Source organism: Eulemur rufifrons, chromosome 30 (assembly GCF_041146395.1).
Source record: "Eulemur rufifrons isolate Redbay chromosome 30, OSU_ERuf_1, whole genome shotgun sequence".
Taxonomy (NCBI): Eukaryota; Metazoa; Chordata; class Mammalia; order Primates; family Lemuridae; genus Eulemur; species Eulemur rufifrons.
Window position 1 is genome coordinate 82483201 of NC_091012.1, and position 72089 is coordinate 82555289.

Below are 72089 nucleotides of genomic sequence, written 5' to 3' on the forward strand. Positions count from 1 at the left end.
GAACAGAAGTCTTCAAACATTCAAAGGACTATCATATAGAAGACAGTGTCATCTTATCTTTATGACTCCAAGAGGTGAAATTAAATCAGTAAATGAAAGTTAAAGGAAGTCAAAACTTGTCTAAATTCAAACAGGAACTTTCTAACAGTCACAGCTGACCAAAAATAGAATGGCTGTCTCAGGAGATAGCAGATTCTCTGTCTCTTGAGATGTTCAAACATCTGGATAACTGCATGTAGGGGTGTTGAAGAGAAGAATCAGACAATGGCATAATTTAAAAAGCAAGTAAACTGTAGTGAATTTTCATGGAGCTAAATTTATTCACTTTTTTGGTTTTAAAATGTCTTTTTCTTGCTCCTTTCCACCCGGTTTTGTATCATCATTTATGTCTTTGCATAGCTTCAGTTTTAACATTTTATTTTATTATTACACAAGTCTGAGCTAAACTGTGCCCTCCATTCTTTGTAAAAAATAAACCAGCAAAAACAACCAAGAAAACATTATAATAAAGTGTTCTCAAACAAGGAAAAAAAATGTCTTTTTCTTTCTGAAATGATAGCTTTAGATAAAAAAAAAATTTAAAGTGTTTTTACTTAGCCAAACAAGTTGGCAACTTAATGTTAGTCCCCTTATAAACATTTACAAATTAAAAAGCAATTTATTGGTCTGTGTAATCCAAATATTTTAAAACACTGGACTAGATGACCCTAAAGATGATTCCCTATTTTGAATGTCTATGATTGAGATGGGGAGTGGGAGAGGGTATGGGTGTATAACTACATGATGAGTGCGTTGCGCACCCTCTGGGGAATGGTCACGCTTGAATGCTCTGACGGGGGCGGGAGATGGGGGTATAACTACATGATGAGTGCAATGCGCACTGTCTGGGGAATTGGGGAATAGACACGCTTGAAGTTCTGACTCGGGGGGATGGGCGGGACATCGGCAGTGTATGTGGCCTGAACTTTTGTACCCCCATGATGATAAGCTGAAATTAAGAAAAAAAGATTTTTGAGTTAGTAAAGGGAAAAGGGTAGAAGTTTCCTTACAATCATTAATAACTTGATGTGAATGAATTTATCAGATTGCTTTTCCACTTAAGGCTAGGCCTGATGAACATAAAAGCCCTATAGCTCTGGCAAGGGAAGAAGATCCTGCAAAGAGAAGCAAAGGATGCAGAGAATATTTAAGTCAATCATCCTGCTTTAAAATTTTGCTATTGTTAGTTTTATTCTGTTTTCCTCTCTGTTATCTTATTATGTCTCTTTGAATCTCTCCATGAAGTATTTTTTGGGGGGTTTCATTTTTTATTTATTGAATAAACTTTTATTGCACATTTACTGCGAAGTATTTTTCTATCTTAATATCTCCATTGTTTTAAATAATTATTCGATTAGAAGATTGCATTAGAAAATGGGTCAATGTTGCTAGTAAGCAAATGATTCAATGCATTTTAAAAAGTCATTTTGAGAATTGTTATTTGTAATATCATAGTTTTACAAGTGTTAATTCTACTTAAAATCTCACGTTCTTGTTTGGCAGTGTACCATGCTGAATGCACTTTGGTGCTGATAAGATTATAGCAGTTTCCCAGATGAAAGCCGTATCCATGATCTGCATGTAAAAATAGTTGACAATTTCATATCTGGACAAAAATTAAATGGTTGGTTTACACATTCAACAAGACGTTTTTAAAAGATGTTAAATGTATGTATCATTTACCTGTAGACATTTGATTAAAGAAACAAATGCAGAAGTTTTACTGTCTCGGATGCTTAAGTCTTAAGTATAAATAAGGCTACCTATCATTTTTGTAAAACTTCTCTTTCTTAATCATAATGCATATGATTTAAAATCTAAGATTATATGATGGTATTTTAATAGGGATTTAAGTGAATCTGTAGATCATTTTAGGTGGTATAAGAATTTTAACAGTGTTGATTCTGCCAATGCATAAACATAGCATGGTTTTCCATCTGTTTACATCCTCGGCTACTTCCTTCCTCAGTGTTTCATACAGAGACCTCCCTGTAGTGGTCTTTCATCTCCCTAATAAAATATATTACTAGGTATTCTATTTTCCTTGTTGCTATTGTGAAAGGTATTCAGTCTTTGATTTGGCTCTGAGTTTGACTGTTGTTGGTGTATAGGAATGCTACTGATTTGTGTACATTGATTTTGTAACCTGAGACTTTGCTGAATTTGTTTACCAATTCCAGTAGTCTCATGGAAGGATCTTTGGGGTTTTCTACATATAAGATCATATCATCAGAAAAGAGCATTAGTTTGACCTCTTCTGCCCCCATTTGGATGCCCTTGATTTCCTTCTCTTGTCTGATTGCTCTGGCTAGGACTTCCAGCACCATGTTGAATAGAAGTGGTGATAGAGGGCAACCTTGTCTGGATCCAGTTCTAAGCAGGAATGTTTTCATTTTTTTCCATTCAGTATGATATTGGCTGTGGGTTTGTCATATATGGCTTTTATCATTTTTAGGTAAGTCATGTCTATGCCTATTTTATTAAGTGTCCTTATCAATAAAAGGGTGCTGAATTATGTTGAATGCTTTTTCTGCATCTATTGAGAGGATCATATGGTCTTTGCTTTTACTTCTATTTATGTAGTGAATTACATTTGTAGATTTGCATATGTTAAACCATCCCTGCATCTCTGGGATGAAGCCCACTTGGTCATGATGGATTATTTTTTTGGTAAGCACCTGAATTCAGTTTGCTAGGATTGTATGGAGAATTTTTGCATCTATATTCATAAGGGCTACTGGTCTGTAGTTTTCTATTTTTGTTGTTCCTTTCCTGGTTTTGATATTAGGATGATGTTGGCTTCATAAAACATGTTAGGGAGTATTCCTTCCTTCTTAGTGCCATGGAATCATTTTTGCAGCATATGCACCATTTCTTCTTTGTAGGTCTGGAAAAATTTAGGTGTGAAACCAAAAATACCAGCAACATTTTTTGTAGATCTAGAAAAAATAACTCTACACTTTGTATGGAACCAGAGAAGACCCTGTATAGCAAAAGCAACATTAAGCAAAAAGAACAAATTGGGAGGCATCAATTTACCAGACCTCAAAGTATACTACAAGGCTGTAGTAACTAAAACAGCATGGTACTGGCGCAAGAACAGAGACATAGACCAATGGAACAAAATTGAGAACCCAGATATAAAACCATCCTCATATAGCCATCTGATGCTTGACAAAACACACAAAAACACACTGGGAAAAAGAATCCTTATTCAATGAATGGAGCTAGGAAAATTAGATAGTCACATGTAGAAGACTGAAACAGGACCCACAACTCCCACCTCTCACAAAAATCAACTCACAATGGATAATAGACTTAAATCTAAGGCATGAAACTATAAGAATTCTAGAAGAAAATGTTGGAAAAACTCTTACAGACATCGGTCTAGGCAAACAATTTATGAGGAAGACCACAAAGGCAATCACAGCAACAATAAAAATAAATAAATGCAACCTGATCAAATTAAAAACCTTCTGCACAGCCAAGGAAACTATCATGAGAGCAAATAGACAATCTACAGAATGGGAGAAAATATTTGCATGCTACACATCCAGTAAAGGGCTGACAAATAGAATCTATACAGAACTCAGGAAAATCAACAAGAAAAAAATCAAACAACTCCAATAAAAATTGAGCAAAGAAGATGAACAGAAAGTTTTCTGCAGAAGATAGACTAATGGCTAACAAACATGAAAAAATGCTCAACATCTCTAATCATCAGGGAAATGTAAATCAAAACAACAATGACATATTATTTAACTCCATTCTCCAGTGAGAATGGTTTTTATCAAAAAGTCACAGAACAACAAATGTTGGAGCAGATGCAGAGAGATAGGAACACTCATACACTGCTGGTGGGACTGCACACTAGTATAACTTCTATGGAGATACCTTAAAGAGCTACAAGTAGAACTACCATTGATACAGCAATCCAATTACTGGGAATCTACCCAAAGGAAACAAAAAGACATTCTATAAAAAAGACATCTGCACTTGAATGTTGATAGCTACACAATTCACAATTGCAAAACACAATTCACAATTGCAAAGATGTGGAAACAACCCAAGTGTCCATCAATACATGAGTGGATTAATAAAATGTGGCATATGTATACCATGGAGTACTACTCAGCCACAAAATATGATGGTGATCTAGCACCTCTTGTGTTGTCCTGGATAGAGCTGGAGCCCATTCTTTGAAGTGAAGTATTACAAGAATGAAAAAAAGAAGCATGACATGCACTCACCATCAAATTGGTATTAATTGATGAACATTTATGTGCACATATGGTAGTAACATTCATCAGGTATTTGGCAGGTGGTAGGCAGGAAGAGGGGATTGGTATAACCACACCTAATGGGTGTGGTGTGCACCGTCTGGGGGATGCACATGCTTGTAGCTCTGACTCATGTGTGGCAAAGACAATATATGTAACCTAAACATTTGTACCCCCATAATATTCTGAAATAAAAAAAAATCAAGAAAGATTATATGATGTATTTATGATAGTCAGAAAGCTCTATTTATTAAAAGTTCAGTTCCTTTTTTTCATCCCTAACAAATGGTACAAAATAGCTTGACATTTGTGTCTATCAAAAATGTTATTATAAATATAATTTATGAGGAATAATTATGTAATACACGTTAAGTGCTTTTCAAATATGAAAATTCTTCTCAATCACCTGATGAAACTAAGTTTCAAGGCCACCTTTACTAAATATTGTTTTGCTTTTAAAATTTATTTTTATTTATTTTAGTGGACAAATAATTATATATATTTATGGGGTATAATGTGATATTTTGATCTATGTATACATTGTAGAAAGATTTAGTCAAACTGCTTAATATATCCATCATCTTACCAACTTATCACTGTTTTAAAAATAGTAGACATTAAGTAAATTCAGTTTGATTCAATACATTTTATTTAATGTCATTATTTGAACAGATAAGATTGTGACAGCATCACTAAAAGTCCTATGTGTTGAGTTTCCTAGGAATAAAAGAAAGAGAAGTTGGTAACCAAAGCTGGAGAGTCTAGATGTGTAAAAATTACATGTCTGAATATACTTCTTTGAAATGCTTTCCAAAATGGAAACTTTCCAAATATTTCAAAGCTGTCCATTTATTTTCTCTTTACAAAAAGTTCATAAAAGTGTTTGAAAGTTAAAGTGGAACATTTCGCTTATTAAAAATCCTATCTGTCAAAAGGTGACATATTCAAGGTTTTTGTTGTTAATGAAATGATGTTCTAGCAGCTGGTGTGAACACAAAGTAGTAGAAAAGATGAGTAAGTGAGAATTAAGAATCAAAATGAAATTTACTCAGTGACACTGTTGATTTTTAAGCATGTGATTCTTGTTTTAATTAATGCAATTGAACCCTCATGAAATGTCCTTTTTATACAATTATGCTTTCAGCTCTTGCCTGTGATCAGATGTACTAGAAACTCTATGTGTATTGTATTATGAGGAATTCAATATTCTCTCAATCCTTCAATAATCATTGCGTGCACACCTTGTGTCAGGCACTTTTCTATGTACTGGGGAAACAAAGATAAGTAGGAAATGGCTCCTTCCCTCAGAGAGCTCATAGTTTTATGATAGGAATGGAGACAGTTTAGGAAATAAGTAGTTACCACATATTTAATCTCTTTTTTATTCAATAACTCTTTAGAATTCTCAGTAGTAAATCAACCAGAATCAACTGTGGGAAGTATATATAGGTCAATTAGAGGGCAATTTTTCTTTGTTATGTTTTCCCAACTTACAGCATTTTGTGTTTTTCAATGACTGTGATTACCAAACCTGGGGAGGTAGATTGTTGTTGTTGTTGTTTTGTTTTGTTTTGTTTTTCTCAGGATTTATGAGGATACAAACATTTTGGTTACATTTTATGTCTTTCCCTCACCCAAGTGAGGATTAGAGGCATGCCCTTCCCCTCTACAATGCTCATCGTGTCCATTAGTTGTGAGTTTACCCCCACCAACCCCCAAATCCCTGGAGAATATTATTACCATGTGAGCACCATAGTGTTGATCAGTCAGTGGCAATTTGATGGCTAGTACACATGGAGCCTATTCTTCTGATCTTGTGATACCTCACTTCGGATAATGGGTTCAAGCTCTATCCAGGAAAATATAAGAGGGTGCTAGATCTCTGTCGTTTCTTATTATTGAGTAGTATTCCATTGCATACATATACCAAATTTTAATAATCCACTAATGAATTGACGGGCACTTTTGTTGTTCCCACCTCCTTGCAATAATGAATTGTGCCCCATAAACATTCGGGTGAAGATGTCTTTATTATAGAATGTCTTTTGCTCTTTTGGGTAGATGCCTAAGAGTGCTATTGCTGGATTGAACGGTATTTCTAATTTTAGCTCTTTGAGGTATCTGCAAATTCTTTTCCACAGAGGTTGCACCAATTTGCAGTCCCACCAGCAGTGTAAGAGTGTTCCCATCTCTCCATATCCTCGCCAGCATTTGTTGTTTTGGGATTTTTTGATAGAGGCCAATCTCACTGGGGTTAGGTGATATCTCACTGTGGTTTTGATTTGAATTTCTCTAATGATTAGAGATGGTAGATTGTTTTAATAACCCTCTTCTCATGTCTTGCCCCATGGCCTGCAAATACTATCCTTTTGAATTTCATCCCAAATCTAAACTATGGGCTCCTTATTACTGCTGATTGTAGCAGTTCTCACCATACACTTGCACTCCATGAAGGCAGAGGATATGTCTGTTTTGCCTTTGTTTGTATCAATATTGCTCAGTACAGTGTCTAGCTAATAATAGGCACTCAACTAAATTATGAATAAATGAATGACTACTTGATGGCTAAGACACAATATCTGCTATGGTAAGGAATTTGGTTTTTCATCTTAAAGATGTTTTAACCTTGTTTTCCCAAATTAATACATAATTGTTTGGAAGACATGAGAGAGCTATATAAATGCAAGTATCTTCTCAGAGTTATTTGCCTACCTGTCCCTGCAATGCATATGGAACAGAGGTCAGCAATTAGGCATCTCACTTCTGAATTACTACTGACTCCTACTTTAGAGCATTAAAATATCTAAAATGACCAGATTGCCATTTTAGGTAAGTATTTTTTTTTCATTTCTCATACATTTTCATTCAAAATGCTTTTATGGGTACTTTAAATCCATCTGGAGAATGATTTATTATGCATAATTACAAAGGGATATATCAGAAAAAAATAGCAGTACACCTGGAAAAAACATTAACTCCTAAGAGAATTTATCAGGGTTCCCCTTATTCTTCTTATCCACCATCCTTTGTTAAAAATGTTCCATGTTTTACTTCACTATGCAACTTTAAACCTCTTCAATAAATAATTTAGAATATTTCTCTTTATCTCCTATCTCAACTTCCTCCCTCCCATGATCCTCTCCTCTCTTTTCTTCGAAAGACACTACTCCTATTTCATTCAGCTCCCAAATGCTTACTTTCAGCATTGCTGATTTTCTCCTTTAACGTTTATAGGACTGGGGACAACTAGCACCTCAAATCAAATTATTTCCTTCTTTTCAATAAAATTGTCCCTTTGCCCTTCTCATTTAGCTTTCAGTAGCAACATTAGAACACTAAATTCAGAGATTTCTTGCCTAGAGCTAACTTGTAGCTTCACTCTGTCAGCCATGACATAAAGACATACTATAGTCTTAATTACTAATTTTTCTCCTGCTGCTCATAATTGTGTTTATCTCACCAAAGGGTTCCATTTTCAGAAAGCTTCATGGCCTTCTTGTTCTTTCTATTCCTTCTCTCAAGTTTGTCAGATGTACAAATGATCTTTCGTGTCATTTCTGGATTATGTCTAAGTCTTTGGGGAAGGCTAGTTTAGCAAATATTGTAAGAACCAAATGTGAATGCTTTGAGAGTCAAACATTCATATGAGAAAAGGATGTGTTTCGGTTAGAGAATAGATGAACAAATAATGCATGCTTTATATTTTAACTACTGATGATTTCTCTATGTAGAAATACATACAGTGAGGTTCTTGAATTTTACTTGGTCTTAAAGTGTTAATGTAAGCCATGAAATCTCTCTCTACTTTCTACTTGTGTGATATATGTTGGCAAATTGTTTCTCACTTTCTCATTCCATTTATACATTTTAATTTGCTTTAAAATAGATCATGAAATTTTATCTCACTTTAGATAAAGTTGTAGATGGTTCTTCAGTAGTCTACATGTGGTCTTTTGGGGATTCAGATTTTCTGTTTACTAATATATACTATTATTACTGTTATCTGAATGAATTAAATAACTAATCCTTTTGCAGATACAACTTGAGTACACCAGGGCAAACTGAATACTTAATATCTTAGTTACAAGCACCTTAGTACAAATAGTTTCTAACAAGATAGAACTCAGAGGTGGAAAGTATACTTTTTTAAATGTAGTGATTTTTACTTTATTCATGGGTATACTTTTTATTTACTCAGTAGTATCCATTGTTTCTACAGTCATGAAAATCAAGAAAAAATAATTAGGAATAAAGCAGTTCTTTCAACTACACACAAGGGAGAGAGAACATCCTAGGAATAGCTCTTGGTTAAGCAAAGGGTGTCTTTGCCAGAGAAATTTCAGAATTTGTGAGTGGGAAAAGGGTACATCTTTTTGCCACCAACAGTTGCCCTATTAAAGAAGCAGTTCTTAAGAGTGGAAAATTGCTTCTGCCTTTTACCATAGTGACCAAATCTTTTAACTTGGCCACCATTTTGTTCAATCATTAATTTTCCTCTAAGAGAAGAGAAGGGACTGTTAATAGGTTAGGTGAAATTCACCACTTTATACTTAGTCTAAGAAGCAAACATATAAAGCTGGTAGTCAGGTAGGTAGAGACAGGCAGAGTATGAGTTAGACTTCTAGGGTGACCATTTCTCATCCAAAAAAGATATTTTTTTCAGAGAAAAATTATATTTCTATTAATACAATTGCAAGGACAATAGGCTTAACCTGTAACTGTCCTAGGAAAAACAGGATTATAGTTGCCTAGAGAAAGAAGAATGTAAAACCTAACAGATAAGTGTGAGGTAGATTTCAAAATGGAACCTTGAATTATAAATAAAAGTGAAAGTATGATATCAGCCTCAAGGAAAGATGATGGTACATGGATCTATAATAAAAATATCACAATTACAAATGTTCGATTTAAAAGACACCCTGGATTACCAAATGCACATTTCATGATTCTTGAATTAACAGCAGACAGACCAAGTCAAAAAATGACTGCCACAAGGTTGTGACATTTACTTATACTCATCCAGATTTTAAAGGTTAGTATTTTTATATTCCACTCAATATGAATAGAGTGACCAAGAATAGTGAAATTATTTATCTATGCCCAATGTTCTTTCCTGTTGTACAGTCAGCGATCCAGCAGAGGGAGCACATGTTAGTAAATGATGAAATACTAGGTAAACTAGACCTCTATGGATACCTACAATGATACGGGTATATAAATAATAAAGTTAAACTGTGACTTACATGTTAGCTTATACTTCACAAAGAACTTACTATGGAGATATGTTCCTTTCTAGAACAAATTGTGTCTCCTTCTTCTTCTTTCAGTAAAATCCTTCCTATCTGTGCATATTTCATTGAATGGAGTTTCCAATTTCTTCGTTAAGAAAATTCTCTGAAAAGTCTCAGGAAGGAGGAGGAAATAATGGTTTTATGTGCTCTTCTCCATCTAGAATGAGAGTATTTTTTTCTGAAATTTTTCCAACTGTAATTTTGAGGACATATAATCTTTATGAAATATTTCAACCTCTGAGTTTTCTTTAAAGTGGTCAGCTAACATACTAAGTAATAAAAATCATATATGTTAATCTTGAGGAAGAATGGAAAATAATACAAATATCCCATTTATTTTGGAGGGAATACATTTGGGTCTATGGATTTGGGTACATATTTGTACCTCAAAATGTAGTCTCAATTCATGAAGATCAGGTCGAGCCAACATTAGTAACAGTTTGTTACTGATTTCCAGCTTGACTAAACTAAAGGAATATAGTACATGACTTTTTTTATTCTCACTGCTTTTGTAGACACTGAGCAAGACTTCTTTTGTAAAAATAAAATGTCTTTGCTCTTTAGTTCATTAATTCAAACATATACTTTTTGTTATGCTTATTAGTAATAACGTGGTATTTGACTTCTTTAAATAGTGCTTTCTCAAGTGTGGGTTGCTTGATACTGGTGATTTTCCTGCAAGATGATTTTTTTGTAGTGCAGTACAAAGAAAATTTTAAGAAATATTATTGATGCAGTTTAATGTTGTTATAAAAATAGAACTAATATGTTAAACCCGTGATTTAATGGCAATAATTGCTTAGGACATGCTAAAGTGAATAGAAATTTTTAAAAAGTATATTTGAGAAAATATAGAATATTAGATAAGAATACTAGAAAGTAATTATATAAATGTAGAAAAAAGTGTGTAAGTTCATGTATGAATAATTGGAGTTTGGATGTTAATACCCTAAGTCTTGAGTATTGAGACTTCAAAGGTTTTTTTTAATCATTATTTAGTATTTTATAAGATGGTACATTTATGTGGTTCAAACATTAAACAAATATTAAAACATTTTAATTTTGAAATTATCCCTCCTATTTCTATCTTGCTTATTTACCTCAAATATAATGGATTACCACTATTATTAATTTCTTATATGTTAAGGTCAGGCATACTGGTTCACACCTATAGTCCTAGCACTTTGGGAGGCCAAGGTGGGAGGATTGCTTGAAGCCAGGACTTCAAGACCAGCCTGAGCAAGGGCGAGACCCCATATCTACAAAAAAAATAGATAAATTAGCTGAGCGTTGTGGTGTGTCTGCAGTCCCAGCTACTCGGGAGGCTGAGGCAAGAGGATCACTTGAGTCCAGGAATTCAAGGCTGCAATGAGCTATGATCATGCCACTGCACTCTAGCCTAGGTTACAGAGTGAGACTCTGTCTCAAAAAACTATATGTTGTATCTTTCCATAGATTATTAAATTCATATTCAAGCCCATAAAATGTTTATTCTTTGGTTACCTATTTTACACAAATCGCAGATTGCTATACCTACTGTCTGTCTTGCTTTTTAAAGTTAACCATTATGTGGTGATCTTTTCATATCATAACACAGAGAGCTTCCTCATTTTTTTGTTTTGTTTCTAAATTAAGACGGTTTCTTAGAGCAGTTTTAGCTTTACAGAAAAATCGAGCAGGAAGTATAGAGAGTTCCTATATATTCCTCTGCCTCCTCAGTTTCCCCTATTAAATCATGTATTAGTGTTATACATTTGTTACAATTCATGAAACAATAGTGATACATTATCAACAAATAAAGTTCATAAAGTATATAAGCGTTCACACTTTGTGTTGTATCATTCTATGGGTTTTGCCAAATGCAAAAAAAGACTTCCTACTTTTTAAAGCTGAACAATATTTTATTGTATATATATAACACATTTTGTTTATTCATCCATCAATGGACATTTGAGTTGTTTCCATCTCTTGAATATTGTGAATAATATTGCAATGAATATGGATGTGAATGTATCTCTAGATATTGTTTTCAATTCTCTTGGATATCTACTCTGAAGTGGATTGCTGGGTAATATGGTAATTCCATTTTTAAATTTTTAGGAACTTCCACAATGTTTCCCATATTGACTACACCATTTTGCATTCCCACATACAGTGCATAAAGATACCAAATTCTTCACATCTTAGCCATGACTTGTTATTTTTAATTTTGCATTTTCTTTTTATAGTAACCATCGTAATAGTTGTGGGTTGATATTTCATTGTGCTCTTGATTTCCACTTTTCTAATGATTAGTGACTTTGAACATTTCTTCATGTGATTATTGAGCATTTATGTATTTTCTTTGGAGAAATATCTATTCATTCCTTTGATTTTTTAAATTAGGGTCTTTGTTTTGTTGTTAATTGAATTGAAGGAGTTCTTTATATATTCTCAGAATGAACTCCTCACCAAATATATGATTTACAAATATTTTCTCACATTGTATAAATTGCCTTTTCCCTCTGTTGCTTGTGTCCTTTGATGCACAGGCATTTTAAATTTTGAAGTGTTCCAATTTGCCCATTTTTATTTTTGTTGCTTATGCTTTTGATATGTTCAAGAAATCATTGGCAAATCCAATGTCATGAAGCTTTTCCTCTATGTTTCATTGTCAGAGGTGCATAGCTTTAGCTCTTACATTTAGGTCATTGATTCATTTTGAGTTAAGTTTTATATAATTTGAGGCTCCTACTTCATTCTCTCTCATGTGGCTATCTATTTCCACCACTATTTCCTGAAAAGACTACCATTTCCCCATTTCAATGGTCTTAGCACCTTTATCAAAAGTGATTTTACCATATGATGTGAGTGTATATTTCTGCTTCTCACTTCAATTACAATAGGCTATAGGTCTGTTATTATGCCATTAACACACTGGTTTGATTACCATAGTTTTGTAGTAAGTTTTGAAATTAGGAAGCGTGAGACTTCCAATTTTCTTCTTCTTTCTCAACACTATTTTGGCTATTGAGATTCTATGTTAATTTTATTATTTTATTTTTATTAGTATAAATGCATGGGGTACAAGGAATATTTTGTTATATGCATATATATTGTGTAGTGCATATGAATTTTAGGATGGTTTTACTATTTCTGCAAAAAAGAGCAATGGGATTTTACAGGGATTGCAATGCGTCTATAAATTGCTTTGGGAAGTAATGATATCTTAGTGATATTAAATCTTTCACTCCATGAACATGGAATATCAATTAATTTACTGATGTCTTCTTTAATTTCTTGGAACAAAGTTTTGTAGTTTTCATTATACAAGTCTATCACTTCCTTGGTTAAGTTTATTCCTAAATATTTTATTCTTTTTGATGCTATTGTTATTGAAATTGCTTTCTTAATTTCTTTTTCAAATTGTTCATTCTTAATTTATGGAAATGAAACTGACTTTTCATCTTGCAAATTTGCTCAATGTGTTTTTTAGTTATAACAGATTTTTTGTGGAATGTTCAGGGTTTTTTACATATAATATCATGTCACCTGATAAAAGAAATAATTTTACTTTTTCTTTCCAATTTGAATGTCTTTAATTTCTTTTTATTATGCTATATTTTTTCTGGCTAGGGCTTTCAGTACTATATTTAATAGAATTAGCAAAAGCAGGCATCCTTTTATTGTTCCTGACCTTAGAGAAAATTCTTTCAGCCTTTCATCATTGAGTATAATGTTACAAGAACAAGAAAAGAAAACTAGGACCAATATCCCTAAAAAATATTGATGCTAAAGTCCTAAACAAAATATGGGCAAACAAAATTAAGCAGAACATGAAAAGGATCATATACCATAATAAAGTGGGATTTATCCCTGGAATGCAAGAATGACTCAATGTATGCAAATAATATTAACAGAATGAAAGATAAAAGGTATATATCATCTCAATAGACACAGAAAAAGCATTTGGAAAAATTCAATATAATTTCATAAATCTCTCAACAACTTAGATATTGAGTAAATGTATCTCAACACAATAAAGGCCATATATGTATATATGTGAGTTCCTTATATAGTTCTCAGCTAACATCATACTTAGCAATGAGAATCTGAAAGCTTCTCTTGTAAGATCAAGAATATGATAAGTATGCCCACTGTCACCACTTATATTCAATATAGTAAAGTTCTGGAAGTCCCAGCCAGAGCAATTATGAAAGGAAAAGAAATAAAAATATCTAAGTAGAAAAGGAAGAAGTAAAATGGTCCCTATTTTCAGATAATGTGATCTTATATGTAGAAAAACCTAAAAAAAATCACAAAAAACTGTTAGCGCTAATAAACAAACTAATTCTGCGGAATGCAAAATCAACATGCAAATTTCAGTAGTGTTTCTATACACTAAGAGAAAACTATCAAAAAATAAATTAAGAAAGCAATCCCATTCACAATAGCATCAAAAAAAATGCTTACAAACAAATTTAACCAAGGAAGTAAAAGATCTGTAAACTAAAAACAAGAAAACATTGATGAAAGAAATTGCAGAAGATACAAATAAATGGAAAGATATCCCATGTTCATGGATTGGAATATTTAATAGTTTTAAAATGTCCATAATACCCAAATCTATTTATAAATCAATGCAATTATTATCAAGATTCCAAATGTATTTTTCACAGAAATAGATAAAAACAATCCACAAATTCCTAAGGAATCACAAAAGACCTGAATAGCTGAAATACTCCTGCACAAGAAGAACAAAGCTGGAGGCATCACGTTGCCTGAGTACAAAATATAGCACAATGTTATAGTAATCAAAACAGTAGAGTACTAGCATAAAAACAGAAACATAGACTAATGGAACAGAATAGACAGATCAGAAAGAAATCCACACATTTACTGTCAACTGATCTTCTACAAAGGTGCCGCGAACACACAATAGGGAAATGAGAGGTGATTTTTTTTTTTTTTGATAAATAGTGTTGGTAAAACCTTGGATAGCCATATACAGAATTAAATTGAACCCTTATCTTACATCATACATAAAAATCAACTCAAAAGGGATTAGAGACTTTAGATATAAGACCTGAAAATGTAAAGATACTGCAAGAAAATAGGGAATAAGCTTATTGACTTTGGTCTAGGAAATAACTTTTTGATATGACCCCAAAAGCACAGGGAACAAAAGCAAAAATAGATAAATAGGATTACATAAAACTAAAAAGCTTCTATATAGCAAAGGAAATAATCAACATAGTGAAGAGATGACCTGCAGAACGGGAGGAAATATTTGTAAACTGTATATCCAAATAAATACCCAAAATATATAAGGAACTCAAATAACCAAATAGCAAGAAAACCAATAACCTGATTTTAAAAAAATGGGCAAAGGACCTAAGTAAACATTTCTAAAAAGAAGACATACAAATGACCAACAGGTAAATGAAAAAAAAATGTTCAATATTACTAATTATCAGAGAAATGCGAATCACAATGAGCTATTACCTCATACCTGTTAGAATGGCTACTATCAAAAAGACAATAGATAATAAGTGTTGGTGAGAATGTGGAGCAAAGGGGGCCTTTGTATGCTGTTGCTAGGAATGTAAATTTATAGTCATCATGGAAAGGAGTATGGGGTTTCCTCAATAAAACTAAACATAGAACTACCATATGATTCATGGTCCCACTTCTGGGTATATATCCAAAGGATTTGAAATCAGTATGTTGAAGAGATATCTGCACTCCCACGTTCATTGCAACATTATCCACTATGGCCAAGATATGGAATCAACCCAAGTGTCCATTGATTGATGGATGGATAAATAAAATGTGGATGTGTGTGTATACACACACAGTGAAATACTATTTTGCCCTAAAAAATAAAGAGATTCTGCCATTGGCAACAACATGGATGAATCTAGAGGATATTATGTTAAGTGAAATAAGCCAGGCACAGAAAGACATTTACTGGACTGATCCAACCCTTTACTAGTCTTTTGGCTAGACAAAACAGGTTTATCTTGGGACCTTTATTGTCTGTTCCTGTCACTGTTTGTGAGTTGTTGAATACTCCAGCACTAAGGCTTGGATATGTGAGAGAAAAGAAAACTCAGAGAAGTCACTGCTGTGTTGCTCTTCATATCTCAAGGTCCTTGGCCTGTGTGTCTCTTTCTATCTTTCAGAGTTTTCATATGTTCGTTTTAGACATAATGTTCAGGGTTTTTGGCTGTATTTAGTTAGAGGAATCTAATCCATCTTTTGTGAAACTAGAAGTCTTCATCCTTAGTTTTTGGACCTGTAAAATAAGAATAAAGTAGCTGTTGTAGAGAGATACCTAACATATATTTTTTAATCATCTCTTTTGAGATATAATTTACACACAATAAAATTTATCTTTATTTATTGTATAGTTTGATGAGTTTTGAAAAATATATACAGTTATATAACCATCACCGTAATCATGATATATAACATCATCCAAAATATCCCCTTGTCTGCTTTGAAGTCATACACTCCACCCCCCATCTCTGTCTCCATGCAAACTTTGGTCTCCTTTCTGTCACTGTAGATTAGTTGTTCTTTCTCTAGAATTTCAAATAAATGGAATCATGCAATATGTAATTTTTGGTTTCTGGTTTATTCAGCATAGAATTCATATACTTTTAAAAGGTTTACCCATGTTGTGCATCAGTAGATAATTGTTTTTATTTTTTTATTTCAAAAATATTTAGGGGGTAAAAGTGTTTTTTTTTTTTTGCATGGGTGGATTGTATCATGCTGGATAATTCCTTTTCATTTCTAAGTATTATAGTATAGGTATACTAAAGTTGGTTTACTTATTTACTGGTTGATGGAAGTTTGGATATTTGTGGTCATCATAAACAAAGCTGCCAAGAACATTTCCATACTAGACTTTGTATGAAATTAACTTGCTATATCCTTTCAGTAAACATCTAGGAGTAAAACTGCTGGGTCCCTTGGTGATCATTTGTTTAACTTTATAAGATACTACACAACTGTTTCCCTAATATGGTTTTGGAAGTATAATTTATTATAAGGATATATTTTATAAACTCTAGTATTATACAACTGTAAAGTAGTGATAAACATAGTGTTTAGAAACCATTCTCAATATAATTTCTCAATAAACTTTTTTTTTTTTTTCTGAGAAGGAAACTCATTTTTTCCTAAGCCTTTGCCAAGGCTTCAGAGCCACAGTGTATCCAACAGAAAGTTAGGTTTGAATGATTCTGCTACCTTGCCCATTGATGCACAATATTTCTACTTTGAAAAACTGGTAGGACAAAATCTTTCTGTATTGCTTATTTTAAAATGCATTGCTTGGAAAAATCTGCACATTTTATGTGATTACCTACTAGGGGATCAATATTGACAAACATAAAAACTTTTAAATATATTTTTTTTAAAATCATAGCCTACTCATATCATACTGTTAGAGAACTTTTTCTTTCCATATACTTTTTAAAAATTTTTTATTTCAGCATATCACGGAGGTACAAATGTTTAGGTTATGTATATTGCCCTTGCCCCATGCGAGTCAGAGCTTCAAGTGCGTCCATCCCCCAAGTGGTGTACACAGCACCCATTAGGTGTGAATATACTGATCCCCTCCTCCCCCCTCCAATCTGCCTGACACCCAATGAATGTTATTACTATATATGCACTTAAGTGTTGATCAGTTAATACCAATTTGATGGGGAGTACATGTGGTGCTTGTTTTTCCATTCTTGGGATACTTCACTTAGTAGAATGGGTTCCAGCTGTATCCAAGATAATACAAAAGGTGCTATATCACCATTGATTTTGTGGCTGAGTAGAACTCCATGATATACGTATATCACATTTTATTAATCCACTCATATATTGATGGGCACTTAGGTTGTTTCCACATTTTTGCAATTGTGAATTGTGCTGCTATAAATATTCTAGTGCAGATGTCTTTTTTATAGAATGCCTTTTGTTCTTTTGGGTAGATGCCCAGTGACAGGATTGCTGGGTCAAATGGTAGTTCTACTTGGATCTCTTTGAGGTATCTCCATATTGCTTTCCACAGAGGTTGTACTAGTTTGCAGTCCCACCAGCAGTGCACTTTTTAAAATCTTACTTACTTTCCAAAGTATTTGAGATGCTTAGAGAATTTACTGTAGTGTAATATAGAAGAATTAATTATACAAATAGAACAACATGTTTTGAGAAGAATTAGAAAATAATAACATTTGAGAAGTTGAAAAATGTATTTTACCAGTTCTTTCATTTCAAGAATAGTCACAAACTTAAAATAGCTTCTGTGTATTAGCTTGCCAGTGCTGACATAACAAGTGTCACAGATTGTGTGGCTTAAGCAACAGAAATTTATTTTAAGGCCTTGTCTCATGTGATTGTGGAAGCTGGCAATCTAAGATCTAGGTATGGGCAGGGTTAGTTTCTTCTAAGGCTACCATCCTTGGCTTGTAGATGGCTGTCTTCTTCCTGTGTGTTCACAAGGGCTTCCTTCTCTACCTGTCTGTGTCCTAATTTCCTCTTCAAAAAGGACACCAGTTATATTGGATTAGGAACCACCCATAAGACCTCATTTTAATTTAATCACCTCTTTAAAGATCTGTCTCCAAATAGAGTCACATTTTGAGGTACTGGGGGTTAGGACTTCAATGTATGAATTTGAATGTATAAAATACTGATTTATAACTTGTGGGCCAAAGAACCATTAATGATTTTGGACAAATAATAATGCATTTTTCACTCTTCTGAGAGGATGTTTTATCTACCTCCTCAACTATTCCTACCAACTATATCTCTTTCCACCTGGAGGAAGTAGAGAGGTAGCTTCGCAAATAAGCAACAGCATAGATTATTGAATTATATAAATTCTGTTTTTCATGATAATATTTACCTTGCAGGACATTTCTGGGTATTAAATGAGATAATAATGTATGTATGTATATAGGTGTCAACAGTAGATCCTTGCACTGGTGATGCTGTTAACTCAATTCCTGAGGAAAATTTCTCAAGATTTGGTCTTTATTATCCAGTTTCTCTTTGTCTCACCTCTCCTGACAATGGGCTATTTTTTGACTTGACTTTTCTTAGAATTTCATGTCCTTGCTCTCTAGCTCATTTGATTCTCTCTCTATTTACTGCACCCATTATGGGTCCTATGCACACTCCAGCCTTCATTCCTGTCTCAGTATTTGCAGTGCCCATTTTGTCATCTCTGTTTTTTGGAAAGTGACCTCAGCATATTTCATGACTGTATACCAGATACTCCCAAACAAATTAAAGGTGCAATCCTACCTATAGCTGCTTTCTTAAATGTGTCTCATTCCCAACCCATAAACATGTTTTGTTTTCAATCCATGGACATTCAGTTGATACCCTCATCATCCTTTCATAGCATTGTGTATCCCCAGCATTCCTCTAACCTTCTTAATTTTGGAGATATGTATACAAAGAAAAACAAACAACAACAAAAACAGAGACTTAGAAGGTAGAAGCTTATAAATAAATGCCAGAGAGTTTTTATTGACTTTTCCTGGAACTCACTTAATGTCAACTGCTGGTGTGATTTTGAGTTATAACACACTGTTTGGGGATTTGGACAGGTTATAAGAGGCATTATCGATAATACCTGGTGAAAATTCATATGACCACTGTTTGTATGGTTTGCACACCGATTTTTGTTTAAAACACATGGGTGTTGATATTTTTGTACATTTGTATTTTTATTTTTAAATTAGTTATCTCACGTCCCCTCAGTAGAGTAAGCTGCTTCAAAATATGCAATTTATCATATTCTGGTGTTTTCTAACAACTTCACTGCCACAATTTCTAAGACCACTAGTTCTTGCCACCCTCTATCGCTATTCTGTTTTCAGTGTTGCTACAGTGCTTGCTCATTCATATAATAATGTAAAAATTGGAAACATTTGGATTTTTGCATAATTCTGGGACTTATGTGGCCTGCATGAAGTTCATATTCTTGATTCATAATTTGCAATACCAGTAGCTTTCTAATAAAGCTTCTTAAATACCATCTAATTAAGTCAGTGGTATCACTTCTTTGCTTACAAGTCTTTTAGTTAGTAGTATAAAATAGGGAGAGACTTTCCTACCTTCATGGGCAGAGTTAAGGAAAGAAATTATTTATATTGATATGCATTTGGGATTGCACAAAAATTATTAAAATAATAATTTTGAAGAAAGGATATCAAAGTGTAAGAACACAGATTTTAACTTCTCTCTCTTAAACTAGAGTCCTCTTATTTTATTTAATTTTGGTCCTGGGTGGGCAGTATTAATAATAACTGGATTATTTGAAAAACATTTATTAATTGAAAAGAATGTAATGGAATTCAGTCTACTCTTAATTTTCCCTCCCATATGAATTAAAATAAAAAACAGTGAAATTGCTTATCATGGTCTCAATATTTCATTTTCTTCAGGCTAACAGGAAATGTAAGCGAAAATGATTATATGCCTTCATATGCCACATCACTCTTGAGGTAAAAATAGTACTTGTCTTAATACAAAAGTAATTGAGCACATATTTACTTCTTCCTCATTATTGGATTTGGATATATAAGAGAAAGAAATGTTAATGCTGATGATCACTAACATTTTATAGTGTTTTACACTTTTCCAATTATCTGAAAATACATTCTCTCATTTGATTCTCATAATATATAACTGTCCTCAAACAGCTTATCATCAGTGTTGATTAAAATATGAGTTATTTTTCTATTATGATGTCAATTTTCAAACTTAAATGGTGATGTGAAGAAGCATAAATAAATATAGAATAAGCATATAATACATTAAAAATCTAAACTAACCAAACTCATTTTTCCTCATGTAGATGCTGTTTAAAAGAAAGAGGCAAATGGGGGTAATAAAACGGAAATTTTGTTAAAGATTAAGGAATGATAAAGAATATTGTTTTGTTTATTTTATATTTAATTCAGTCTTCTACATTTTTTACATCTACTTTTATATCTACAGCTACAGTAATAGAAAGTAAGAACTGATGCTAAGAATGATATCCCTGAAGCCTGCTTGAAATATACAATGTATGTGTATGTGTGTGTGTGTGTGTGTGTGTGTGTGTGTGTTATCCACCTTGCCTCAAAGACTTATCCAAAGAGGTGAGATATACTCACTAAACCTGTGATTTCTTTTGAGGCCAGGGACCATGTCTTGCTCATCTATGTCCACTAATAGTTTTTGAACTGCCGTGGCTCTCAAAAGAAAGAGAAGGGATTGTGAATCTGTATAAGCCCTGAGTTGGAACTTAAGGAGTAATATAGGATGGAAGAGGTAGAAAGATTCAGTTTGAGAACTGTAGGTGCAAATCCACAGAGTTAAAAATTCGCACAGCACATTCATTTTTCCTAAGAAGAAGGTCTTGACTGGATTTTTCCTGGGAGTATTGGAAGAGAAGGTTGAGTAGGGATGGTGGCGGTGTATTATAGAGAATCCAAAAGGAGTCTGAGAAGTTTAAGTATCATGATAGGGATTTTCTACTGGAGAGCTGCTAAATACTTTAGAATATGGTGTTGACATGATGAAATTAAGAGTGACATAAAATATACATCTCAAAGCATTTGAAATGTTTGCAATTTTAATTTGCAGGCATTGTTATTCCAATTTAAACATTCATTCATTCATTCATTTTGTTCTGTGGATAAGTGAAACTAAATGCAGCTAACATGTGTCAACTTTGCCAGCAAATTACTGAAGTATGTGATCAAATTTAGCATTAGTAGACTACAACTTTTGATACTACATACATTATCCTTGGTTTCTTGCTGTGGATCTCCAACTTGTATTACTAATGCTTTTTTTCCTGGTTATAAAAATAATATGGTTCTGAAGAGCAGGAAAATGGAATGAGTTATATTGGTAAGAGAATTTTTCTGTTTTACCTATGGCAATATTTCTAAAAATGTAGTCCATAGACAGCAGAATCACTTGGGAGCTCCTCAAAAATGCAGATTTGGAGAATCCACTCATATACCTAGGGAATCAGAATCTGTGGGGGGTTGGGTCCTGTCTTAGGCCCTTTTGTGTTGCTATAATGGAATACCTGACACTGGGTAAGTTTTAAAGAAAAGAGGTTTACTTAGCTCACAGTTCTACAGGACAGGAAGTTCAACGGCACAGCCCAGTCTTCTGAGGAAGGCTTCTGTACTGCATCATAACATGAAAGAAAATGTCAAAGGGGAAATGGACAAGTGCAAAGAGAAAAATCTCAAGGGGCATACAGGCTTTATAAAAATTCACTCTCCTGGGAACTAATCCATTCCTGAGAGAACTCATTCAGTCTCCCCAGAAAGAGAGAGAGAGAGAGAGAGAGAGAGCTCATTCACTGCTGTAAGAATGGCATCATTGATGAGGAATCTGCCCCCATAATCCAATCACCTCCTACTAGGCCCCACCTCCCAACACTGCCAAATTGAGAATTAAATTTCCCCATGAGGGTTTTTGTTTCGTTTTATTTTCTTTTGTGACAGACAGGGTCTTACTCTGTGACCCCAACTAGAGTACAGTAGCATCTTCATAGCTCACTGTAACCTCAAACTCCCGGGCTCAAGTAATCCATCTGCCTCAGCCTCCTCAGTAGCTGGGACTATAGGTATGTGCCACCACACCTAGCTAATTTTCCTATTTTTTAAACAATGGGGTCTCCCTATTGCTCAGCCTGGTCTCGAACTCCTGACCTCAAGCAGTCCTCCCACCTCAGCCTCCCAAAGCGTTAGGATTACAGGCATGAGATACCATGCCAGCCTGTCACCATGAGTTTTGATGGGGATAAATAAAACATATCCAAACCATACCAGGCCCAATGTCAGTCTTCTTTAAAATTAATATTACTTTTAGTTGACAAGTCATAATTGTATACATTTATTGGGTACAATATGATGTTTTGATATATGCATGCAATGTGGGACAATTAAGTCAAGCTAAATAACATTTCCATCACCTCATTTTCTTATCATTTTTATTGTGGGGAAACATTTGAAATTTATTCTCTAAGTTATTTTAGAATATACAAAACATTGCTATTGAGTATAATCACCTGCTGTGCAGTAGATTTTGAAACTTGTTCCTCCTATCTAACTAAAACTTTATACCCTTTGACCAACAATTTCCCATTTGCTCCTTCTTTTCATCAGTCTTTGGTAACCAACATTTGACTCTTTACTTCTATGACTTTGACTTTATTAGATTCCACATATGAGTGAGATCATGCAGTATTTTTCTTTCTGTGCCTGGCTTATTTCACTTAACATAATGTCTTCCAAGTTTATCTACATTGTTGCAAAAGATAGAATTTTCTTCTTTTTTGAGACTGAATAGCATTCCATTGTATATATACAAAGGCTCTCTGGAAAGTATCCAGCCATGTAATATGAAAAAGAGAGAACATTTATTGAAGAAGGTGCGAGATACAAGAAACATTGTACATAGGACTATGACACCTCAGTCCCCTTTAAAGTAGGCACCTTGAACCTAACCTGTACACGTACAACATTCTCAGGTGTTCTATATTTTGCAGGTCTTTCAGAATGTGGATCACTTTCAACAGATTCTTGAATATCTTTGAAGTATTTGTGCCACACTTTTATTTGCACTGCACTCATTGCATTGTCCCCAAAAGCCTTCTGTATCATCCGACCAATTTCCATGAAGGAATGTTCAAGCTTAACACAAAATTTGATGCAGATTCATTGCTCTGCTCGCTCAGTCATTTTCAATGCAATGGCCACGAGCTTACTCAATGGTGTCTATCACCCCACTGACTAGTACAGTTAGGTCATCTTTGTTCATACATGCACATTACAGTACACTCTTCTTGCCTACCAGGTTATACCGATGTTGCACAAACCATTCATGTTATGTTATATTAACAATGACTGGGTACTTTCTGGACAACCCTCATATACCACATTTTCTTTACCACTTCATCCCTTGATAGATACTTAGATTGTTTCTATATCTTGGCTATTGTGAATAATGCTTCAGTAAAGATGGGGGTACAGATATCTCATTGATATATTGATTTCAATTCCTGTGGATGTAAACCTCAAAGTAGGATTGCTGGATGGTAGTTCTATTTTCAGTTTTTTGAGGCCACTGTTTTTCTTTTAAACAAAGTATGCCATAGGTTCTGACAGTGATTCTTATTTTAATAACTATCATTTCATGTTCTTACATATTACTTAAGTCCTTTTAGTAAGAATATAATTTAAAACATTAAATATAACTACAGGTAAAAAGCAAAGATATTCATTGTAGTAAATTTGAAAAATACCACTCTGAATAAAAATGAAAATAAAAGCCTCAGTACATGCTTCTATCCAAAAAATAGTCTTTGTTAACATTTGGTTGTACTTTATTCCATTTTTTTCTTCAGGTGCATATCTATGCCTTTGGCACAACATTCAAATCATATGATATACACAAGTCTGTATGTTGCTTTTTTACATCACATCACGTTGTAGTACATTTCAACTTGTTAAATCTTATTTGAAAATATTTAAAGAATATATAATATCTAGTAATAATTTATGAAAACTTAAGAGAACCATTCTATATCCTTCATATATTTTAACTAATTTAATCCTGAGAATAATCCTATGAGATCAGCACTATTATTGTTCCATTCCTTTTTGTATGATAAAACAGACACACAAGGAGGATGTGTACTTTGTCCAAAGTCGTATAGCTAGTAAATACTGTGCCAGAATTCAAAACCAGGCATTTTGTCCCCAAAATCCATAATCTGGAACTGAAGGGTATATGATATACCCTCTCAAGTACTCAGAAGAGTAATGTTCAGCATAGGCTTGTGAAAAATAACAGAGAATGGGGAAATAATCACCTGAAAGTGTTAAAGAGAACAGAATTCCTCATTCATACAGAGCCAGGAATAGTGCCTGGAATACAAGTCAAATTGAAAAACTGTACATTTCAGATGACATTGGCAAGAGTGTCCAGAAGGGAATTTTTGTCAGTAATGGGGCAATATTAGCCATAAACTAAAAGTTGCACTTGTCGTATTTAATAAATCTTAAAGGCAAGACTCAAAAGAACTAATCTAAATCCTAGTAATTCAACTACATCCAAAACACAAAAGTCAATAACACTTATCAGAAACTCTATACTATTTTCCATAGTGGCTAAACCAATTTACTTTCCCACCAACAGTTTACAAGGGTTCAATTTTCTCTATATACTTTCCAATACTTGAGATCTTTCATTTTTTATAATAGTCACCCTAACATGTGTGAGGTGATATTTCAGTCTTATTTTGAGTTGTATTTCTCTGATGATTAGTAATGTTGAACACCTTTTCATATATTTGTTAGTCATTTGTATGTCCTCTTCAGCGAAATGTTTATTCAGATCCTTTACCCATTTTTTAATTGGGTCATTTATTTACTATTGAGTTACATGATGTCATTTACATTTCAGATAATAATCTTCTATCAGATATATTGTTTCTTCCATTGTGTAGATTGCCTTTTCATTTTTTGATCATTTTCATTGCTATGCAGAAAAATTTTAATTGGATTTAATCCCACTTGTCTATTTTTGCTACTATTGCATTTGTTACTGGTATCATATCCAAAAGCCATTGCTAATGCCAATGTGAGGAAGCTTTCCACCTACGTTTTCTTCTAGGATTTTTATGCTTTAGGATCTTATGTTACAAGTTTCTAGTCCATTTTGGGTTGATTTATGTGTATAGCATATTATAAGAGTTCAATTTCGTTCTTTTGCATTTGGATATTCAACCTTCCCAACATTTTATTGAAGAGACTATCCTTTCTCTATTGTGTATTCTTGGCATCCTTGTCGAAGATCAATTGATCATATATGATCCAGAAATATCACATCTGTATATACATCAAAAAGAATTGAAATTAGGATATATCTGTAGTCCTATGTTCATTGCAACTTTATTCATGATAGCCAAGAGGTGCAAGCAACATAAATATCCACCATTGTATGTATGAATAAAAAATGGGGTATATACATACAAATCAATATTATTCAGCCTCCAAAAAGAAGAAAAACCTGTCATTTGTGACAACATGGATGAGCTGGGAGGAGGTTATGCTATGTGAAATAGGCTAGACATGAAAGTAAATACTACATGATTCCACTGGCATGATAAAATAATAGAGTCAAACTCATAGAAACAGAAAATAGAGTGGTGGTTCCCATGGGCTGGAGGTAATGAAAAATGGAGAGGTGTTAAATGGTAAAACACTTCCATTATGCAAAATAAATAAGTCATACAGCTGTATGACATAGCATAGCTCCTATGGTCAACAATACCATATTGTATATTTTGAAAATTTCTAAAGAGGGTAAATATTATATTGTGTGTTTTTTTCACAAAATAATATGGCAGGAGGAAACTTACGGAAGTGATAAATATTTTTATGGCATTGATTGTGCTAATGATTTTATGGATGTATATTTATTCCCAATCTCATAAAGTTGTGTACATTAAATGTGAATAGCTATCTAAAGACAGTAATACCCCAATGAGATGTTTTTTCCTAGATTCATTTATTTACATTTCAATAAATATAAATTTGCAGTGCTATAAACAGTTCAGCTACAAAAATTGCTTTTGCACCACCTGAGAAGCATGCCCATCCCTAAGACAGTGTGTAACACATCCGTTAGGTGTGGATTTACTTATACACTCCTCCCCCCTCCCACCTGTCCTACATCCTATAAATGTACTTCCCATATGTGCACATTAGTGTTGATCAATTAGTAGCAGTTTAACAGTGAGGACATGTGGTGTTTGTTTTTCCATTCTTGTGATACTTCACTTAGAAGAATGGGTTCCAGTTCCATCCAGGATAATAAAATAGTTTGTCATTTATTTTTATGGCTGAGTACCACTCCATGGTATACATATACCACATTTTGTTAAACCACTCATGTATTGATAGGAACTTGGGTTATTTCCACATATTTGCAATTGTAAATTGTGCTTCTTTAAATATTAGGATGCAGATGTCTTTTTTATAGAATGATTATTTTTCCTTTGGGTAGATACCCCATAGTGGGATTGCTGGATGAAATCATAGTTCTACATTTAATTCTTTGAAGTATCTCCATACCAATTTCTATAGAGATTGCAGTAGTTTGCATTCCACCAGCAGTGTATGAGTGCTCCTACCTCTCCCCATTCACACCAACATTTGTTGTTTTGAAAATTTTGGATAAAAGACATTCTCACTGGAGTTAAGTTATATCTCATGGGGTTTTGATTTGCATTTCCTTGACGATTAGAGATGTTGAGTATTTTTTATAGGTTTACTGGCCACTAGCTTATCTTCTTTTGAGAAGATTCTGTTCATGTCCTTTACCCACTTTTTAATCAGATTGTTTGATTTTTATCTTGCTGATTTTCCTGAGTTCTATATAAATTCTAGTTATCCGCCCTTTATCAGATATATACCATGAAAATATTTTCTCCTATTCTGTAGGTTGCCTGTTTACCCCTATGATCGGTTCCTTGGCTGTGCATAAGGTTTCTAATTTGACCAGGTTTCATTTATTTATTTTTGCTGTTGCTGTTATTGCCTTTGGGTTCTTATTCATAAATTCTTTGCATAGGTTGATGTGTATAAGAGTTTTTCCAACATTTTCTTCCAGAATTTTTATTGTTTCATGACTTAGGTTTAAGTCTGTTATCCACTGTGAATTAATTTTTGTGAGTGGTGAGAAGTGCAGATACTGTTTCAGTCTTCTACATGTGGCTATCCAATTTTCCCAGCACCATTTATTGAATAGGGATTCTTCTCCCCAGTGTACGTTTTTGTCTGCTTTGCCAAGAATCAGGTGACAATATGAGGATGGTTTTATATCTAGATTCTCAGTCCTGTTCTATTGGTCTATGTCTCTGTTCTTGTGCTAGTATTATGCTGTTTTGGTTACTATAACTTTGTGAGATAGCTTAAAGTCTAGTAAATTGATGCCTCCCAATTTGTTCTTTTTGCTTAATGTTACTTTGGCTATATGGGAACTTCTTTGGTTCCACACAAAGCATGGAAATGTATTTTCTAGATCTGCAAAAAAATGATGTTGTTATTTTAATAGGGATTGCACTGAATCTGTAGATCACTTTGGGTAGTATAGGAATTTTAACAATGTTGATTCTGCCTATCCATGAGCACAGTATGGTTTTCCATCTGTTTACATCCTCTGTTATTTCCTTCCTCAGTGTTTCATAGTTCTCCCTGAAGAGGTGTTTCACCTTATTAGTTAAATATATACCTATGTATTTTATTTTCTTTGTCATTATTGTGAAAGGTATTCAGTCTTTGATTTGGTTCTCAGTTTGACTGTTGGTGTATATGAATGCTACTTGTTTGTGTACATTGATTTTGTAACCTGAGACATTTCTGCACTTATTTATCAATTTGAGTGTCTCTTGGAAAATTCTTTGGTGCTTTATAGATATAAGATCTTATTGTCAGCAAAGAGTGATAGTTTGACTTCTTCAACCGCATTTGGATTCCTTTGATTTCCTTCTCTTCTCTGATTGATCTGGCTAGGACTTCCAGCACTCTGTTGAACAGAACGTTGTCGAGTTCCAGTTCTAAGCAGGAATGCTTTCAATTTTTCCTCATTCAGTATGATGTTGGCTGTGGGTTTGTTTTATGTGGCTTTTATCATTTTGAGGTAAGTCCCATCTACCCCTATTTTGTTAAGTGTTCTTATCCTAAAACAGTGCTGAATTTTGTTGAAAGCTTTTTCTACACCTATAAAGAGGATCATATGGTCTTTGTTTTTACTTCTGTTTATGTGGTGAATTACATTTTTAGATTTGCATATGTTAAACCATTTCTGTGTCTTTGGGAGGAAGCCCACTTGGTCATGATGGATTATTATTATTATTATTATTGATGAGCAGCTGAATTCTATTTGCTAGGATTTTAGTGAGAAATTTTGCATTCATATTCATAAGCAATATTGGTCTGTAGTTATTCTTTTTTTTAAGTTCTTTCCTGGCTTTGGTATCAGGATTTTGTTGGCTTCGTGAAACACATTGGGAAGGATTTCTTCCTCTTTGATGTTGTGGAATAATTTCTTCAGGATATGCACCAATTCTTCTGTGTAGGTTTGGTAATAATTAGGGGGGAACCTGTCTGTCTGGAAACTTTTTTGATGGAAGATTTGTTATTGCTTCTTCAAATTAGGTGCTTGATATTTATGTTTTGGTGAATTCTATTTCTTCCTGATTGTGCATAGAGAGGCTGTGAGTTTCTAACAATTTGTCCATTTCATCCACACTTTCCAGTATACGTGCATAGAGATTTTTATAGTATTCAGAGATGATATTTTGTATTTCTGTGGTTTCATTAGTAATTTCTGCTTTTTGTTTCCTGAGTAAGCTTATTAGAGTTCTTCCTTCTCTGCTTCTTGTTAATCTAGCAAGAAGTGTATCAATTTAATCTTTTCAAAGAATCAACTTTTGTTTCATTAATCATTTATATAGTTTTTTTTTTACTGATTTCATTTAATTCTGCTCTGATATTGGACATTTCCTTTCTTCTGCTGGGTTTGAGATTGGTTTGCTCTTCCTTTTAAAGTTCTTTGTGTTAGTTCATTAGATTGTTGATTGTAATGTATCTGTCTTTTGGATGTAGGCATTTGTGGCTATGAATTTTCCTCTCAGGACTGCTTTAGGTGTGCCTATTGACTTTGATAACTTGTGTCACCCTTTATCATTGAGGTCAAGCATGTTTTGATTTCCAATTTAATTTCCTCCTTGACTCATTTATTATTCAGCAGTAGGTTGTTTAGTATCCATGACTTTGTGTCTTGATCTGTTGGAGTTGATTCCTAATTGTATTTCACTGTGGTCAGAGAAGATTCATGGAATAATTTTGACTTTTTAAAATTTATTGAGACATGTTTTGGTGCCTAGGATGTGGTCATTCTTAGAGAATGTCCCATGAGCTGATAAGACAAAAAACATTCATTGGTTTTTGGGTAGCATGTTCTGTATATATCTGCTAAGCCAATTTGCACTAGAGTTGTGTTTAAATCCATTATTTTTTGTTTGTTTGTTTATTTTCTATTTGAAAGATCTGTTCTGTTCTGTCAAAGGGGTGTTGACATCCCTAGCTATTATGGTGATGCTGTTTATCATTTTGTTTAGATTAAGTAGGATTTGCTTTATGAATCTGGGTACACCTGTGTTGAGTGCATAAATATTTGAAATTGTTATGTTTTCTTGTTGAATTTTTCCCTTTACCTTTATAGAATGACCATCATTGCCGTTTATTTATTTTTATTTTTTTATTTCAGGATATTATGAGGGTATAAATATTTTAGTTACATTTTATGCCTTTGCCTCACCCAAGCTAGTATTAGAGGCATGCCCTTCCTCTCTACAATGCTCACCGCATCCAATAGTTGTGAGTTTACCCCCCGCAACAGCCTAATCCCTGGAGAATATTACTACTGTGTGAGCACCTTAGTGTTGATCAGTCAGTGCCAATTTGATGGCAAGTATATGTGGAGCCTATTCTTCCCATCTTGTGATACCTCACTTCAGGTAATGGCTCAAGCTCAATCCAGGAAAATATAAGAGGTGCTAGGTCACTGTCATTTCTTATAATTAAGTATTATTCCATTGTATACATATACCGAATTTTAATAATCCACTCATGAGTCAAAAGGGCACTTCAGCTGTTTCCACATCCTTGCAATAGTGAATTGTGCTGCCATAAACATTTGGGTGCAGGTGTCTTTATTATAGAATGTCTTTTGCTCTTTTTGGTAGATGCCTAATACTGCTATTGCTGGATTGAATGGTATTTCTATTTTTAGCTCTTTGAGGTATCTCCAAATTCTTTTCCACAGAGGTTGCACTAATTTACTTTTGTTGATTTGGAAACTTAGTTATCTGATTGGGAACTGCTACTCCAGCTTTTTTGGTTTCCATTAGTGTGAAATATTTTATTTCATCCCTTCACCTTGAGTCTGCATGAATTCTTTTCAATTTTACGTGTTTCTTGAAGACTGCAGATAGCTGTCTTGTGTATATTTATCCATTTAGCCAGCCTATGACTCTTCAGTGGGCAGTTAAAGCCATTCACATTTATTGAAAGAATTGATAAATAGGTTGGATTTCTATTCATCCTTGTGAGTAGAACTTTCTTGCATTGTTTTATCTCTTGAGCCATTTTGGTATTTGGTCTTTGATCTTTAGCTTTTGGGTGATTTTACACTGGTGAGTCTGTATTGTGCTTGTCTATGAATAATGTGGATCTGAGTTCTCACTACAGGGCAGGTCTTGTCTTGAAAATTCTCTCAGTGTTTGCTTGTCTTACAAAGCCTTTATTCCTCCCCCCTATATGAAACTTAGTTTTGCAGGATACTGAATTCTAGGCTGGGCTTTATTCTGTTTGAGAAGACTGAGAATGGGATCCCAATCCATTCTGGCTTGTAAGGTCTTAGTTGAGTTGTCTGCAGTTCGTCTGATGGGTTTTCCTTTGTCATTTTCCTACTGCTTTCAACCTTATGGCTCATAGGAAAACTTGCTCATGTTTATTTTGGTCACTATAATGACTGTGTGTTGTGGGGTTTTTTCTTCTTTGTGACGAATCTCGCAGGAGTCCTTTGAGCTTCTAGTACCTGGATACCTTGATTTCTAGCAAGGCCAAGGAAATTTTCCTTAATTATTCCCTTAGATAAATTTTCCAACAGCTGTTTATTTTCTTCTTAACCCTCATAGATGCGTATAATTCTTCTGTTAGGCCTCTTTATATAATCCAATATTTCTTACGGACTTTGCTAATTCCTCTTATCTCTACTCTTTCTCTCTGAGTAACTTGTTTAATTGAAAGATGTTGTCTTCAAGCTTTGAGATTCTTTCTAATGCCTGATCTAACATGTTCTTAATGCTTTCCACTGTGTTTTGCAATTCCTTGAATGACCTTTTTTTTCCAGAATTTCTGTCTGATTGCTCATTAATAATGCAATTTCTTTAGTGAATCTTTCCTTCAATTCCTGCATTGTTTTTGCGGTTTCTTTGTGTTGGGTTTCTATGTTATCATTTACTTTATTAAGCTTCCTTACAATCCACGCTCAAAAATTTTCATCTGTTATTTCAATATTCTGCTTTTCATTGATATCCATTGCTAGGGAGCTGGTGTTCCCTTTTCGGGATATACTCCTGGTTTGATTCTTCATACTTCCAGAGCTTTTTCAATGATTCCTTCCCATCTGGAGCAGATGTTACTTTTTACCTTTGGATTTTCTTTTGTTTAGCTAATGCCATGCCCATTTTAACCTCTGAGTCAGTAGCTGGTACCTGTGGGTGTGAAGCAACAACACCCTCTATGATTGAGTCAGTAAATGTTGTAACAGATATGGAAATTGACCTTCCTGTCAGTAGGTGGTGTTTGCTGGGGGCAACAAGCTGCACTGTTGTTCTTGGATCATGTGACCAGTTATAGTTCCTTAGAAGAAGCACTCTAATGCCCCTTGGTGGATGGGGCTCTGGATCTTCCAGGTGAGTCCTTTATTCTCCACCACAATAAAGGCAGGTATAGGAGTGAGGTTGGGTGGTGTTAGGTTGGGTGAGCCTGCCCTCAAGCTCCACAAATGCTGGCTAGGGGTGTGCAGAGGTCCAAAGTCCATTCCCTCCCTCTAGGCAAAGCTGTCCAGGAAGGGCTGACATAGCCCCACACCCCCAGAATATCGGTATATGGAGGTGGGGTTGCTTGAGACCCACATTCTGGCAGTCTGGAGCAGGCCTTCCTCTTTCCAACCCTTCCCTATTCCTTGGTTTTCCTAAACCTCTGCTAGTAGGCAGGACCTCCAGACCACCAAGCTCCCCTATGACTGTGATGCAGGCAGAGAAGTTCCCTGCCCAGGATCGTGGCCTGAACCAAGATCATGGCCCTACTACTCTGCAGTTAGTAAACTTCACAACTGAGACCTTATAAGCCAGAAAGGATTAGGGGCCCATTCTCAGTCTTCTCAAGCAGAGTAAAGCCCAGCCTAGAATTTTGTATACCGCAAAAGTAAGTTTCCTATAGGAGGTAGACATAAAGACTTTCTCAGAGAAGCAAATACTGAAGGAGTTTGTCCAGATGTGAACTGCACTGCAAGAAGTATTCATAACTGCATTATACATGGATCAACACAATAAACACCTACCAGTGTAAAATCACCCAAAAGATAATATTCAGAGCCCAGATACCACAATGGCTCAATAGATAAAAGAAAGCAACAAAGTTCTACTGAACAGGATGACAAAATCTACTCACATATAAATACTCTCAATGACTATGAATGGCTTGAACTCCCCACTGAAGAGTGATAGACTGGCTGAATGGATAAAAAAAAAAAAAAAAAAACACAAGCCAAGTATCTGCAGTCTCCAATAAACATATCTAATCCATAAGGATTCATTTAGACTCAAGGTGAAGGAATGAAAAACAATATTCTATGCAAATGGAACTCAAAAGAAAGCTGTTGTAGCTGTTTTCATATCAGATAACATAGATCGCAAATCAACAAAAGTAAAGAAAGACAAAGATGTTCATAATATAATGGTAAAGTGAACAATTCAACAAGAAGACATAACAATTCTAAATATTTACATACCTAACACAGGAGTGCCCAGATTCAGAAAGCAAATCCTATTTGATCTAAAGAAAATGATAAATCGCAGCATTGTAATAGCAGGGGACTTCAATACCCCACTGAGAGAATGGGAAAGGTCCTCTGAACAGAAAAAAAAGATGGATTTAAGCAGAATTCTAGAACAGATGGGCCTAAAATACATTTATAGAACATTCCACCCCCAAACCATTAAATAAACATTCTCCTCATAAGCTCATGGAATATTCTCTAAGACTGATCACATCTGAGGCCACAAAAATGTATCAACAAATTAAGAAAAATAGAAATTATACCATGTATCTTCTCAGACCACAGAGGAATAAAATTAGAAATTAACTCCAACAGAAACACTCATCTATACACAAAGTCATGGAAACTAATGAACCTCCTGCAAATTGATAACTAGGTCAAAGAGGAAATTAAGATGGGAATCAAAATATTCTTCCAATTAAATTATAAAGGAGATGCAAGTCATCAAAGTCTGTGGGACATAGCTAAGCAGTTGTGAGAGGAAAATTCACAGCCCTAAATATCCACATCTAAAAGATAGAAAGTTCACAGATTAGCAATTTAATTAATTATGTAAAGGAACTGGAAAAGGAGGACCAAACCAATCACAAACCCAGCAGATGAAAAAAATATAATAAAGACCAGAACAGAATTAAGTGAAATTGATAACAAAATAGTTATACAGAAGATTAATGAAACAAAAAGCTGTTTCTTTGCAATGATAAACAAAATTGGCAGGCCTCTCACTAGAATAACCAAAAGCAGTAAAGAAAGGACTCTAATTGGGTCAATCAGAAATGAGAAAAAGAGAAATCATAGCTGACACCACTGAAAGACAAAATATAATCTCTTAATACTATAAAAAATCTCTATTCACATAAAGTTTGAAACTTAGAAGAAATAGAGAAATTCTTGAAACCACACAGCCTCTTCTGGATCAACAAGGAAGAAACAAAATTTCTAAACAGACCAATATCAAGTATGAAAATTGAAGTAGCAATAAAATATCTTCTAGCAAAAAAGTCCCAGAACAGATAGTTTCACACCCAAATTTCGTCAGACATTCAAAGAAAACCTGGTTGCTATACTGCAGAAATTATTCCATAATATAGAGAAGAAAGGAATCCTCCCCAACTCATTTGACAAAGCCAACATCCCCCTAATATTTCAGCCAGAAAAGGACACAACAAACAAACAAATTTCTACTACTCACCAATATCTCTTATGAATATAGATGCAAAAATTCTCAATAAAATCCTAAAACCAAAATCAGTTGCACATCAAAAAATTAGTTCACCACAACTAAGTGAGCTTCATACCAGAGATGCAAGAATGATTCAACATACACAAATCCATAAATGTAATTCACCACATAAATAGAAGCAAAAACAAAATCCCTATGATCCTTTTACTAGACACACACACACACCCCAAAAAATTTGAAAAAAATCCAGCACCCTTTCATGATTAGAACGCTTAACAAAATAGGCATATATGGGACTTATGTTAAAATCATACAAGCCATATATGACAAACCCACAGCAAACATCATCCGAATGGAAAAAAAAATTGAAAGCATTCCTGCTTAGAAATGGAACCAGACAAGTTTTCCCACTATCACCATTTCTATTCAACATACTGCTGGAAGTCCTAGCCAGAACAGTCAGACAAGATAAGGAAATTGAGTGAATCCAAATGTGGAAAGGAGAGGTAGAACTATCACTCTGTGCTGATGATATGATCTTATATGTAGAGAACCCTATAGACTCTGCCAAGAGACTCCTGAAATCAATAAACAAATTCATCAAAGTCTCAGGTTACAAAATCAATGTACACAAATCACTAGGATTCATATAGGCTAACAACAGTAAAGCTGAGAAACAAAACAAAGACTCAATAATTTCACCATAGCAACAAAAAAATAAAATACTTAGGAATATATTTAATGAAGGAGGAGAAAGACCTCTAGAGGGAGAATTATGAAACACTGAGGAAGAAAATTGCAGAAAACACAAATAGATGGAAAAACTTATTATGTTCATGGGTTTGGAGAATCAACATTGTTAAAATGACTATATTGCCTAAAGTGATCCACAAATTTAATGCAATCCCCATTAAAATACCAATGTCATATTTTGCAGATCTAGGAAAAAATGTCAATAACAGTCATATGAAACCATAAAAGCCCCCAAATATCCTGAACAGAATTAAGGAATAAGAACAAATAAAGAGATCTCAATTTGCCAGACTTCAAGCTATACTACAAGTCTATAGTAACCAAAAATGCGTGGTACTATCAAAAACCAGAGATATACACCTATGGTTCAGAACAGAGAACCCAGACATGAAACTATACTCATACTGGCATCTGATCTTTGACAAAGCAGACAAAAACATACACTGGGGAAAAGAATCCTTATTCAATAAATGGTGCTGGGAAAATTGGACAGCCACATGCAAATGACTGAAACAGTATCTGCACCTCTAAGCACTCAAAAAATTTAATTCACAATTGATAACAGACTTAAACCTAAAGCATGGAAAAATAAGCACCACATGTACTCACCATCAAATTGGTTGCACTGATCATCACCTAAAAGCACATTTAGGAATAACATTGATCGGGTGTCGGGCAGATATGGGTGGGGGAGGGGATGGGTGTATATATACATAATGAGTGTGATGCGCACTGTCTAGGGGATGGACACATTTGAAGCTCTGACTCGGGGGGTGGGAGGCAAGGGCAATATACGTAACCTAAACTTTTGTACCCCCACAATATGCCGAAATAAGAATAAAAAAATATTGTAGAAGAAAATGTTGCAAAAACTCATATAGATATCAGCCTAGGCAAAGAATTTGTGAAAAAGACCACAAGGGTAATCATAGCAACAGCAATAATTAACAAATGGGACTTGATTAAACTAAAAAACTTCAGTACAGCCAAGAAAACAATTAATAAAGTTAATAGACAATCTTCAGAATGGGAGGAAATATTTGCATGCTCTATGTCCAATAAAGGACTAATATCCAAAATCTCTAAAGAACTCAAACATATCATCAAAAAAATCAAACACCCCCCCCAAAAAAAAGTAGGCAAAAGACATTAACAGCAACTTTTTAAAAGAAGATAGTCTAATGGCAAATAAAAATATGAAAACATGCTCAACATCTTTAATTATTGGTGATATGCAAATCAAAACCACAATGAGATATCACCTAACCCCAGTGAAGATTCTTTTATCAGAAAGTTGCAAAACAATGGATGCTGGTGTGGATGTGGAGAGAAGGGAACACTTACACGCTCTTGGTGGGACTGCAGCCTAGTACAACCTCTATGGGAAATACTGTGAAGTTACGTCAAGGAACTAAAAGTAGAACTATCATTTGATCCAGCAATCTCACTATTGGGTATTTACCCAAAGGAATAAAATTCATTTTATCAAAAGCACATGCACTTGAATGTTCATTGCAGCACAATTCACAATTGCAAAGATGTGGATTCAACCCAATTTCCCACCAATACATGAGTAGATTAATAAAATGTGGTATATGTATACTATTAAGTAATACACAGCCATGAAAAATGATGAACTAATATATTTTGTAACAACCTGGATGGAACTAGAGACCATTCTTCTAATCAAAATATCACAAGAATGAAAAAAAAAAACCCAAACTACATGTACTCACTATTAAATTGGTACAAATTGATCAACATTTATGTGCATATATAGTAGTAAAACTCAAAGGAAATCAAGTAAGTTGGTGGGGGCAGAGAGGACAAGTAAATTTATACCTAACAGGTACAATGCATGCTACCTTGGCAATGGGCACCCTTATAAAGTTTCACAAAAGCAAAACTTGCAATCATATCACTTGTATTCCCATAATATTTTGAAATAAAAAAGAAAAAGTACATTGAATGAGATTCAGAGAAATATTGACTTTGCAGAAATAATTAATGAATGTGGAGTTGCAGCAACAGAAATTACACAAAATAAAACAACAAAATTTAAAAGCATCCTTAAGGTCTGGAGCAATTTCAAGAAGATTATGCACATGCCATAGGATCCCACAAAGGGGAGAGAAAAGTAGGAAAAATGAAAAATATTTGAAAACACGGTGGTTGACTAATTTTCATATTAGATGAAAATGATTAACTCAGATATTCAAGAGGATAAATGTACCTTAAGCACAAGAAACATGAGGGAAACTACACCAAAGTACATAATAATCAACTCTATCAAAACAATAAATTGGTCAGGTACAGGGCTTCATGCCTATAATCCTAGCACTCTGGGAAGTCGATGCAGAAGGATTGTTTGAGGACACAAGTTCAAGATCTGCCCGAGCAAGAGAAGACAATCTTCTCTACTAAAAATAGAAAAAAAAATTAGCCTGGCATTGTGGTGCTCACCTGTAGTCCCAGCTACTCGGGAGCCTGAGGCAGGAGGATCACTTGAGTCCAGGAGTTTGAGATTGAAGTGAGCTATGATGATGCCACTACACTCTAGCTGGGGCAACAGAATGAAACTGTGTCTCAACAGTAAATAAATAAAAAAATAAATAGTAAATCTTAAAAGTAGTGAGAATAACAATAGAAGACTTCACTACCCTAATTTTAATAATGAATACAGTGACCAAACAGATCTGTAAGGAGACAGAAAAATTCAACAACAATATACATCAATTGGCCTCAACAGATATATACTGAACACTTAACCCCACAAATGCAAAATATAAGTTTTCTTAAGTGCATAGAAATTATTACTCAAGACAGACCATATGCTAGACCATAAAACAAATTTCAGTAAATATAGAAAGTGTGAAAGTATACAAAATCTCTTCTCTGATTACAATGAAATGGAAATAAAAATCAATAGCAGTAGAAAAACTGGAAAAATCATACATATGTAGAATTTAAAAACAAACTCCTAAATAACCAATACAGCAAAGAAGAAATCACAAGGAAAATTTAAAAATATCTTGTGCCAAAGAAGAACGAGAAGACCACATACCAAAACATTTTGGATACAACAAAACCAGTGTCAAGAGGGAAATTTTAACCGTAAATAACACTTACATTTTTAAATAAGAAAGATTTTAAATGAACAATGTAACTTTATACCTTAAGGAACCAGAAAAAATAAAAAAAACCTAAGCCCAAAACTAGCAGAAGGAAGGAAATAATAATGGTTAGAGCAGAGATAAACAAAATAGAAAACAGAAAAGCAATAGAGAAAATCAACAAAACTGGAAGCTGGTTCTTTCAAAAGACCAACAAAACTGACAAACCTTCCACTATACTGACTTAGAAAAAAAGAGAAAAGGCTCAAACAACAAAATTTGAAATAAAAGGGGGCATTACTATTGATTTCACAGAAATATAAAAGATGATAATATAGTACTATGACAAATACCACAATAACACATGTACTTACCATCAAATTGGTACTAATTGATCAACATTTATGTGCACATATGGTAGTAACATTCATCAGGCAGGTGGGAGGGAGGAGGAGAAGACAGGTATATTCACATCTAATGGGTGCGGTGTGCAGTGTCTGGCTGTGCAAGTCATGCTTGTAGCTCTGACTTGGGCAGGGCAAAGGCAATATAGGTAACCTAAACATTTGTACCTCTGCAATGTTCTGAAATAAAAATAAATAATTAAGCAGTTGTACAATCTAAATGAAATGGAAAAATTCTTACAAACACACACTCTACAAATATTGAATTATGAAGAATTATAAAATTGGTTGAATCAGTAATCAAATATGTCTCAACAAAAATTCCAGGACCAGGTTGCTTCACTGGAAAATTTTACCAAATATTTAAAGAAAAATTAACACCAATGCTTCTCAAATTCTTATAACAATTGAGTAGAATTGAACAGTTTCAAATTTATTCTATAAGGCTGTTATGACCCTAGTACCAAAGTCAGACAAAGGCACTATGAGAAAAGACAACTACAGATTAGTAACCATGATAAATATTAATGCAAAAATTATCAAGAAAATACTAGCAAATAGAAATCAACAGCACATAAAAAGGATTATATGCATGCACAAGTACAGTTTATTCTTTTAAAGTAGGTCTGTTTCAACATAGGAAAATCAATCAATATAATACTTCATGTTAATAAAATGAAGGAGGAAAACACATGATCATTTCAATTGATACAGGAAAAGTATTTTACAAAAGTCAACATGCTCTCATCATAAAAACACTTAACAAACTATGAATATAAGAAATTTACCTCACCATATTAAAGGTCATATATGAAAAGTCCACGGCTAACATCATACTCAATGGTAAAGGCTGAAAGATTTTCTAAGATCAGGAACAAGAAAAGGATACTGCTTTTGCCCCTTTTATCCAACACAGTACCAGAACTCCTAGTCAGAGCTATTAGGAAAGTAAAAAAAATGAAAATCATCCAGATTGGAAGGCATGAAGTAAAATTATTTATGATCACCGACAACATGATCTTATATATACATATAAAATCCTAAAGTTGCCACAAAATAATTTTTATAACTAACAAATGAATTTAATACATTCACAAAACAAATATTAACACACAAAAGTCAGTTGTAATTCTATACACTAACAATGAAATATCTAAAAAGGAATTTAAGAAAACAGTTTAATTTACAATAGCATATAAAGAATAAAACACTCAGAAATAAACTCTACCAAGGAAGTGAAAGACTTATACACTGAAAACTACAAAACATTGCCAAATAAAAAATTAGAGAAGACACAAATGAATGGAAAGACATCGCATTCATGAAGTGGAAGACTTAATATTGTTAGATGTCAATACTACCCAAAACAATCTGCAAATTTAATGCAATCTCTATCAAAATCTCAATTTCCATTTTGGCAGAAACATTAATAGAAAATAACTTCTAAAATTTCTATGAAGTCTTCATGGATCCCAAATAGTCAAAACAATCTTAAAAAAGAAGAACAAAATTGAAGTTCTAACACTTCCTGACATCAAAATACAAATCTACTGAGATCATAACATTGTGGTACTGGCACAGAGACAGACATATAGATCAAATATATAAAATTGATAGCCCAGAAATATATCTTCACATATATGGTCAAATAATTTTTGACAAGGATGCAAAGATCCTTCCATGGGGAAATCATAGTCTTTTAAACAAAAGCCAATTGATGGAGCTAAATATTTATCTTACAATATACAAAATATAACTCAAAATGGATAAAATGGATCAAAGACTTAAATGTAAAAGCTAAAACTATAAAATCTTTAGAAGAAAACATAGGGGAAAGCTTCATTATATTGTATTTAGGAACAATTCTTTTTAGATATGATACAAAAAGCACAGGTAACAAAAGTAAAATAGACAAAATGGACGAAGTACTTGAAGAGATATTTATTCAAAGATATAAAAATGGCTAGTGAGCAAATGAAAAGATGCTCAACATCACCAATCATAAGGGAAATGCAAATCTAATTCACACTGAGATACCACATCAGAATCATTAGCATGGCTACTCTCAAGAAAAAAAAAAAGAAAAGAAAAGAAAAAGAAAAAGTAAAGAAAGTAAGTTTTGGTAAGATTGTGGAGAAATTGGGTTTCTTGTGACACGCTATTGGTGCCAATGTGAAATGTTGTAGCCACTATCAAAAATAGTATGATAGTTTTTCAAAAACTTAAAAATAACATTGTCATATGATCCAGCAACATCTCCCCTCAGCATATACTCAAAAGGATTGAAAGCAGGTTCTTGAAGAAACATTTGGAAACTCATGTTTATAGCAGCAGTATTCACAATAGCCAAAGTTTGGAAGCAAACTAAATGTTTATCAATGTATGCAAACATAAACAAGATGTGATATACACAGCAGGTTGTCAAATACATCATTTCATCCCACATCATTTTATTATACTGTTGATAAGAAAAAGAAGTGTATTCCTAGCCAGGGGCTCTGTATGTTTGGAGTTTGCATTTTCTCCATTTTTCTCAATGGGTTTTCTCCAAATACTCTTGTTTCCTCCCACAATCCAAAAATGTGCATAATAGGTTTGTAGGCATGTCTAAATTGTTCCAGTCCGAGTGAGTGTGGCTGTATGTGTGAGTATGCCATAAAATGGAATGGCATCCTGCCCATGGATGTTTTCCTCCAGCCATGAGCCCTGAACTGCTGGGATAAGTTACAGCCACCCATTACCCTGAGTAAATGGTAAAGGCTGAAAGGAATAAGTGGGGTGGAAAATAAATTAATAATTAATGAATACAAATTATTGTAAGATAAAAATTTGTAAACTATACAATAATTACACAAGTCCATGAAAACAAATAATGCAGTATGAAAGTGCTCAGCAAGACTTTTGTATTTGTTATTGTTTATTTTTGAACTGCATGGTAGTAGGAAGTGCTCCTTACAATTTTCTCTTTGCAAATATTTATTTCTTGATTTAAACCATCACCACTATGACTGCTGTCACTCACTGACACCAAAACTTGGGTAGTTATTTTATTTATTTTTATTCATCTTTCTTAAATGTATGTATGGCTCACACGCATATCAATGTTTAATATTAGAAGTGTTTTGGGTCTTTATTTAGAAGTTTTGTGATGTTTTGTGACCAGCAATATGCAGTAGAAACGTAAGTCTTGTTTACATCAATTTGCCTATGGTAAAATTGGTTTTGCTATATGTCATTTCACTTAAAGTCACAGTTTTTAAGAACCAATCAACAACACTAATTGAAGACTTACTTTACATAAAATGGAATATTGTCTAGCCTTAAAAAGGAAGGAAATTCTGACACATGCTACAACATAGGTGAACATTAATGACATTATTTTAAGTAAACTAATCCAATGACAAAAGACATATACTGTATGATTCCATTTGCATTAGCTACCTAGAATGCTCAAATTCACAGAGATGGAAAGTAGAATGGTGATATCAGGGGCTGGAAGGAGAGGAGGGTGAAGCAGTGTTGCTGAAGAGGTTTAGAGTTTTAGTTTTGGGAGATGACAAGAGCTCTGAAAATTGGTTGTACAATGCTGTAAATGTAATTAATACAATTGGACTGTACATTTAAAAATGCTTAAAGTGGTAAACTTTGTTATGTATATTTTAACATAACTTTAAAAATATCTCCTTGAGACCTAGATTTAAATCTTTTGGCTATGTACACAGAAATGGAATTACTAAATTACATGGTAATTCTACAATTCTACTTTAAATTTTATGTAGGTACCAACATACTATTTTCCACAGTGGCTTCACCATTTTGCATTCCCACTAACAGTGCACAAGTGTATCAATTTCTCAACATCTTTACCAACAATTTTTATTTTATGTTTTTTTATTGTATAAATTTAAGGTATACAACATGATTTTTTGTATGCATATATGTAATGAACTGATTAATATAGCCACATAAATTAACATAACCATCATCTCAGAGTTATGTTCCTTTTTTTTGTGCTGAGTACCTAAAAATCTACTCTTTTAGTAAATTTCTAGTACATAATAGAATACTATTAACTATAGTTTTTATACTGTATATTAGATATGTAGACTTATTCATTCTATATAATTTTAATTTTGCACCCTTTGTTCTACGTGTCCCCAATTCCTCCCCCTCCCTGGCCCTGATAAATGTAAGAACATGCAGTATTTTTCCTTCTGTATCTGGTTTATTTCACTTAACATAATGTCCTCTAGGTTCGTCCATGTTGTCACAAAGGCAGGATCTCCTTCCATTTTAAGGGTGAACAATATACCATTATATATAAAATGGAATATATATATCTCTCACAATTTCTTTCTCAATACATCTGCCAATGGATACTTTGGTTGTTTCCATATTTTGATCATTGTGAATAATGATGCGATGAACATGAGAGTCCACATATCTTTACAAGGTGGTGATTGCATTTCCTTTATGTATAGGTTCAAAATAGGAAATGGGATATACAATACTAACAGAATGAACAATAAAAATCATATAACCATTTCAATTGATGCAGAAAAAGCAACTAAGATTAACAACAACATTTCATGACAAAAACTCTCAACAAATTCAGTGTAAAAGAAAGATTGCTAGCCTAAAATTTTTATATCCTGAAAAACTATGTTTCACACTTGATAGAGAAATAAAGTCTTTTCCAGACAAGGAAACATTGACAGAATTTTTCATAACTAGAAATGCCCTGCAGGAAATACTCACAACTGCATTATACATGAATCATAACAATAGATACACACCCATGTAAAATCACCCAAAAAAGCTAAAGCTCACAAATCATATAAAACAATAGATCAAGAGGAAAATCAAAGAAATAAGGCATTATCAAACATGATGAACAAGGCAGATTCCCACACATCAATTCTATCATTAAACATTAATGATTTAAGCATCCACTCAAAAGACACAGGCTAGCTGAGTGGATGAAAAAATGCAAGCCAATTATAGGCTATCTCTAGAAAACACATCTAAACTACAAGGACGCACATGGACTCAATGTGGAATGATGGGGAAAAAAAATATTCCACACAAAGGGAAACCAAAATAGAGCAGGTGTAGCGATTCTCATATCAGACAAAATTGACTTTAAATCACCCATTGTAAAGAAAGACAAAGGTGGTCATTATATAATGGTAAAGGGAACAATTAAGCAAGAAGATATAACAATTATATATATACACGCACTAACACAGGAGCTCTCAGATACATAAAACAAATTCTACTAGAGCTAAACAAGAAAATAAATAGCAGTATGTTAATTGCCAGTGACTTCAATACCCCACTGCCAGAGCCAGACAAATTTTCAAAGCAGAAAATAAATAAACACTGGCCTTAAATGGGACTCTAAAACAAATTAGACCTAACAGACATTTACAGAACATCCAATCCAAAACCTAATGAATATACATTGTTTCCAGCAGCACATGGGATATTCTCCAAGAGTGATCATGTCTTAGGCCACAAAAAATGTCTCAACAAATTCAAAAATATCAAAATCATACCATGTATCTTCTCAGACCACAGTGGAATAAAACCAAAAATCAATTACAAGAGTAACAATCAAATCTACACAAACTCATGGAAATTCAACAATCTGTTACTGACGAATATTGGATCAAGAATGAAATTAAGATGGAAAGCAAAAGATTTCTTGAAGTGAGTTAAAAATGGGACACAAGATATCAAATCTATGGGATTCAGCAAAAGCATTTCTAAGGGTAAAATTCCTATCCTTAAATGCCTACATCAGAAAGATAGAAAGATAACATATTCACAACTTAACAGCACATAACAAGGAACTGCAAAAGGAGAATCTAACCAAACCAAAACCCACCAGAGGAAAAGCAATAACAAACATCAGAGTTGAACTAAATGAAATGGAAAATAAACAAACAAAAATACAAAAGATCAATGAAACAAAAAGGTGGTTATTTGAAAAAGTAAACAAAATTGATAATTCTCTCTCTATATTAAGCAGAAATAGAATCAAAAGGACCGAAATAAGCTCAATCAGAAATGAAAAAGGAGATATAACAACTGATAACAAAGAGATACAAAATATAATCCCCGAATACTACAAAAATCTCTATGCACACAACTAGACAACATAGAGGAAATGGACAAATTCTTGGAAACACACAAACTTCGAAGACTCAATCAGGAAGAAATAGAACTCCTGAATAGGCCAATCATAAGCACTGAGATCAAAGCAGTAATAAAATATTTTCCAACAATAGAAGCCCCACAGCAAATGGATTCACAGCCAAATTCCACGACCAATACAAAGAAGAGCTGGTACTCATGCTATGGAAATTATTCCAGAACATCAAGAAGGAGGAAGTCTTCCACAACTCATTCTATGAAACCAGTGTCACCTTGTTACCAAAGCCAGAAAATGCCACAACAATAAAGAAAACTACAGACCAATACAAGTCATGAAAATAGATGAAAAATCCTCAAGAAAATACTAGCAAAGTTAATACAATAGCATATCAAAAAATAATCTTTTTATTTCCATCTTGATTTCCTCATTTATGAAATAATCATTCAGCAGAAGGTTGTTTAGTTTCCATGACTTTGTGTAGAGATGAGAGTTGCTGTTGGGGTTGATTTCTAATTTTATTCTACTGTGATCTGAGAAGATGCATGTTATATTTTCTATTTTTTTTATTTTTTGAGACATGCTTTGTGACCTAGGATATGGATAATCTTAGAGAATGTCCCATGAGCTGATGAGAATAATGTATATTCATTGGTTTTGGGGTAGAATGTTCTGTAAATGTCAGTCAGGCCCATTTGTTCTAGAGTTCTGTTTAAGTCCATTTTTTCTTTGTTAATTTTCTGTTTGGAGGATGTGTCCTGTACTGTCAGCAGGGTGTTGAAGTCTCCAGCTATTATGGTGTTGCTGTTTAGCATTTGGTTTAGATCAAGTAGGATTTGCTTTATGAATCTGTGTGCACCTAAGTTGAGTGTATATATATTTAGAATTGTTATGTGTTGTTGTTGAACTTTACCCTTCACCATTATATAGTGACCCTCTTTGTCTTTCATTACTTTTATTGATTTGAAGACTAAGTTATCTGAAATCAAAACCTCCATGCCAGCTTTCTTTGGCTTCCGTTTGCTTGAAATGTCATTTCCACCCCTTCACCTTGAGTATGAATGCATCCTTGCAGGGTAGATGTGTTTCTTGAAGACAGCAGATACTTGGCTTATGTGTATTTACCCATTCAGCCAGCCTATTTCTCTTTACTGGGGAGTTCAAGCCATTCTCATTTATTGAGAACTGATAGGTGGGGCAAATTTCTGTTCATCCTGTTGAGTTGAACTTGTTGATTTTTTTTTCCTGTCTTGAGCCATTGTAGTATCTGGCCTTTGACCTTTAGCTTTGAGTGATTTTACATTCATGAGTGTTTATTGTGCTAATCCATGAGTAACACTGTTTTGAGTACTTCTTGGAGGACTGATCTTGTTTTGGTGAATTCCATCAGTCTTTACTCATATATTCATCTAATCTTTGACAAAGCAAACAAAAATATACACCAGAGAAAAGAATCCTTGTTCAATAAATGGTGCTGGGAAAACTAGATAGTCACAAGCAAGAGACAGAAACAGGATCCACCCCATTCACCTCTCATAAAAATCAACTCATGCTGGATAACAAACTTAAACAAAAGGCACAAAATTATAAGAATTCTGGAAGAAAATGTTGAAAATAATCCTCTAGACATTGGCCTAGGCAAAGAATTTATGAAGAAGACCCCAAAGGCAATCACAGCAACAACATAAATAAATAAATGGGATCTGATCAAATTAAAAAGCTTCTGCACAGCCAAGGAAACAGTCATGAGAATAAACAGACAATCTACAGAATGGGAAAAAATTTTTGCATGTTACACGTCTGATAAAGGGTTGATAACTAGAATCTATTTAGAACTCAGGAAAATTGGCAAGAAAAAAATCAAACAACCCTATCAAAAAGTGGGCAAAGGACATGAACAGAAATTTTTCAAAGAAGACAGAATAATGCCCAACAACCATATGAAAAAATGTTCAACATTTCTAATCATCAGGGAAATGCAAATGAAAACCATAATGAGAGACCACTTATCCCCAGTGAGAATGGCCTTTATCAAAAAGTCCCAAAACAATAAATGTTAGTGTGGTTTAGGAGAGACAGGAACACTCATACACTGCTGGTGGGACTGCAGACAAGTACAACCTTTGTGGAAAGTAATATGGAGATACCTCAAAGAGATACAAGTAGATCTACCATTTGATCCAGCAATCCCATTCCTTGGCATCTACCCAAAAGAACAAAAGACATTCTGTAAAAAAGACATCTGCCTTGGAATGTTTATAGCAGCACAATTCACGATTGAAAAGATGGGGAAACAACCCAAGTGCCCATCAATACATGAGTGGATTAATAAAATGTGGTATATGTATACCATGGAGTACTATTCAACCACAAGAAACAATGGTGATATAGCAACTCTTGTATTATCCTGGATAGAGCTGGAACCTATTCTACTAAGTGAAGTATCCCAAGAATGGAAAAATAGCACCACATATACTCACCATCTAATTGGTTTTAACTGATCAACACCTAAGTGCACATATAGGAATAACATTCATCGAGTGTTGGGTAGATGGGAGGGGGTAGGAAGGGATGGGAATATACATACATAATGAGCATGATGTGCACTGTCTGGGAGATGGACACTCTAGAAGCTCTGACTCAGGTGGGAAAAGGGTAATATACATAACCTAAACTTTTGTACCATTATAATATGCTGAAATAAAAAAGAAAAAAAAAATCCACCATGACCAAGTGGGCATCATCCCAGGGATGTAATGATGATTCAACTTTTATAAATCAATAAATGTGATATACTTCATAAACAAAAGCAAAAAATAAAAGTGCACATGATCATGTTAATAAATGTAGAATAAAAATTCAACAAAATCCACTACATTTTATGATAAAAACCCTCAAAAACCTAAGCATAGAAGGGACATATCTCAAAGTTAGAAAAGCCAGATATGACAAACCCACAGTCAACATTACACCAAATGAGGAAAAGTTGAAAGCATTCCCTGTAGGAAGAGCCACAAGACAAGGTAGCTAACTGTAACGTCTTCTATTCAACATAATATCGGAAGTCCTAGACACAGAACAATGAGAATGGAGAAAGAAACAAAAGATATCCAAATTGGGAAACAGAAGGTCCAACTATTGCTTTTTGTTGATGATATCCTCTTATAACTAGAAAACCCCAAAGGCTCCAACAAGAGAATTCTGGAATTGATAAATAAATACAGGGAAGTCTCAGGTTACAAAATCAAAGCAAAAAATCAGTACTATTTCTTTATACCAATAACAGTTAAGCTGAGAGTGAAATCAAAGACCCAATACCATTCACAATAGCTACAAAGAAAATAAAATACCTAGGAATATACTTTATCAAGGAGATAAAAGATATCTATGAGGAGAACATGGACCACTGAGGAAATACATCACAGATGACACAAACAAATGGAAAAATATAGCATTGTTTTAATTTCAGCTTATTATGGGGGTACAAAAGTTTAGGTTCTGTATATTGCCCATGCCCCCCAGCCCCCTGAGTCAGAGCTACAAGTGTTACTATTCCCCAGACAGTGCACTTCACTCATTATGTAGGTATACACACATCCCCTCCCCCTCTAAATCTGCCCGACACCCAATTGGTGTTATTCCCAAATGTGCACTTAGGTGATGATCAGGGAAACCAATTTGATGGTGAGTACATGTGTGCTTATTTTTCCATTCTTGGGATACTTCACTTAATAGAATGGGCTCCAATTCTATCCAGGAGAACATAAGAGATTCTATATCACTGTTATTTCTTTTAGCTGAGTAATACTCCATGGTATACATATACCACATTTTACTAATCTACTCATGTATTGATGGGCATTTGGGCTGTTTCCACATCTTTGTGATTGTGAATTGTGCTGCTATAAACATTTGAGTGCAGACGTCTTTTTAATAGAATTTCTCTTGTTCTTTTGGGTAGATGCTCAATAATGGGATTGCTGGATCGAATGGTAGATCTACTTGTATCTGTTTAAGGTATCTCCATATTGCTTTCCACAGGGGTTGCACTCATTTGCAGTCTCACCAGCAGTGTATGAGTGTTCCTGTCTCTCTGTATCCATGCCAACATTTATTGTTTGGGGACCTTTTGATAAAGGCCATTCTCACTGGAGTTAAGTGATATCTCATTGTGGTTTTGATTTGCATTTCCCTGATGATTAGAGATGTTGAGCATTTCTTTATATGTTTGTTGGCCATTCTTCTATCTTCTTTTGAGAAATTTCTATTCATGTCCTTTGCCCACTTTTTGATAGGGTTGTTTGATTTTTTCTTGCTGATTTTCCTGAGTTCTAAATAGATTCTCGTTATCAGTTCTTCATAGGATGTGTAGCATGTGAAAATTTTTTCCCATTCTGTAGACTGTGTGTTTGCTATAGTGACTGTTTTTTTGGCTGTGAAGAAGCTTTTCAATTTAATCAGGCCCCATTCATGTATTTTTTTGTTGTTGTTGTTGTTGCTGTGATTGCCTTTGGGGTCTTCCTCATAAATTCTTTGCCTAGGCCAATGTCTATAACAGTCTTTCTCAAATTTTCTTCTAGAATTCTAATAGTTTGACACCTTAGGTTTAAGTGTGTTATCCACTGTGATTTGATTTTTGTGAAAGGTGAAAGGTGTGGGTCTTGTTTCAGTCTTCTACATGTGGCTATCCAGTTTTCCCAGTACCGTTTATTAAATAAGGATTCTTTTCCCCAGAGTATGCTTTTGTCTGCCTTGTCAAAGATTAGATAGCTATATGAGGATCTTTTCCACTGGTCTGTGTCCCTGTACTTGTGCCAATACCACGCAGTTTTAATAACCACAGTCTTGTAGTATAGTTTGAAGTCTGGTAAATTAATACCTCCCATTTTGTTCTTGTTACCTAAAGTTGCTTTTGCTAAATGGGGTCTCCTTTGATTCCATACAAAGTGTAAAATTATTTTTTTCTATATCTGTGAAAAATGATATTGGTAATTTAATAGGGATTGCATGGAATCTGTAGATCACTTTGGCTAGTATAGGCATTTTAACAATGTTGATTCTTCTGATCTATGAGCATGGTATGGTTTTCCACCTGTTTATATGCTCTTCAATTTCCTTCCTCAGTGTTTCATAGTTCTCCTTATAGAGGTCCTTTACCTTCTAAATATATTCCTAGGTATTTTATTTTCTTTGTTGCTGTTGTGAAGGGTATTGAGTCCTTAATTTGGTTCTCTGTTTGACTGTTATTGGCATATATGAATACCTCTGATTTTTGTGTATTGATTTTGTATCCTTAGACTTTACTGAATTTATTTATCAATTTCAGGAGGCTCTTGGTTGGATCCTTGGGGTTTTCGGGATATAATATCATATCATCAGCAAAGGTGAAGGTTACAATTCAACAAGAAGGCATAACTATACTTAAAATATATGCACCCAACTTAGGTGCACCCAGATTCATAAAGCAAACCCTACTTGATTTAAATCAAATGATAAACAGCAGCACTATAATAGTCGGACACTTCAACACTCCATTGACAGCACAGGACAGATCCTCCAAACAAAAATCAAACAAATAAATAGTGGACTTAAGCAGAAGGCTAGAAAAAATGGGCCTGACTGACATTTAGAGGATATTCTACCTAAAATCCACTGAATATACGTTCTTCTCATCAGCTCATGAGACATTCTCTAAGATTGATTATATCCTAGGACACAAAGCATGTCTTAAAAATTAAAAAAAAATTAGAAATTATACCACACATCTTCTTAGATCACAGTGGAATAATAGTAGAAATTAACCCTAACAGAAATTCTCATTCCCACTCAAAGTCATGGAAGCTAAACAATCTTCTCCGGAATCATTATTTTATAAATGAAGATATAAAGATGGATATCAAAACATTCTTTGAATTAAATGACAAAGGAGACACAACTTATCAAAATCTGTGGGACACAGCTAAAGCAGTCCTGAGAGGAAAATTCATTTCCATAAATGCCTATACCAAAAAGACATAAAATGTACAAATAGACAATCTAATGAATAGACTCAAAGAGCTGGAGAAGGAAGAACAGACGGACACCAAACCCAGCAGAAGGAGAGAAATTATTAAGATCAAATCAGAACTAAATGAAAAGGACAACAAACAAACTATAAGGGAGATTAATAAAACAGAAAGTTGGTTCTTTGAAAAAATAAACAAAATATACACACTTCTGGCTAGACTAACCAAGGGCAGAAAAGAAAAAACTCTAATGACCTCCATCAGGAACATGAAAGGAGAAATCACGACCGGTGTCACAGAGATACTTGATATCATCTGTGAATACTACAAAAATCTTTATGCACACAAATTGGAAAAATGTGGAGGAAATGGACAAATTTTTAGAAACACACAGCCTTCCCAGGCTCAACCAGGAAGAAATAGAATTCCTGAATACACCAATATCAAGAACTGAAATCAAAACAGCAATAAAAAACATTTCCAAAAAGAAAAGCCCTGGACCAGATGGGTTCACACCCGAATTTTACCACACCTACAAAGAAGAACTGGTGCCCATCCTACAAAAATTATTTTCCAACATCGAGAATGACAGAATTCTCCCCAACACGTTTTATGAAGCCAACATAACTTTGATACCAAAACCAGGAATGGATCCAACAAAAAAAAGAAAACTACAGACCAATATCCCTTATGAATATAGATGCAAAAATTCTCAATAAAATCCTAGCAAATCAAATCCAAATGCTTATCAAATAAATAATCCACCATGACCAAGTGGGCTTCATCCCAGAGATGCAGAGTTCAACATATGCAAATATATATATGTAATTCACCACATAAATAGAAGCAAAAGTAAAGATCATATGATCCTCTCAATAGATGCAGAAAAAGCATTTGACAAAATTCAACACCCTTTTATGATAAGAATGCTTAACAAAATAGGCATACATGGGGCCTATCTAAAAATCATACATGCCATATATGACAAACCCACAGCCAACATCATACTGAATGGGGAATAGCTGAAAGCATTCCCACTTAGAACTAGAACCGTACAAGGTTTCCCACTGTCCCCATTACTTTTCAACATAGTACTGGAAGCCCTTGCTAGAGCTATCAGGAAAGAGAGCAGAATCAAGGGTGTCCAAATAGGGACAGAAGGGATCAAACTAACATGTTTATCAATTGATAGACTAAACATTGTTAAAATGTCTACGTTACACAAGATAATTTACAAATTTCATGAAGCCCATTGAAATACCAATGTCATATTTCAAAGACCTAGAGAAAATAATTCTATGCTTAGCTTGGAACCAGAAAAGACTCTAAATAGCCAAAGCAATCATAAACAAAAAGAAAAAATTTAGAGGTAAGACATTACCAGACTTCCGACTTTATTATGAGATAATAGTAATCACAATACCATGGTATTTGTACAAAAATAGAGAGACAGAAAAATAGAACAGAATAGAGTACTCATATATCACAGATATCACAACATCTACCTACAGTCAACTGATCTTTGACAAAGCATGCAGCAATGCACACCAGGGAAAAGAAGTCCTATTTAAGAAATGGAGGTGGGGAAATTGTATAGACAGATGCAGAAAAACGAAACAGGAACCCTATCTCTCACCACTCACAGAAATTAATTCAAGATGGATAAATGACTTAAATGTAAGGCATAAAACCATAAGAATTAAAGGAAGAAATGTAAGAAAATTTCTTCTGGACATAGCATATTTGAATAATACCCCAAAGGAAATTACTGCAACAAAAATAAATAAGTTGATTAAACTAGAAAGCTTCTGCACAGCTAAGGAAATAATCAACAGAACAAGAAGCAACCTACAGAATGGCAGAAAATATTTGCAAACTATATATCAGATAAAGGGCTTCTATCTAGACTCTACAAAGAAGTCACACAAATCAGCAAGAAAAAAACAAACAACATCATTAAAAGTGGGCAAACAAAAACGAACAGAAACTTTTCAAAAGAAGATAGTCAAATGGCCAATAAACATATGAAAAAATGTTCAACATGACTGATCATCCAGGAAATGCAAATTAAACCATAATGAGATATTATATTACCCCTGTTAGAATACCTTTTATTAAAAAGTCCATAAACAATTGATGCTGGTGTGGATGCAGAGAGAAATGAATGTTTATACATTGTTGGTGGGACTGCAAATTAGTACAACCCCTATGGAAAATAGTATTGAGATTACTCAAAGAACTAAAAGTAGAACTACCACTCAACCTCGGAGTCCTGCTACTGGGTATCTACCCAAAGGATAAGAAATCATTTTATCAAAATAAACCTGCACTCAAATGTTTATTGCAGCACATTTTATAATTGCAAAGATGTGGGCCGGGCGTGGTGGCTCACGCCTGTAATCCTAGCACTTTGGGAGGCCGAGGTGGGCGGATCGTTTGAGCTCAGGAGTTCGAGACCAGCCTGAGCAAGAGCGAGACGCCATCTCTACTAAAAATAGAAAGAAATTATATGGACAGCTAAAAATATATATAGAAAAAATTAGCCGGGCATGGTGGTGCATGCCTGTAGTCCCAGCTACTCAGGAGGCTGAGACAGGAGGATCGCTTGAGCTCAGGAGTTTGAGGTTGCTGTGAGCTAGGCTGACGCCACGGCACTCACTCTAGCCTGGGCAACAGAGTGAGACTCTGTCTCAAAAAAAAAAAAAAAAAAATGCAAAGATGTGGAATCATCCCAAGTGCCCATAAATTCATGAGTAGATTAACACATTTTAGTATTTGTATATTGTGGAGTACTACTGACCCATGAAGAAGGATGACTTAATGCCTGTTTCAAGAATTTGGATGGAAGTGGAAACAATTATCCTAAGTGAAGTATGTAAAGAATGGAAAAATAGACATCATATGTACTCTCTATGAAGTTGGAATTCATGGGCACACAGGTGCAGACAGGGAAGTAAAATTCATTGGAAATCAAACAGAGGCAGTGGGAAGGATGGGGGGATGCAAAAACCTACTGAACAGGTAAAATGAACACTATTCAGGTGATGGCCACACTTATATCTCTAACTCAAGCATTTCAAAAGTGGTCCTTTTAACAAAAACATTTTTACTCCCTTGATATTTTGAAATAAAAAAATAAAAATAGAAATTAGGTATAGACAAAATTTCCTCAACATTATAAGGGCCATTTATGAGAAAGTCACAGCTATCATCAGAATCAATGGGGAAAATTTTCCTCTAAAATCTGGTACAGGGAAATTATATTCCTTACCACTTCTATTTAATATGGTACTAGAAGTTCTAGCAAGAGAAATCAGGCTATAAAAGGAAGTACAAATTTTCAAATCAGAAAGGAAGACATAAAACTATTCCTATTTATAGATGACATGATCTTACATGTATAAAACCACTAATGACTCCATCAAAAAATGTTATAACTACTAAATCCATGTGTTGAAACTTAAGAGCCTATTTGATAGTATTAAAAAGTGGGCCCCTGAGGAGATAATTAAGTCATGAGGACAACACTGTCCTGGGTGGGATTACTGCCCTTATAAAAGTGATTGAATGTTGATTGTATTCTTTGATACATAGGAGTTTTTGATTTTGACATATTCCAATTTAGCCATTTTTCCTCTTGTTGCTTGTGCTTTTGACATCATATCCAAGAATCACTTCCAAATCCAATGTCATAAAGCTTTCTTCCTATGTTTTCTTTTAATAGTTTTACAGTTTTAGATGTTACATTTGTCTTTGATCTTTTTTGATTTAATTTTCTATATTGTAAGATAAAAATTTAACTTAATTCTTTTGCATTTGTATATCCAGTTTTCTGAACACCCTTCTTTCCCCATTGAATGATGTTGATATCCTTGTCAAAAATCATTTGACCATATATTCATGTGTTCATTTCTGGCCTCGCTATTCTCCTTGGTATATATGTCTGTCTTTATGCTACAACACTGTTTTGATTAATGTAACTTTGCTATACATTTTGATATTAGGAATTGTGAGACCTCCAACTTTGTTCTTCTTTTTCAAGATTGTTTTGGCTATTCAAGGTCCATTGTGATTCTGTGTGAATTTTATGATGGATATTTTTCTATTTCTGGAAAAATAGTGTTGGGATTTTGAGAGGTATTACCTTAAATCTGTAGATTTTGGGGAATAGTATTGCTATCTTAATGATATTAAGTATTTTACTCCATGAACATAGGGTGTCCCTTATTTATTTGTGTCTTCTTTAATTTAGTTCAGCAGTGTTTTTGTTTGTTTGTTTCCGGTATACAAGTACTTCACCTCCTTGGTTAGGTTTGTTTCTAAGGTTTTTTTTTTTTTCTTTGATGTGGGACCAGTTGTATTTTTTGATACCAACTTCATGCTAGAATCATTATGTAGACAAAATGGTCTGGTTGTAGATTTTCTGAGGCCATTCTGTTCATTGGGGTCCTGAAATCTGGGATAGAAGGCTGTGATGAACTTCATCTTGTGGTATCATGTCCATGCCATAATCACCTATGTGTATAAAAGAGCAGGTCTGGGATTCCTGAAGATACCTCTGATTATCTGGGTACCAGAGGACTGCATTATGAGGTTTACCATGCATCCCCTTGCAATTCTTATTTCCAAGCCTGCTTCATGTGTTTCTCTGTAAAGCAGTTTCTTCAGTGTCAATTGTATTTTTGTATATTAGCAATAAATTGTTAGAAGCTATAATTTAAAAAAAATACTATTTACAACATCATAAAAATATAATTATAACAAATAAATCTGACAGAAATGTTACACTGAATATCCTTATACCTGTGTACTGAAAACCACAAAATATTACCAAAGCAAATTAAATCCTAAATAAATGCACGAACATATATATTGTGCTTACGTATCAAAAAAAATTGTTAAGTATCAGCTCTCCCAAAATTCATCTGTAGATTCAATGGAATCTTAGTTAAGATTCCTGCAGAATTTTGTTGTAGAAATTGTCAGACTTAAATGAAAATTTATATTAAAATGGAAAAGGGGTAGAATGGTCAAAATAACTTTGAAAAACAAGCACAAAATTGGAGGACACATTACCTGACTTCAAGACTTATTAAAATGCTATGGTAATCAAGACAGTGTAGGAGCAAAGTCAATTATATCTCATTAATGTTAAAATAATAAAAAAAAAGAAGTAATCTTGTAAGATTTTTTTTTTTAACTTCCATCTCTTTCATAAATTGAGGAAAGAGGTTAGGAAAGAAAGACTCCTAAAATCCTATTGTTAAACTCAAAGAAACTTTAAACAATAAGATTGCTCAGTATTTAATTGTTTGGAGGTAATGTGATCTATTTAACCAAACCTCAGTCTTTTGTTCTTGTAGCAATGTTACACTAAATATCCTTATATGCAGCTTTGCCACCATGTGGAAGTAAATCTGTAGGATAAATTTCTATATTTGGAATTACTGAGTCAAATTCTATGAGATTTGACAGACATTGCTAATTTGAGCTTGATAGAAGTGCGTTCATTCACATTATTATAAATATTTTATGAAGATGCCTGTTTACCCATTCTCTTTTCCACATTGAGTATTAATATTTTTTTAATATTTGCCATTCTGACAGGGAAAATTGAGAGAATTTCCTTCTCCTTAATTTCTGAATAATATTCCATTACGTGTGTATATGTGTGTGTGTACACCCAATTTTTTCCATCCATTTATCTGGTAATGGGCACTTAGGTTGATTCCATTTCTTGACTATTGTGAATAATGCAGTAATAAGCATAGGAGTGTTGACATACTGATTTCACTTCCTTCGGATCCATATCTAGTAGTGGAATTTCTGGATGATATGGTAATTCTACTTTAGATTTTTGAGAAACTTCCACAATATTTTCCATAATGGCCATACTAATTTACATTCCCAACAGTGTGCAAGTTTCCCTTTTCTCCACATCTTCATCAACTCTTGCTATTTTTTATTTTGGTAATAGTTATTCTAACAGGTGTGAGATGATATGTCCTTGTGATTTTAATTTGAATTTCTCTGATGATTAGTGATGTTCAACATCTTTTTGTAAACCTGTTGGTTATTTGTATGTATTCATTGGATAAATATTTGGGTATTACCCATTTCTTTAAGTGGGTTATTTGTTATCTTATTACAAAGTTGTTTGAATTGCCTATATATCTGAATATTTTTTATTTTAGAATATTGCAGGGGTACAAACGCTTTGGTTACATAAACTGACTTTGTACTGACCGAGTCAGAGCTACAATTATGTCCATCTCCCAGTCAGCATGCACCGCACCTATTATGTGTAAATTTACCCATCCCCTCCTCACCCCTCCCACCTGCCTGATATCCAATGGATGTTACTTCCATATGTGCACATAAGTGTTGATCAATTAGTATCAAATTAATGGTGAGTATATGTGGTGTTTCTTTTTCCATTCTTGTGATACTTCACTTCAAGGAATGGGCTCCAGCTCCATCCAGGATAATACAACAGGAAGTTCACCATTTTTATGTCTGAGTAATACTCCATGGTATGCATATACCACATTTTATTAATCCACTCATGTATTGTTGGGCACTTGGGTTGTTCCCAAATCTTTGCAGTTGTGATTTGTGCTGCTATAAACATGTAAGTGCAGATGTCTTTTTTTACAGAATGTCTTTTTTTTTCCTTTGGGTAAATGTCCAGTAGTGGAATTGCTGAACCAAATGGTAGTTCTACTTTTAGTTCTTTGAGATGTATGCATAAAAATTTCTGTAGAGGTTGTACTTGCTTTCAGTCCTTCCAGCAGTGTGTGAGTGTTCCTATCTCTCTGAATCCACACCAACACTTGTTGTTTTGGGACTTTTTGATAAAAGTGATTCTCAGTGGACTTAAATAATATCTAACTGTCGTTTTGATTTGCATTTCCCTGATGATTACAGAGTTGAGCATTTTTATATGTTTGTTGGCCACTAAGGTATCTTCTTTTGAAAAGGTTCTGTTCATATTTTTTGTCCACTTCTTAACGGGGTTGTTTGATTTTTTTCCTGCTGATTTTTCTGAGTTCTATACAGTCTCCTGTTATCAGCCCTTTATTGGTTGTGTAGCATGCAAATATTTTCTCCCATTCTGTAGGTTGTCTATTTGTTCTCATGATGGTTTTCTTTGCCATGCAGAAGCTTTTTAATTTGATCAGGTCCCATTTATTTATTTTTGGTGTTTCTGTGATTGCTTTGGGGTCTTTTACACAAATTCTTTGCCTAGGTTGATGTCTGTATGAGTTTTTCAGCATTGTCTTCTAAAACTCTTATGGTTTCATGCCTTGGGTTTAAGTCTATTATCCATTGTGAGTTGATTTTTTGTGAAAGATGAGAGGTGTGGATCCTGTTTCAGTCTTCTACATGTGGCTATCCAATTTTTCCAGCATCATTTATTGAATAGGTATTCTTTTCCCCAGTGTATGTTTTTGTATGCTTTGTCAAAGATCAGATGGATATATGAAGATGGTTTTATATCTGGATTCTCACTCCTGTTCCATTGGTCTATGTCTCTGTTCTTGTGCCAGTACTATGCTGTCTGGGTTATTATAGCCTTGTAGTATAGCTTGACATCTGGTAAATTGATGCCTCCCAATTTTTTTCTGTTTGCTTGTGATTGCTTTGGCTGTACTGGTTCTTCTCTGGTTCCATACACAGCACAGAATTATTTTTTGAGATCCGCAAAATTGATGTTATTATTTTAATGGGGATTGCATTGAATCTGTATAACACTTTGGGTAGGGTAGACATGGAAATTTTCCTCAATTATTCCCTCAAGTAGGTTTACCAGCCCTTTTGTATTCAATAATACAGTCTGTGGTTGATTCTCACCTAAAAGCATTACCTACTGGCTCGTAGATTAATCTGGGCATGTCATTATATAAACAAAGGAAATCCAAAAGTAAGAAGCAATGGCTGTTCCAGATGAGAAGGATTTAGCCAAAGAACTCCTGAAGTATGAAGAATCAAAGTGAAAGGACATCCCCAAAAGGGAACGCTAACTCCCTAGCAATGGATACCATCCAAAAGCAGAATGCTGAAATGAAAGAGGAAGGATTTCAGTTATGGATTGTAGGGAAGCTCAATGAAATACAAGATAAAATGGAAACCCAACGCAAAGAAATCAGAAAAACAATGCAGGAAATGAATGAAAAATTTACTAAAGAAATTAAATTATTAAAGAAAAATTAAACAGAGCTTCTGGAAAATGAAAAATTCATTCAAGCAGTTACAAAACAGATTGGAAAGTCTTAATAATAGTTTAGATCAAGCAGAGGAAGGAATCTTAAGGCCTTTTTTTTTTTTTTTTTTGTTGAGACAGAGTCTCACTTTGTTGCCCAGGCTAGAGTGAGTGCCGTGGCGTCAGCTTAGCTCACAGCAACCTCAGACTCCTCGGCTTAAGCGATCCTACTGCCTCAGCCTCCCGAGTAGCTGGGACTACAGGCATGCGCCACCATGCCCGGCTAATTTTTTCTATATAGATTTTTAGTTGTCCATATAATGTCTTTCTATTTTTAGTAGAGACGGGGTCTCGCTCAGGCTGGTCTCGAACTCCTGACCTTGAGCGATCCACCCGCCTCGGCCTCCCAGAGTGCTAGGATTACAGGCGTGAGCCACCGCGCCCGGCCGGAATCTTAAGGCTTAAAGACAACACCTTTCTATTAAATGAGTCAGTCACAGAGACAGAGCAGATAAATAAGAGGAATGAGCAATGCCTATGAGAAATATGGGATTATGTAAAGAGATCTAACATAAGAATCATAGGCATCCCTGAGGATGAAGAAGAAAATACACATTTGCTGGAAACCCTATTTTGGATACTAACGTCTTATAAGAAGATGTATTATTTGAAAACATTTACTCTCGTTCTATAACTTGTCTCTTCATTCTGTTGATTTTTTCCTTGCTGTACAGAATCTTTTTAGTTTGACTTAATCTCATTTGTCTGTTTTCACTGTTGTTGCCTTGCTTTTAGGGTCATACCAAAAGATAATTGACCAGACCAATGTCATGGAACTTTTTTCCTAGATTTTCTTCTAGTAGTTTCATAGTTTGGGGTCTTACATTTAAGTTTTAAACCATTTTTACTTGAATTTTATATGGCTTGAGATAAGGGCTTTTTTTTTTTTCCATTCTTCTGCATGTGGGTATCCAGTTTTCCTAACACTATTAATTGAACAGACTGCCATTTACCCACTGTGTACTTGACATCTTTGTTAAAAATAAATTGACTATAAATGCATGGATTTATTTTGGGGCTCTCTATTCTGTTCCACTGGCTCATGTTTCTATTTTCATGCCAATGTCATGCTGTTTTGTTTACTGTATCTTTGTAGTATATTTTGAAGCCAGGTAGTGTGAAGCTTTCAGTTTTGTTCTTTTTACTGAAGATTGCTTTGGCTATTTGAGGTCTTTTGTGGTTCCATATTAATATTAGGATTATTTTTTCTACTTCTGTAAGTAATGTCACTGGTGCATTGGTAAGACTTGATCTAAATCTATAGATAACTTTGTCCATGTTAACAATAGTTATTCTTTCAATCCATGAATGCAAAATGTCTATTTATTTGTGTCTTCTGAAATATATTTTGTTAATGTTTTATAGTTTTCAGGTTAAAGAGCTTTCTCCTCCTTGGTTAAATTTATTCCTAAGTATTTTATTTTTTGTACCTATTGTAAATGGAATTGTATCCTTGATTTCTTTTTAGATAATTCACTGTTAATGTATGGAAGTCCTACTTCTTTTTGTATGCTGATTTTGTATCCTGAAACTTTACTGAATTTATTTATTACTTCTAACAGTTTTTTGCTGGAGGGTTTATGGATTTCTTTCTTATTTCTTTTTTCTTTTGTTTTCTTTCTTTCTTTCTTTTTTTTTTTTTTTTGAATCAGAGTCTGAGTCTGTTGTCCAGGCTAGAGTGCCATGGCATCAGCTTAGCTCACAGCAACCTCAAATTCCTGGACTCTGGGAATCCTTTTGCTTCAGCCTCCTGAGTAGCTGGAACTACAGGCATGTACCACCATGCCCAGCTAATTTTATCTATATATTTTTAGTTGCCTGGCTAATTTCTTTCTATTTGTAGTAGAGACAGGGTCTCGCTCTTGCTCAGGCTGGTCTCGAACTCCTGACCTCGAGCAATCCTCTCACTTCACCCCCGCCCCCAGAGTGTTAGGATTATAGGTGTGAGCCACCCCCAGTCCGTGGTTTTCTATTTATAAGATAACGTCATCTGCAAACAGGACCAGTTTAATTTATTCCTTCTTAATTTGGTTCCTTTTCTTTTCTTTTTTTTTTTCTTCCCTTTTCTATTTGATCTATCTAGAACTGTGAGGACAATGTTGGATAGAATTAGTGAGTGTGGACTTCCAGTACCATGTTTAATATAAATAGTGAGAGTTCCTGCTTTTAGAAGAAAAGCTTTAAACTTTTCCCCATTGAATACGATGTTAGCTGTGGGTTTGTCATATTTGGCTTTTATTGTGTTTAGATACATTCCTTCTATATCCAGTTTGTTGAGAGTTTTTACCATGAAAGGATGTTGAACTTTGTCAAATACTTTTCCTGTATGAAGGATTGTATGGTTTTTGTCTTTTATTTTGTTAACGTTGTGTATCACATTTTTGGGTTTGCATATGTTCAACCATTCTTGCATCCCAGGGATAAATCCCACTTCATCATGGTAAACGATCTTTTAAATGTGAAGTTAAATTTGGTTTGCTAATATTATGTTGAGGATTTTTGAACTTATGTTCATCAGTGATATTGACCTGTAGTTTTCATTTTTTGTAGTGTCTTTGTCTGGCCTTAGTATCAGAATAATATTTATTTAAAATTATTTAATTAAGATATTGAAAAATTAAAAAAAAATCTTTTATTTTCTTTTTTATTTCAGCATATTATGGGAGTAAAAATGTTTAGGCTACATATATTGCCCTTGCCCCACCTGAGTCAGAGCTTCAAGCATGTCTATCCCATAAGCCATCACATTTTTAATTTAGTCAACTAGCATTTTTAAAAATCTACATTTTTCTAATCAAAAGTTTTATTAAGAAGAGTGGCATTTTTTACATTATTTTGCAAATGTTTTGAATATGTGATGTAATGGAAAATAGCTTACAATAAAGAGTCTGATTCTGTTTGGAATGTTTACTGGTCACATCTTTCAAGCTTCATCCCTTCCTATTCCTCTTTGGCCTCACATGTGGAAAAGATAGTAAGAAAGCATGCACACTCACTCCTTTGGCACCAGTGGAGAGTTACAAGTGTGCAAGTGCTGGTATGGACTCAATTCCCTAAGTGAAGGCCATTTAGTCTTCTTTGGTCTCTATATATTTTTTGTATTCTTTCATCCTCTCCCAAGAAAGCCTAATTATATAAGTAATAAATATTAGCAAACCCTCTTGACATATGTGTAGCACCATTAGTTTCAATGTTCAAATCAAATTTGGGTAGAGAGTCCATCCCATCTCTCTGGTGTGACTACAACACAGCTGGATTCTTATATTTTCTTCTTCATTCTGTTTTTTGCATATGCTGTTTTAGTTGAAAGTTATAAATAAAATTCAGCCTCACACAGATATACAATTTGAAAAATAAGTATTTTAATAACTTTTTCTGGTAATTGTGGATATTCCCTTTTAACACCATACTGAATTTGATGTGTTATTTTCAATAGATAATGTACTTCTAATGTAGAATATTAAACTACATTAATAGATTTGACATTTAGAAAGCATTTGTTCACTGAGTTATGCACATTTCTAAATAGTGATTCAAGTCCCACTTCTCCATAAAATATACACTCAAAGACCCCAGTGGATGTCTGAAACCGTGGATAGTACCAAATTCTATATATACTATGTTTTTAAAATCTGACAGTTGAGATGGCTACTGAGTGATTAATGGACAGATAGTGTATACAGGATGGATATGTTGGACAAAGGGATAATTCACATCCTGGATAAGACTGAGTGGAATGGTATGAGATTTCATCATGCCAAATAGAACTGTGTGCAATTTAAAACTTATGAATCGTCTATTTGGAATTTTCCATTTAACACTTTTGGGCCACAATTGACCTTGGGTGACTGAAACCACAGACTGAAACAGCAGATAAGGGGAGGTCACTGTACATTTTATTATATAACATTCAAAAATCAAAATCCTTAATTTCACTCCCAATGTCACAGGAAAAATTTTAAGTACTGGGAGGCTACCAAGGTCACAGTGACAGATATAAGTTTTCAGCAATATTAATATTTGCTTGAAAGATAAAAAATTTTATTATTAGCAACAAACATTGGCAGTTTTCCTTTCAATTAAGTAACAGTCTTGCTTACCTTACTTTTTAGAAAATGTCTGCCAAAAGCCTGTGTAAATAACCATGCTTTGTTTCTCATTCTTTCAAATAAAAAGGCTAACATCTTCTACCTCAAAAAGTCACACAACTGCTTTTCCTGGAGATAACCATCATACTTCAGTATTCAGAAAAAGTGCTTTATGTATACTTCTCATTTTATCACAAAAATATTAAAAAGTTATATTTTCAAAGATTTAGATTTATTAAAATTAATATTCTTTACTACTTCAGCAAGAATTTTTTAAAGTGTAACTTGTTTGTATCTAATTGCAAGTGTGTTAACGTGAAGAATATAATGACATCTAGCAGTTTGGAATCACTGCCTTAAGTTTTGCTCATGTGCCAGCATTTTTAATCCCCATTGTTTTGCACCATGTACAAATGTCCACACAATGAAAAAGGAAGATTGTGCCTTAGTGTTTTCATGGAGATAATTCTGATATCACATACTTTATGAAAAGATCTTAGGAATCTCAAGGGTCTTTGCACCACTATTTGAGAACCATATTTGGGGACTTAGAAAAGATGGAAATTTGTGTGAGTTGGTGTAGTTGGAGAAGGACTTCACAGAGCAAATATGACTTGATCTGGAATCATAAAGATTGAGTTTTGGACAGGTGGCTCTGGGAGAGAAGGCATTTCAAGTGGTGTCATCTGCATGAATCTAATATTTGTGACATATAAGAGAAACAATGAAAGGTCTTGTGTAAGATTACAGGGTGGAATGAAGATGGACATAAACTACTTGGATAGGATGGGAGGTGAGTATGATATCAGGCATTCTGATAATGAGTGCTATGAAAATAAACAGGTAAGAACCTTTGAATATGAAGTGAAGTATTAGCAATAAGGGGAAAATGCTCACTAAAATGTAGGCCCTTCATAGTTTATCAAAATTATTAATCAACATTTTTCAAATATTTTATTATAAGTTAGGTTGAAACACAAACATGACTTTGCTAAATGGGAAACATAGTTACAGAGAGGCAGCAAACCAATCATACATCTTCACAAGTATCACTGTAGAAGTTACAATTAGTGGGCTTGCTCTTATTTAATTTAATTCACTCATTACTCAGTGTTCTGAGAGTCACATTTGTAAAGAGAATTTTCTGAGACAATGGCTGACTTCTTTTTTCTTCTTCACTTGGGAGGGCTTGTTTGTGTTTATGGCTTATACACTCTGTATAGTTCAAAGAAAAGATCAGTGTTTTCTCTCCGTATAGCTCACAGATGGAATGCAATGAGGACAACCATACATGTCAACTTTACCCAGAGTAAATACCAATTTGGGACAGAGCAGAATGTCAGAAGGCACTAGAAAGCACTGGAATATACTAATCATGTTTGATGCACACAAGAGTTTTGGTAATTTTCTGGCCCGAGTGAAGAAGCCTGCATTCGTTTTTCTTAATTGATCTTGCTTTGCCTATAAAGTTTTGGAAGCAAGCAACATTTGCAAGCAAACTACATGCAAGATACAGTTGGTTTATCTTACTACCTCAGTCAAATAACAAATAAGACTCACTCTTCACCCCCAGCTAAATTGGCAGGTTGATTGAATTTAATGAATCAGTTGTTTTGGTTCATTGGTGATTATCACTGGTTCTCTTTCTTTTTTCTTTTCCATTCCACAACAAACCCATCGAAACATTTTACAGCAGCAAAATAGCCCCAAAGAACTTAACATTTTGTTTAATATTTTCTGTTTTCAGTTGATTTGGTTTAAACTGCCATTAGGTTTGAATGTTTGGCAAGATCTCTACTTTTATTAAAAAGAAGAAAAAGATCTTTGTGAGTGTCCCTGTGAGTTTGTGTGTGGTTATAATGTGTGCATATCTTTCTCAACTCTTTTCAGATGTTGAATATTTTAGCAATACATCATTGAATGGGTTTCAGGAACAAATATATATGATTCATTAATAATTTTTTGAATACAGATAATGTAATTTATTTTATTTTGGCACTGAAAAAGGTCTGTGACCCTTCAACACTGAGGGAAATAAACATCTCTCCCAAAACAAATAAAAGAATAAAATCCTTGCATTTATTCAGAAGTATTCAGTTAACCATTTTAAAGTAGAAAGCCATTTATTTTAAAATTTCAAATGACTTTTTTCCTATTACAAAAGCAGTACATATTCATTATGAAAATCTTGGATAATAATATACTTACTATTTTGAACCTATTATTGGAAGGAAATCAGGCTTTTCTGTGATATTGCAGATTTGTGAGTGCCTCTTGACTGCAGCGGAGACAGTGTTTACATATTCATGTCAGTGCTTACTAATACTTCAAGTCACTATAACCCAACTAACCAAAATGTCTTACTAACCTAGATTAGATAGATTTAGAAAATAAGAATACAGGATGACCAGCTAGTTAATTTTTAGTTTAAGCATGCCACAAAATTGTCCTTTTTTTAATTTACAACTTTATAGCTTAAACTTTAACATATTATTTGTCTTTCAGAGAATGAAATGTAAAAATTTTAAAATAACAAAAAAGAGCAAAACAAATTCCTTTTAAGGAATTAGTAAAATATAAAAACAAAAAATGTAGCTTACTCTTCAATACTTACTAGTGCCAAATGGGAGAGGCAGATCCTTATTAAAGTGGAGACATTTAGAGCACAGTGAGTTTTGCAATCAGACAGATTTATCTTCCACTACTTCTCAATTATCAATTTCTTGTCTTCAATTTCTGCTCTTTAAAATTGGGATAATATCTACCTAAGTTAATTTTTATGAAAATTAAATGAGATAATATGTATAAAATGATATGTAGTTATATGGTTGTTTCTTAAACCCAGTAAAAGAAGATTAAATTATATATACCAAATTCTATTGGGATAAAAATCTTTAAACTAGTACATTTTAAACTGTTATTATTTTCTTATTATAAAAATTGCAAATATATGCAAAGGTAGAGAGAATAGTAGCAATGAAATCTCATGTATTTATTACCCAGATTCAATAGTTATCAACATCTTGCCATTCTCATCTTCCCTCTTTTTAAATGGGGGATTCTAAGTATATCTCATAAAGAATATACTTTTACACATGCATACCTCAATATGTATTAGAAAGATATATAATGATAAGTATTAAACCCCTTTTCCAAAAATTAACTGGAAATTGGAATCTCTTTCCACATTATTTATACCTTCCAGTTAATTGATGTATATTTTAAATTAAATGTCAAAAGGAAGTCAGTACCAAGATACATAGATTATAGCACTCCAGACTGGAAATGCAAACACCGTTGCAAGATTATACTTTGCATAATAAGAGCACAAAGAGGCAAACTTTCATCATCAAAAAAATTAAAAGCTGTTTCACAGAAACAGAAATCAAAATTCTCATAAAATGAGAAATTTTTACTTGCCATTGCAATTGTATTTGTGCATCTGTGGGAAGAAATTATGTACTTGCAGCTAACAGAAAGCAGCTAGTGAGTATATTTTACATGTGAAAGCTTTCAGTTTTTAAGGTGACTTGAAATATGCATAGTAATGGATGAGCTTGGCTTCACTGAAAATAATTGGTAGATTATTCTTCTAACAGCCTATTATTTTTCATTCTCCCTATCTGTGTAAACTTTAATGGTAAATGCACCATTGTTGGCTCTTACATAATATTTAAAGTAAACATTTCCATAATGGTAAAGTAAAAGTGAAAAGCCCAAGTGAAAAATAGAATGCATCAATATAAGCCTTCTACTCAAATTTGTAGTAAGAATTGGGAAAATTTTAACCAATATTAATTCAGTGAAAATATTAAAAATTCCAATATGAATACAGTAGGAAAGGGAAGAAATTAAGATTCAGAAGACCTGAAATACACTTTCAAATTTTATTACTAACTAGTTAGATTGGATGAATAAGGATGCTGTGAAGATGTATGTCTTCCACTATAAAGGCATTACATACAATACACTGTTTTTTATAAATGTACATATATATACACACACACATGCACATTTTTTTCCTGTGAGAAAGAATCTCATGGCTTTATTGAAATAGTAAAGATGCCAGGTCATTTGGAGGTTGCTGTGGTAACTGATTCCCACCTAATAGCAGAATACACTGATGGAAATATGCATACAAGTTGAAGGTAGAAATGCCCGAGGGCAGCATATAACCTACTGTCTATTTCAGCATCTATTTTCAGGATTTGTGCAGTTTTACCCAAATAGGCTTGCAGGTCAATTGCTTCCTATCTCCTCCCTTCTTTCATCTAACCTGGTGTGGGGTTGTACACTCTTCTGACCCCTAGAGGTGAGGTGGTAATGGAGAAGGACTGGAGGGGAAGGTGGAGAAAGATTGATGGATTTTTTTTCAATAGGCCTATTTGAAAAACAAAGCTAGCTACATTTTATCCTTTGTTGTAAACATTCCTTGAACAGAGTGGAGTTAGAGCTTTTTCCTTTTAAAGTCAATGAGTGCTTTGTACTTTAACTGGGAATTTATTAGCCTCTAAATTCAATAGGTTTGCATCACTAATGTGAGTCAAACCATTCCAATCTACTCGAATACTTTTGATTTTGGCATCTGAACAGAACTTTGCTGGGATGTGTGCTTGGTACAGCAGGTATTATTGAACTGGAAATAGGAAACCGGACCAAATGGGAACGGATGTCTTCTCTACTAGTTTTTAGTTTCAAGTTCAAGATCTGCAAAAACCGAATACAATCAGTGTTTTATTTAAATATGTAAATTTCTTAAATTTATGCTAGTGAATTTTAGGAATGGAGCCTTTATGGGACCTCTTTTTCTACTTGCCTCACCACTCTATTTTAAAATTCTTTTCTGAAGTTTTTCCTCTCCACCGCAGTGCTTGGATTTTGCAAAGTAATTCATGAATGCAGCTAAAAATAGAAGCCTTTAACAGCTAATCTGCATTTTTGTTTCAGCACAATATCGATCTGACAGTAACAGTTTTGATAAGGTGCACTTTTTGCTGGGTGGAACAAAGAGCAATAAATTAGTTTTGAACTTTTGTGATCTTGTATTATAAAGAGTCTACAACAGATGCTGTATTCAAATCAATTGTCAAAGTGAAGAAGGATTAATAACTGTTGTACTATATAACCTTTTACATAACTGCAGCCTGAGGAAGGGCATACTTTAAGATCTGCCATATTTCATTACTGTAATTCTTAATAGAAGACCCTTTTCATTATAGACTCAAAAAAAGAAAAAAAAAGGAGGAAAAAAAAGAACAGTTTAGTTTGTAGATTTGTTTATAGAACTTATTTTATTTTCCTTTATCTGATTGAGAGATGAGGTTGAAAGCAAAGCCAGAGATGAGAATTCCCAAGAATAATTTTGGATTATGAGGTCAAACGACAGATTAAGTAGCAGAGATGCTGCTTTTCAGGAGTAGACATCATAATAGATTGTGTTGCCTTTCTATTTCTTTATCACTGATGAGGTGTTTTCTGTCTGAAAATACTGAAAATTTCTACAAATATAGTAGTTTTCATAGGCCACAGGGTCATATGTAGAAAACTCTAGAAGCAGTATTACTTTTCCCAGAGAAAGAAACTTAGTCACAAAGTGGTTAAGAAACTGTCTCAAAAAAATAATCAAGCCCATTGACTCTGTTCCATATTTTAGTGGCTGAAGAAGAAACGCAGACCTTCAGACTCCTGTGTTAAACCACCATAAGTGACTTCCTTCCCCTTGGTGATTATGGTCATTTTACAGAAATTCTAAAATAAAGTTCACCTCACTGTTGCTAAGAATTTTTTGTACAATAAAGACAAGAGAACCCTCTTTGATGTCAAAGACCACTGGAATATGATTCATCATACTAAGGTGGCTCTTCGTTTTAAATTACAGCTTGACAGTAAGATGTTAAAAGTATTCTAAACCATGTGGAGTCAGACAGCTCCCTCAAGATGCCTAGGCCTAAAGTAATACATTAATAAGACAATACTCTAAGATGGATTTTAGAACGAACTTCAGAGATAGTGTAGAGAATTAAGAGTTAGGAGACTTTAAACTCTGGCTGTGAGGCTTTGGGCAATTCCCTTCTTGCTGGCCTCAGTTTTTCTATCTTTAAAAGTAGAAATTTAGACCAGAATTGGTGACTCTCTTTTCTTATTCAATTCAAGATCCAATCAAATATCATGCATGTTTTTTTTTTTTCTTAACCTAACAGACCCACAACTTTTTTTTTTTCTTTACAAACTTGAGCTATTAAAGAGATGGGAACTGTGATGCCACAGAATGTTTGCTTTTCTGGATTTAATTACTTCTTTTCTTGTGATATTTAATTCATTCCTCACATCTCTGTATTACCTGTAAACTGAGAATTAAGTTTAAAGGCTGAATAAGATTTTTGCAAGTACATTGCATAGGTGCGGCTTCATACTTCATATTGCATTTTATCAAAAGGCATATAGTGTCTGGTAGTTTGTTAGTGATGGTGAGTGATTGTTAGACTGGTAACAACTTGGTCCCTCCATTGTAAAGTTTTAATTTCCCCTTGTAACTAGCAAGCAGAGTGATACTTTTGGCCATGCAGTTTTTGAAGGCTGAAAGAGTAAGGATAAAAACTATATTAAAAGAACTCAAAAATGTGGCTTATTACCTTTCTAATTCTTTTCAAAGTTTTCTTTTCATTTTTGGTATATAGGTCTGTTCTTTCTCTTTTCCTATATCCTTTCTTTCTTTGTAAAATATTAGCAAGTAGCTGGTGATATATTATTTTAATAGATGCCCTTATAAAGAAAATCCAAATATTTTAATGATGATAATAGAAAATTACCTAAAATTAATTTTTTAGGCAATGATTTTAATAGAAAACAACAGTTTTCAAGACCATGATGTAGGAAAGAAATTATCTCGGGAAATTCTTTTAAAACAAGTTTTTTAAAAAGTCTTTTCATTGCCCAGTGTAGTATTAAGTTCTATGAATGCTTGTATCTTTTTCTTCAGCTGAGTTGCAGCAGAGTACTTAACATGATTATAATAGTGACCTTTCTTTCCTTATATTTGTATATTATTTGTGCTGATTTTACTGGCTTAGGAAGGATTTCTAAAACTGCACAACTGCCGAGTTCAGGTCTGTCATCAGTGAACTGAGGTGCCCTACCAATTGAATAGTCCAAAGCAGTTGTTATATTTAATGGAAATTAATTTTTATAACAACCATCTGTGTAAAAAACCACAAAAAATTTGCTTCCTAGGAATTCTTTTTAATGACTGATTTTTAATAAACTCACTGCTTGACTGAAGATTTGAACATAGAAACAGAAGAATTTAAAGTTGCCTTAGGGAGTGAGGTCAGGTAAAGGTTAATCAAAGGAAGTGACAGTGAAATGGTATTCATGGCTTTTGGTAAATTTTCAATCATTGCACACACACACACACACACACACACACACGCATACATACACATAAACCACATCATGGCATTGAAATTTAGGCTCCATAGATACAATTTTATAGAATGAGATGACTATTTCATTTTAATCTCATGATTTGGCTTTCTACCTGAATTTCAGCTTCATTTTAGAATTTTGAAATTTGAAAAATAGGAATGATTAAAATAGCTATGAAGTATTGAGATGCTCAAATTATTATTTTGGCTTGGAATGAGGATAAATTTTAGTAGAACATTGAAAGAAGAAGACTTTGTGTATTTAGAATTTGTAGGGGATATTGATAAGGAGAAGTATGCAGAATTTTTATAATTAAACATTCTAGTCCAGAAAAAATTCTGAAAATAGTGACTATTTTCTGTGCACACTTAGCTGGAAATTAATAATGTGAGCAGACATGCTTTTTACTATTAGGGGGTTTATTATAAATAAGAATATTTCATTTGTTTTATTCTCAACATAGGACAATTTCTTATGAAGAAATACTTCAAGTAAGTTGTTATGTATGTTTTCGTACAATATTTTAGTAGTTAAAAATGCCTCATTAAATATTAATTCACATCCCTTTTTGCTGCTTTTTACCCTACATTTTCTAGATTAAAAGCAAAATTAAATAGATAAGCAAACCTAAAAAAGATATTACTTTAACATTGATGAGCTTCCTTTTTTTAAAAAAAAATATATATATAAGTATAGTTTTGCAACAATAATTTTAATTTAACAAGATGGAGTCAACTTTTGCTAATTTTATTACTGACTGTGACAATTGTCTCAAAGACAGCATTTTTTTCTTTTCATTTGACTATATGCAATTAAATTATTTAGAGATTTTTGTGGCTGTAGGACAGGAATTTCTTCCTTTTCGTATCTCCAGAAAATATACATATTGCCTCAAAATAATAATGTTAAGTAACTCACATTTCACCTCATTGTTATCAACATGAAAATCTGGAAAAAGTAACTATTTTCTGACTCTCTAAAAGTGTTCTAGATCTCCAGCAATTATATTAATTTTCTAACGAAATTTTATGAAGACTTCTTTCTTACATTAATAGGGACAACTGTAATGGAATTTATCTGAAAACACACTGGCAGATCTTTGTTAACTTAATCCGAATGGATTACAAGGAACTTGTAGTAAACAGCCTTTCATGTGAAAGATCTGCAAAATTATGGAAAGGAAAAAAAAAGTGATGTTGGTGTTATAACTCTGCCGAATTTCTTCTTCTGAAAAAAATATGTTTTCTCTTTTGAATTTTTCCCCCTTCTGGCACAAATGAAGTTAGTGAGATGTACAGAATGGAGACGACTTCTGTACTTTTGCATTTCTACAATCTGCATTTTCCCACATAAAATCCTTTGGTATGTTACCTGGAAGATGT